Raw genomic sequence first — 72,089 nt, forward strand, 5'->3', positions numbered from 1 at the left:
CAGCCCGGGGGAGGGGGATACAATGACCTCCTCAGGGGAAGTGTAGGCCAGAAATAACACTACAGTGTGCAGCCTGGGGGATCCAATGACCTGCTCGGGGGAAGTGTAGGCCAGAAATAGCACTACAGTGCCGATCCCGGGGAAGGGGAATCCAATGACCTACCCGGGGGAAGTGTATTCCATAAATAACACTACAGTGCAAAGCCCGGGGAAGAGGAATCCAATGACCTGCCTGCCGGGAGTGGAGTCCAGAAATAGCACTACAATGCCAATCCCAGGGGAGGGGAATCCAATGACCTGCCTGGCAGGAGTGGAGTCCATAAATAACACTACAAAGTCCAGCCCGGGGGAGGGGAATACAATGACCTGCTCAGGGGAAGTGTAGGCCAGAAAAAACACTACAGTGCCCAGCCCGGGGGGGAATCCAATGACCTGCCCGGGGGAAGTGTAGTCCATGAATAACACTACAGTGCCCAGCCAGGGGGAGGGGAATGCAATGACCTGCTCGGGGGAAGTGTAGGCCAGAAAAAACACTACAGCGCCCAGCCCGGGGGATGGGAATCCAATGACCTGCCAGGGGGAAGTGTAGTCCATGAATAACACTACAGTGCCCCTCCAGGGGGAAGAGGGTACAATGACCTGCTCAGGGGAAGTGTAGGCGATAGATAACACTACAGTGCCCAGCACAGGGGAGGGGAATACAATGACCTGCTCAGTGGAAGTATAGGCCAGAAATAACACTACAGTGCCCAGCCCAGGGAAAAGGAATACAATGACCTGCTCAGGGGAAGTGTAGGCCAGATATAACACTACAGTGCCCAGCCCGGGGGGGAATCCAATGACCTGCCCGGGGGAAGTGTAGTCCATAAATAACACTACAAAGTCCAGCCCGGGGGAGGGAAATACAATGACCTGTTCGGGGGAGGGGGGAAATCGGCCAGAAATAACACTACAGTGCCGAGCCCGGAGAGGGGAATCCAATGACCTGCCTGGCGGGAGTGGAGTCCAGAAATAGCACTACAGTACCCAGCCCGGGGAAGGGGAATAGCCCGGGGTAGGGGGATACAATGACCTGCTCAGGGGAAGTGTAGGCCAGAAATAACACTACAGTGCCCAGCCCGGGGGAGGGGAATCCAATGACCTGCCCGGGGGAAGTGTAGTCCATGAATAACACTACAGTGCCCAGCCTGTGGGAGGGGGATACAATGACCTAATCAGGGGAAGTCTAGGCCAGAAATAACAATACAGTGCCCAGCCATGGGGAGGGGAATACAATGACCTGCTCAGGGGAAGTGTAGGCCAGAAATAACACTACTATGCCCAGCCTGGGGGGATCCAATGACCTGCTCAGGAGAAGTGTAGGCCAGAAATAACACTACAGTGCCCAGCCCGGGGGAGGGGTATACAATGACCTGCTCAGGGAAAGTGTAGGCCAAAAATAACACTACAGTGCCCAGCCCGGGGGAAGGGGATACAATGACCTCCTCAGGGGAAGTGTGGGCCATGAATAACACTACAGTGCCCAGCCAGGGGGAGGGGAATCCAATGACCGGCCCGGGGGAAGTGTAGTCCATGAATAGCACTACAGTGCCCACCCCGGGGGAGGGGAATCCAATGACCTGAACGGGGGAAGTGTAGTCCATGAATAACACTACAGTGCCCAGCCCGGGGGAAGGTGATACAATGACCTGCTCAGGGGAAGTGTAGGCCAGAAATAACACTACAGTGCCCAGCCTGGGGGGGATCCAATGACCTGCTCAGGGGAAGTGTAGGCCAGAAATTACACTACAGTGCCCAGCCCGGGGGAGGGGAATCCAATGACCTGCCCGGGGGAAGTGTAGTCCATGAATAACACTACAGTACTCAGCCCGTGGGAGGGGGATACAATGACCTGCTCAGGGGAAGTGTAGGCCATGAATACCACTACAGTGCCCAGCCCGGGGGAGGGGGATACAATGACCTGCACAGGGGAAGTGTAGGCCAGAAATAACACTACAGTGCCCAGCCTGGGGGGGATTCAATGACCTGCTCAGGGGAAGTGTAGGCCAGAAATAACACTACAGTGCCCAGCCCGGGGGAGGGGAATCCAATGACCTGCCCGGGGGAAGTGTAGTCCATGAATAACACTACAGTGCTCAGCCCGTGGGAGGGGGATACAATGACCTGCTCAGGGGAAGTGTAGGCCAGAAATAACATTACAGTGCCCAGCCCGGGGGAGGGGGATACAATGACCTGCTCAGGGGAAGTGTAGTCCATGAATAACACAACAGTGCCAAGCCCGGGGGAGATGAATCCAATGACCTGCCCGGGAGAAGTGTAGTCCATGAATAACACTACAGTGCCCAGCCCGGGGGAGGGGAATCCAATGACCTGCCCGGGGGAAGTGTAGTCCATGAATTACACTACAGTGCCCAACCCGGGGGAGGGGATACAATGACCTGCTCAGGGGAAGTGTAGGCCAGAAATAACACTACAGTGCCCAGCCCGGGGGAGGGGGGTACAATGACCTGCCCCGGGGGAAGTGTAGTCCATGAATAACACTACAGTGGCCACCCCGGGGGAGGGGGATACAATGACCTGCCCGGCGGAAGTGTAGTCCATAAATAATACTACAGTGCCCAGCCCGGGGGAGGGGAATACAATGACCTGTTCGGGGGGATATCGGCCAGAAATAACACTACAGTGCCGAGCCCGGGGAGGGGAATACAATAACCTGCTCCGGGGAAGTGTAGTCCATGAATAGCACTACAGTGCCCACCCCGGGGGAGGGGAATCCAATGACCTGAACGGGGGAAGTGTAGTCCATGAATAACACTACAGTGCCCAGCCCGGGGGAGGGTGATACAATAACCTGCTCAGGGGAAGTGTAGGCCAGAAATAACACTACAGTGCCCAGCCTGGGGGGGATCCAATGACCTGCTCAGGGGAAGTGTAGGCCAGAAATTACACTACAGTGCCCAGCCCGGGGGAGGGGAATCCAATGACCTGCCCGGGGGAAGTGTAGTCCATGAATAACACTACAGTACTCAGCCCGTGGGAGGGGGATACAATGACCTGCTCAGGGGAAGTGTAGGCCATGAATACCACTACAGTGCCCAGCCAAGGGGAGGGGGATACAATGACCTGCACAGGGGAAGTGTAGGCCAGAAATAACACTACAGTGCCCAGCCTGGGGGGGATTCAATGACCTGCTCAGGGGAAGTGTAGGCCAGAAATAACACTACAGTGCCCAGCCCGGGGGAGGGGAATCCAATGACCTGCCCGGGGGAAGTGTAGTCCATGAATAACACTACAGTGCTCAGCCCGTGGGAGGGGGATACAATGACCTGCTCAGGGGAAGTGTAGGCCAGAAATAACATTACAGTGCCCAGCCCGGGGGAGGGGGATACAATGACCTGCTCAGGGGAAGTGTAGTCCATGAATAACACAACAGTGCCAAGCCCGGGGGAGATGAATCCAATGACCTGCCCGGGAGAAGTGTAGTCCATGAATAACACTACAGTGCCCAGCCCGGGGGAGGGGAATCCAATGACCTGCCCGGGGGAAGTGTAGTCCATGAATTACACTACAGTGCCCAACCCGGGGGAGGGGATACAATGACCTGCTCAGGGGAAGTGTAGGCCAGATATAATACTACAGTGCCCAGCCCGGGGAAGGGGGGTACAATGACCTGCCCCGGGGGAAGTGTAGTCCATGAATAACACTACAGTGGCCACCCCGGGGGAGGGGGATACAATGACCTGCCCGGCGGAAGTGTAGTCCATAAATAATACTACAGTGCCCAGCCCGGGGGAGGGGAATACAATGACCTGTTCGGGGGGGATATCGGCCAGAAATAACACTACAGTGCCGAGCCCGGGGAGGGGAATACAATAACCTGCTCGGGGGAAGTGTAGGCCAGAAATAACACTACAGTGCCCAGCCCGGGGGAGGGGAATGCAATGACCTGCTTGGGGAAGTGAAGGCCACAAATAACACTACAGTGCCCAGCCCGGGGGGGAGGGAAATCCAATGACCTGCCCGGGAGAAGTGTAGGCCATGAATAACACTACAGTGCCCAGCCCGGGGGAGGGGGATACAATGACCTGCTCAGGGGAAGTGTAGGCCAGAAATAACACTACAGTGCCCAGCCCGGGGGAGGGGGATACAATGACCTGCTTAGGGATGACCTGCTTAGGGGAAGTGTAGGCCAGAAATAACACTACAGTGCCCAGCCCGGGGGATCCAATGACCTGCTCAGGGGAAGTGTAGGCCAGAAATAACACTACAGTGCCCACCCCGGGGGAGGGGAATCCAATGACCTGCCCGGGGGAAGTGTAGTCCATGAATAACACTACAGTGCCCTGCCCGGGGGAGGGGGATGCAATGACCTGCTCAGGGGAAGTGTAGGCCAGAAATAACACTACAGTGCCCAGCCTGGGGGGGATCCAATGACCTGCTCAGGGGAAGTGTAGGCCAGAAATAACACTACAGTGCCCAGCCCGGGGGAGGGGAATCCAATGACCTGCCCGGGGGAAGTGTAGTCCATGAATAACACTACAGTGTTCAGCCCTTGGGAGGGGGATACAATGACCTGCTCAGGGGAAGTGTAGGCCATAAATAACACTACAGTGCCCAGCCCGGGGGAGGGGGATACAATGACCTGCTCCAGGGAAGTGTAGGCCAGAAATAACACTACAGTGCCCAGCCTGGGGGGGATCCAATGACCTGCTCAGGGGAAATATAGGCCAGAAATAACACTACAGTGCCCAGCCCGGGGGAGGGGAATCCAATGACCTGCCCGGGGGAAGTGTAGTCCATGAATAACACTACAGTGCTCAGCCCGTGGGAGGGGGATACAATGACCTGCTCAGGGGAAGTGTAGGCCAGAAATAACACTACAGTGCCCAGCCCGAGGGAGGGGGATACAATGACCTGCTCAGGGGAAGTGTAGTCCATGAATAACACTACAGTGCCCAGCCCGGGGGAGGGGAATCCAATGACCTGCCCGGGGGAAGTATAGTCCATTAATTACACTACAGTGCCCAACCCGGGGGAGGGGATACAATGACCTGCTCAGGGAAAGTGTAGGCCAAAAATAACACTACAGTGCCAAGCCCGGGGAAGGGGGATACAATGACCTCCTCAGGGGAAGTGTGGGCCATGAATAACACTACAGTGCCCAGCCAGGGGGAGGGGAATCCAATAACCGGCCCGGGGGAAGTGTAGTCCATGAATAGCACTACAGTGCCCACCCCGGGGGAGGGGAATCAAATGACCTGCCGGGGGGAAGTGTAGTCCATGAATAACACTACAGTGCCCAGCCCGGGGGAGGGGGATACAATGACCTGCTCAGGGGAAGTGTAGGCCAGAAATAACACTACAGTGCCCAGCCTGGGGGGGGATCCAATGACCTGCTCAGGGGAAGTGTAGGCCAGAAATAACACTACAGTACTCAGCCCGTGGGAGGGGGATACAATGACCTGCTCAGGGGAAGTGTAGGCCATGAATACCACTACAGTGCCCAGCCCGGGGGAGGGGGATACAATGACCTGCTCAGGGGAAGTGTAGGCCAGAAATAACACTACAGTGCCCAGCCTGGGGGGGGAATCCAATGACCTGCTCAGGGGAAGTGTAGGCCAGAAATAACACTACAGTGCCCAGCCCGGGGGAGGGGAATCCAATGACCTGCCCGGGGGAAGTGTAGTCCATGAATAACACTACAGTGCTCAGCCCGTGGGAGGGGGATACAATGACCTGCTCAGGGGAAGTGTAGGCCAGAAATAACACTACAGTGCCCAGCCCGGATGAGGGGGATACAATGACCTGCCCTGGGGAAGTGTAGTCCATGAATAACACTACAGTGCCCAGCCCGGGGGAGGGGAATCCAATGACCTGCCCGGGGGAAGTGTAGTCAATGAATTACACTACAGTGCCCAACCCGGGGGAGGGGATACAATGACCTGCTCAGGGGAAGTGTAGGCCAGAAATAACACTACAGTGCCCAGCCCGGGGGAGGGGGTTACAATGACCTGCCCGGGGGAAGTGTAGGCCAGAAATAACACTACTGTGCCCAGCCTGGGGAGGGGAATCCAATGACCTGCCTGGCGAGAGTGGAGTCCAGAAATAGCACTACAGTGCCCAGCCAGGGGGAGGGGAATGCAATGACCTGCCCTGCGGGAGTGGAGTCCAGAAATAGCACTACAGTGCCCAGCGAGGGGGAGGGGAATGCAATGACCTGCTCGGGGAAGTGTAGTCCATAAATAATACTACAGTGCCCAGCCCGAGGGAGGGGAATACAATGACCTGTTCGGGGGGGATATCGGCCAGAAATAACACTACAGTGCCGAGCCCGGGGAGGGGAATACAATAACCTGCTCGGGGGAAGTGTAGGCCAGAAATAACACTAGAGTGCCCAGCCCGGGGAAGGGGAATACAATGACCTGCTCAGGGGAAGTGTAGTCCAGAAATAACACTACAGTGCCCAACCCGGGGGAGGGGAATACAATGACCTGCTCGGGGGAAGTGTAGGCCAGAAATAATACTACAGTGCCCAGCCCGGGGAGGGGGATCCAATGACCTGCCTGGCGGGAGTGGAGTCCAGAAATAGCACTACAGTGCCCAGCCAGGGGAAGGGGAATACAATTACCTGCTCAGGGGAAGTGTAGGCCAGAAATAACACTACAGTGCCCAGCCCGGGGGAGGGGAATCCAATGACCTGCCCGGGGGAAGTGTAGTCCATGAATAACACTACAGTGCTCAGCCCGTGGGAGGGGGATACAATGACCTGCTCAGGGGAAGTGTAGGCCAGAAATAACACTACAGTGCCCAGCCCGGGGGAGGGGATACAATGACCTGCTCAGGGGAAGTGTAGTCCATGAATAACACTACAGTGCCCAGCCCGGGGGAGATGAATCCAATGACCTGCCCGGGGGAAGTGTAGTCCATGAATAACACTACAGTGCCCAGCCCGGGGGAGGGGAATCCAATGACCTGCCCGGGGGAAGTGTAGTCCATGAATTACACTACATTGCCCAACCCGGGGGAGGGGATACAATGACCTGCTCAGGGGAAGTGTAGGCCAGAAATAACACTACAGTGCCAAGCCCGGGGGAGGGGGATACAATGACCTGCCCGGGGGAAGTGTAGTCCATGAATAACACTACAGTGGCCAACCTGGGGGAGGTGGATACAATGACCCGCCAGGCGGAAGTGTAGTCCATAAATAACACTACAGTGCCCAGCCCGGGGGAGGGGAATACAATGACCTGTTCGGGGGGGATATCGGCCAGAAATAACACTACAGTGCCGAGCCCGGGGAGGGGAATACAATAACCTGCTCGGGGGAAGTGTAGGCCAGAAATAACACTACAGTGCCCAGCCCGGGGGAGGGGAATGCAATGACCTGCTCGGGGAAGTGAAGGCCACAAATAACACTACAGTGCCCAGCCGGGGGGGGGGGGGAAGGGAAATCCAATGACTTGCCCGGGAGAAGTGTAGGCCATGAATAACACTACAGTGCCCAGCCCGGGGGAGGGGGATACAATGACCTGCTCAGGGGAAGTGTAGTCCATGAATAACACTACAGTGCCCAGCCCGGGGAGGGGGATACAATGACCTGCTCAGGGGAAGTGTAGGCCAGAAATAACACTACAGTGCCCAGCCTGGGGGGGATCCAATGACCTGCTCAGGGGAAGTGTAGGCCAGAAATAACACTACAGTGCCCAGCCCGGGGGAGGGGAATCCAATGACCTGCCCGGGGGAAGTGTAGTCCATGAATAACACTACAGTGCTCAGCCCGTGGGAGGGGGATACAATGACCTGCTCAGGGGAAGTGTAGGCCATGAATAACACTACAGTGCCCAGCCCGGGGGAGGGGGATACAATGACCTGCTCAGGGGAAGTGTAGGCCAGAAATAACACTACAGTGCCCAGCCTGGGGGGGGGATCCAATGACCTGCTTAGGGGAAGTGTAGGCCAGAAATAACACTACAGTGCCCAGCCCGGGGGAGGGGATACAATGACCTGCCCGGGGGAAGTGTAGTCCATGAATAACACTACAGTGCTCAGCCCGTGGGAGGGGGATACAATGACCTGCTCAGGGGAAGTGTAGGCCATGAATAACACTACAATGCCCAGCCCGGGGGAGGGGGATACAATGACCTGCTCAGGGGAAGTGTAGTCCATGAATAACACAACAGTGCCCAGCCCGTTGGAGGGGGATACAATGACCTGCTCAGGGGAAGTGTAGGCCAGAAATAACACTACAGTGCCCAGCCTGGGGGGATCCAATGACCTGCTCAGGGGAAGTGTAGGCCAGAAATAACACTACAGTGCCCAGCCCGGGGGAGGGGATACAATGACCTGCCCGGGGGAAGTGTAGTCCATGAATAACACTACAGTGGCCAACCCGGGGGAGGGGGATACAATGACCCGCGAGGCGGAAGTGTAGTCCATAAAAAACACTACAGTGCCCAGCCCGGGGGAGGGGAATACAATGACCTGTTCGGGGGGGATATCGGCCAGAAATAACACTACAGTGCCGAGCCCGGGGAGGGGAATACAATAACCTGCTCGGGGGAAGTGTAGGCCAGAAATAACACTACAGTGCCCAGCCCGGGGGAGGGGAATGCAATGACCTGCTCGGGGAAGTGAAGGCCACAAATAACACTACAGTGCCCAGCCCGGGGGGGGGGGGGGAGGGAAATCCAATGACTTGCCCGGGAGAAGTGTAGGCCATGAATAACACTACAGTGCCCAGCCCGGGGGAGGGGGATACAATGACCTGCTCAGGGGAAGTGTAGTCCATGAATAACACAACAGTGCCCAGCCCGGGGGAGGGGGATACAATGACCTGCTCAGGGGAAGTGTAGGCCAGAAATAACACTACAGTGCCCAGCCTGGGGGGATCCAATGACCTGCTCAGGGGAAGTGTAGGCCAGAAATAACACTACAGTGCCCAGCCCGGGGGAGGGGAATCCAATGACCTGCCCGGGGGAAGTGTAGTCCATGAATAACACTACAGTGCTCAGCCCGTGGGAGGGGGATACAATGACCTGCTCAGGGGAAGTGTAGGCCATGAATAACACTACAGTGCCCAGCCCGGGGGAGGGGGATACAATGACCTGCTCAGGGGAAGTGTAGGCCAGAAATAACACTACAGTGCCCAGCCTGGGGGGGGGATCCAATGACCTGCTTAGGGGAAGTGTAGGCCAGAAATAACACTACAGTGCCCAGCCCGGGGGAGGGGATACAATGACCTGCCCGGGGGAAGTGTAGTCCATGAATAACACTACAGTGCTCAGCCCGTGGGAGGGGGATACAATGACCTGCTCAGGGGAAATGTAGGCCATGAATAACACTACAATGCCCAGCCCGGGGGAGGGGGATACAATGACCTGCTCAGGGGAAGTGTAGTCCATGAATAACACAACAGTGCCCAGCCCGGGGGAGGGGGATACAATGACCTGCTCAGGGGAAGTGTAGGCCAGAAATAACACTACAGTGCCCAGCCTGGGGGGATCCAATGACCTGCTCAGGGGAAGTGTAGGCCAGAAATAACACTACAGTGCCCAGCCCGGGGGAGGGGATACAATGACCTGCCCGGGGGAAGTGTAGTCCATGAATAACACTACAGTGGCCAACCCGGGGGAGGGGGATACAATGACCCGCCAGGCGGAAGTGTAGTCCATAAATAACACTACAGTGCCCAGCCCGGGGGAGGGGAATACAATGACCTGTTCGGGGGGGATATCGGCCAGAAATAACACTACAGTGCCGAGCCCGGGGAGGGGAATACAATAACCTGCTCGGGGGAAGTGTAGGCCAGAAATAACACTACAGTGCCCAGCCCGGGGGAGGGGAATGCAATGACCTGCTCGGGGAAGTGAAGGCCACAAATAACACTACAGTGCCCAGCCCGGGGGGGGGGGAGGGAAATCCAATGACTTGCCCGGGAGAAGTGTAGGCCATGAATAACACTACAGTGCCCAGCCCGGGGGAGGGGGATACAATGACCTGCTCAGGGGAAGTGTAGTCCATGAATAACACAACAGTGCCCAGCCCGGGGGAGGGGGATACAATGACCTGCTCAGGGGAAGTGTAGGCCAGAAATAACACTACAGTGCCCAGCCTTGGGGGATCCAATGACCTGCTCAGGGGAAGTGTAGGCCAGAAATAACACTACAGTGCCCAGCCCGGGGGAGGGGAATCCAATGACCTGCCCGGGGGAAGTGTAGTCCATGAATAACACTACAGTGCTCAGCCCGTGGGAGGGGGATACAATGACCTGCTCAGGGGAAGTGTAGGCCATGAATAACACTACAGTGCCCAGCCCGGGGGAGGGGGATACAATGACCTGCTCAGGGGAAGTGTAGGCCAGAAATAACACTACAGTGCCCAGCCTGGGGGGGGGGGGATCCAATGACCTGCTTAGGGGAAGTGTAGGCCAGAAATAACACTACAGTGCCCAGCCCGGGGGAGGGGATACAATGACCTGCCCGGGGGAAGTGTAGTCCATGAATAACACTACAGTGCTCAGCCCGTGGGAGGGGGATACAATGACCTGCTCAGGGGAAGTGTAGGCCAGAAATAACACTACAGTGCCCAGCCCGGGGGAGGGGGATACAATGACCTGCTCAGGGGAAGTGTAGTCCATGAATAACACTACAGTGCCCAGCCCGGGGGAGATGAATCCAATGACCTGCCCGGGGGAAGTGTAGTCCATGAATAACACTACAGTGCCCAGCCCGGGGGAGGGGAATCCAATGACCTGCCCGGGGGAAGTGTAGTCAATGAATTACACTACAGTGCCCAACCCGGGGGAGGGGATACAATGACCTGCTCAGGGGAAGTGTAGGCCAGAAATAACACTACAGTGCCCAGCCCGGGGGAGGGGGTTACAATGACCTGCCCGGGGGAAGTGTAGTCCATGAATAACACTACAGTGGCCAACCCGGGGGAGGGGGATACAATGACCTGCCCGGCGGAAGTGTAGTCCATAAATAATACTACAGTGCCCAGCCCGAGGGAGGGGAATACAATGACCTGTTCGGGGGGGATATCGGCCAGAAATAACACTACAGTGCCGAGCCCGGGGAGGGGAATACAATAACCTGCTCGGGGGAAGTGTAGGCCAGAAATAACACTAGAGTGCCCAGCCCGGGGAAGGGGAATACAATGACCTGCTCAGGGGAAGTGTAGTCCAGAAATAACACTACAGTGCCCAACCCGGGGGAGGGGAATACAATGACCTGCTCGGGGGAAGTGTAGGCCAGAAATAACACTACAGTGCCCAGCCCGGGGGAGGGGAATGCAATGACCTGCTCCGGGAAGTGAAGGCCACAAATAACACTACAGTGCCCAGCCCGGGGGGGAGGGAAATCCAATGACCTGCCCGGGGGAAGTGTAGGCCATGAATAACACTACAGTGCCCAGCCCGGGGGAGGGGGATACAATGACCTGCTCAGGGGAAGTGTATGCCAGAAATAACACTACAGTGCCCAGCCCGGGGGAGGGGGATACAATGACCTGCTTAGGGGAAGTGTAGGCCAGAAATAACACTACAGTGCCCAGCCCGGGGGGATACAATGACCTGCTCAGGGGAAGTGTAGGCCAGAAATAACACTACAGTGCCCAGCCCGGGGGAGGGGAATCCAATGACCTGCCCGGTGGAAGTGTAGTCCATGAATAACACTACAGTGCCCAGCCCGTGGGAGGGGGATACAATAACCTGCTCAGGGGAAGTGTAGGCCAGAAAAAACACTACAGTGCCCAGCCCGGGGGAGGGGAATACAATGACCTGCTCAGGGGAAGTGTAGGCCAGAAATAACACTACAGTGCCCAGCCCGGGGGAGGGGGATACAATGACCTGCTCAGGGGAAGTGTAGTCCATGAATAACACTACAGTGCCCAGCCCGGGGGAGATGAATCCAATGACCTGCCCGGGGGAAGTGTAGTCCATGAATAACACTACAGTGCCCAGCCCGGGGGAGGGGAATCCAATGACCTTCCCGGGGGAAGTGTAGTCCATGAATTACACTACAGTGCCCAACCCGGGGGAGGGGATACAATGACCTGCTCAGGGGAAGTGTAGGCCAGAAATAACACTACAGTGCCCAGCCCGGGGGAGGGGGATACAATGACCTGCTCAGGGGAAGTGTAGGCCAGAAATAACACTACAGTGCCCAGCCCGGTGGGGATCCAATGACCTGCCCGGGGGAAGTGTAGTCCATAAATAACACTACAGTGCCCAGCCCGGAGGAGGGGAATACAATGACCTGTTTGGGGGGAAATCCGCCAGAAATAACACTACATTGCCGAGCCTGGGGAGGGGAATACAATGACCTGCTCCGGGGAAGTGTAGGCCAGAAATAACACTACAGTGCCCAGCCCGGGGAGGGGAATCCAATGACCTGCCTGGCGGGAGTGGAGTCCAGAAATAGCACTACAGTGCCCAGCCAGGGGAAGGGGAATACAATGACCTGCTCAGGGGAAGTGTAGGCCAGAAATAACACTACAGTGCCCAGCCCGGGGGAGGGGAATCCAATGACCTGCCCTGGGGAAGTGTAGTCCATGAATAACACTACACTGCCCAGCCCGTGGGAGGGGAATACAATAACCTGCTCGGGGGAAGTGTAGGCCAGAAATAACACTAGAGTGCCCAGCCCGGGGAAGGGGAATACAATGACCTGCTCAGGGGAAGTGTAGTCCAGAAATAACACTACAGTGCCCAACCCGGGGGAGGGGAATACAATGACCTGCTCGGGGGAAGTGTAGGCCAGAAATAACACTACAGTGCCCAGCCCGGGGGAGGGGAATGCAAACACCTGCTCGGGGAAGTGAAGGCCACAAATGACACTACAGTGCCCAGCCCGGGGGGGAGGGAAATCCAATGACCTGCCCGGGGGAAGTGTAGGCCATGAATAACACTACAGTGCCCAGCCCGGGGGAGGGGGATACAATGACCTGCTCAGGGGAAGTGTATGACAGAAATAACACTACAGTGCCCAGCCCGGGGGAGGGGGATACAATGACCTGCTTAGGGGAAGTGTAGGCCAGAAATAACACTACAGTGCCCAGCCCGGGGGGATACAATGACCTGCTCAGGGGAAGTGTAGGCCAGAAATAACACTACAGTGCCCAGCCCGGGGGAGGGGAATCCAATGACCTGCCCGGTGGAAGTGTAGTCCATGAATAACACTACAGTGCCCAGCCCGTGGGAGGGGGATACAATGACCTGCTCAGGGGAAGTGTAGGCCAGAAATAACACTACAGTGCCCAGCCCGGGGGAGGGGAATACAATGACCTGCTCAGGGGAAGTGTAGGCCAGAAATAACACTACAGTGCCCAGCCCGGGGGAGGGGGATACAATGACCTGCTCAGGGGAAGTGTAGTCCATGAATAACACTACAGTGCCCAGCCCGGGGGAGATGAATCCAATGACCTGCCCGGGGGAAGTGTAGTCCATGAATAACACTACAGTGCTCAGCCCGGGGGAGGGGAATCCAATGACCTGCCCGGGGGAAGTGTAGTCCATGAATTACACTACAGTGCCCAACCCGGGGGAGGGGATACAATGACCTGCTCAGGGGAAGTGTAGGCCAGAAATAACACTACAGTGCCCAGCCCGGGGGAGGGGGATACAATGACCTGCTCAGGGGAAGTGTAGGCCAGAAATAACACTACAGTGCCCAGCCCGGTGGGGATCCAATGACCTGCCCGGGGGAAGTGTAGTCCATAAATAACACTACAGTGCCCAGCCCGGAGGAGGGGAATACAATGACCTGTTTGGGGGGAAATCGGCCAGAAATAACACTACATTGCCGAGCCTGGGGAGGGGAATACAATGACCTGCTCCGGGGAAGTGTAGGCCAGAAATAACACTACAGTGCCCAGCCCGGGGAGGGGAATCCAATGACCTGCCCTGGGGAAGTGGAGTCCAGAAATAACACTACACTGCCCAGCCCGTGGGAGGGGGATACAATGACCTGCTCAGGGGAAGTGTAGGCCAGAAATAACACTTAAGTGCCCAGCCCGGGGGAGGTGAATACAATGACCTGCTCAGGGGAAGTGTAGGCCATAAATAACACTACAGTGCCCAGCCCGGGGGAGGGGAATCCAATGACCTGCCCTGGGGAAGTGAAGTCCATGAATAACACTACAGTGCCCAACCCGGGGGAGGGGGATACAATGGCCTGCTCAGGGAAAGTGTAGGCCAGAAATAACACTACAGTGCCCAGCCCGGGGGGGATACAATGACCTGCTCAGGGGAAGTGTAGGCCAGAAATAACACTACAATGCCCAGCCCGGGGGGGAATCCAATGACCTGCCCGGGGGAAGTGTAGTCCATAAATATCACTACAGTGCCCAGCCCGGGGGAGAGGAATACAATGACCTGTTCGGGGGGGAAATCGGCCAGAAATAACACTACAGTGCCGAGCCCGGGAGGGGAATACAATGTACTGCTCGAGGGAAGTGTAGGCCAGAAATAACACTACTGTGCCCAGCCTGGGGAGGGGAATCCAATGACCTGCCTGGCGAGAGTGGAGTCCAGAAATAGCACTACAGTGCCCAGCCAGGGGGAGGGGAATGCAATGACCTGCCCTGCGGGAGTGGAGTCCAGAAATAGCACTACAGTGCCCAGCGAGGGGGAGGGGAATGCAATGACCTGCTCGGGGAAGTGTAGGCCAGAAATAACACTACAGTGCCCAGCCCGCGGGGGAGGGGAATCCAATGACCTGCCCGGGGGAAGTGTAGGCCATGAATAACACTACAGTGCCCAGCCCGGGGGAGGGGGATACAATGACCTGCTCAGGGGAAGTGTACGCCAGAAATAACACTACAGTGCCCAGCCCGGGGGAGGGGGGAATCCAATGACCTGCCCGGGGGAAGTGTAGTCCATAAATAACAGTACAGTGCCCAGCCCGGGGGAGGGCAATACAATGACCTGTTCGGGGGGGAAATCGGACAGAAATAACACTACAGTGCCGAGCCCGGAGAGGGGAATACAATGACCTGCTCGGGGGAAGTGTAGGCCAGAAATAACACTACAGTGCCCAGCCCGGGGAAGGGGAATACAATGACCTGCTCAGGGGAAGTGTAGTCCAGAAATAACACTACAGTGCCCAACCCGGGGGAGGGGAATACAATGACCTGCTCGGGGGAAGTGTAGGCCAGAAATAACACTACAGTGCCCAACCCCGGAAAGGGGAATCCAACAATAACGCTGCAGTGACTAAAAACAAAATATCCCTCGAGAGAATAGATTGTGTACATGTTGTGATTTAAATGAACTTGAAGATGAATATCGCTTTCTATTACAATGTCCTTTTTTATGTTAATTTACGCCAAAAGTATATTAAGAAATATTATTACAGAAGACCAAGTGGTTTTTTTTTAAATTAGTTAAGTGTTAACAACGTTAAAGAATTACAAAATACTGGTAAGTTTATTCATTTTGCTTCTAAGAAAAGGTCAGAAAAGTTAAAAAGTTGAGACATTTGGCTAGAAATTTAATATCTTTGGTATGAATCACTCTCCATCTCTTATATCAATTGTATATGGACCGTAAGGTCCACAGGGGCCTGGCACAAAAAAATTTAACCAACAGTATACATATATACCGTTAGGTCCACAGGGGCCTGGCAAAAAAAAAATTAACCAACAGTATACATATATATTTATATATATATATATATATATATATAAATAAAAAAGAACAATGTCCATGTGATGGTTTCCATATACATAAAAAAAAACACAACTATAAAACAGTTTTTTCTCCCTAGCGCTTTCTCGGCTCATGCCGGTCTTCAGGGGTTTGAATTCTTTTTCAAACCTCTGAAGACCGGCATGAGCCGAGAAAGCGTTAGGGAGAAAAAACTGTTTTATAGTTGTGTTTTTTTTATGTATATATATATATATATACTTCCTTGTCCCATAATATATATATTTATGTGTATACTGTTGCTTAAAAAAAATTGTGCCACGTCCCTGTGGTAAGGTCCGCGGAATAAAATGAATTAAATTGAATTGAATTGAATCTACTGGCCCGGGGGAGAGGAGTCCATATATAGCACTGCAGTGACCAGCCCGTGGGAGTGGGATCCATAAATAACACTACAGTGACCAGCCCGGGGGAGGGGAATCCAACAATAACGCTGCAGTGATCAGTAGATGTTTAAAGGCATTAAGTAACTGCTGCGACATAACAAATGGATCGTTAGCACGTGCATATCGCGCGCATTGTCACAGCAATCAGTCTAAATGGAGGCTATAAGCTGTGTAACAGTATCTATCGGTATATATATACACAAAGATAGCGTGTATACTTCAACTGTCTAACTAACCATATGTTATTTGTATAGAATATACAAACTATATTGATACAGCAAAGCACGTACGCTCGTGTATATAACAAAAATTCCAGAAATTCTTGACGATAACTATTTCTATAATCAATACATTTATAGATAATGATTAATTATTAAACTACATGTGTGGACAGAATACACACACAAAAAACCTGCATGCGAAAATAGATAATGATTTTAAACCACAGTAAATGCCTATTATAGTTGAAATGAATGCTATTTCTGCTTACCTTTTAATTCGCTTACCTTCACGTGCTTCTGGTGCCCGCCGCACACTGATAAACTGCAACAGATGCTGATGCTATTTGGAACTCCTCGGGATCCGTGCCTGTCCTCTATACACAATGGAGAAAGTGTTACACCTATCCAATACATCGACCCGAGGTCGTTAATAATGCGTGTCACAAACTGGGATATTCACAATAAGGTTTTTTTTAGTTCGCGTTATTTTTTTCCATAGTGGAAGAAAATCAATCGGCAAAACCAGAAAGTTAGATTTAGTTTGAAAACAAAGAGATATTCATTATACTACTATAATCATTTTAATTTGTTTTCATATAAAATCTGACTTTCTGATTGGCAGATACATTTCTCCATACTACTATGAAGAAAAAATTAGAGAATGTCGCGAAAACTCGACGTAATCATGACGTAACAATAGAGACGTCGACGTTGCTGATGATTATGAAAATACAAATATATATAATCTATAGGAATATCAATGGAATCGTTCGTTTTAACGCATTCTATTTTATCAAGTAGTCTGAAAAAATAATCAACGTATAAGCATCAATGTCACTATTATTTCAACTTCATCGGAATATGAAATAAATTTTGTTCGCAAACTTTTGTGAAATACCCGGATTCACACAGTGTGCAAAGAAAGTTTTGTGAGAATCCGTTATTCATGCGCAGTTTGCAAACAAAATTTATAGTTCATACCCCAATGATGCTAAAGATAGTGACCAATGCTTCTTCTGATACGGACGACGGGGGATACACGTATTACAAGACGGTGTTCCATGAATGGGAGATATAGTGTAACGTCCGCCATTCTACTACAAATATGATCTAGATTAAAATACTGTATTTTTTTAATGATTAATTGTTAGGAAAGGCATTTAATTTGTGGCACCGTGTGCCTACTCCTAGTTGTTGAATAAAACACGACCTTTACGTTGAATGTTATACAGCCCGCCGCTGACCACCATTACAGAGCAGGCTGTGGATCCTCTCTCTCGATCTGCCGGTGTACTCGTCTCACCATTCCTCCTCCGCTTCCGGTACCTCACTGTAACCTGCTTGGCACGCTAAAGTAGTGTTAATATGTCTGAGAGCTACACATGTTATAAGGTGCACCAGACACAAACGCTCTGTGATAATTGTAGACTTGTACTCTTAGTACACAGAACACGGACAAAGGGAGGCAATCGCGACAGGTAGAATAACACTAAAAATTAACATCTGTGATCCGATCACTTATGATCTCTACACCCATGAACTATCTCATAGTAATACTGACGGCAGCTCAGAGTACTGGCTGAAATTCGCTGAGCATACGCTTTATTCGTAAATCGTACTTGTATCTGTCGCCCAACATCCGCACACGTCCGTAATTATCCGCAATGTCGTGTTTTTCCGTTCCCAGGATTTTTGAACTGCACAAAATTTTGATTCGCATTAGATACGCTATTCGCTCGCAATATATACTCAATACATGCTTATTATATGCGCTGTATATCCGCTGTTATTCGTTGATATCCGCAACTGACAGGGTTTTGCAGCTTTATAGCGAACTGGGACAGTGTGTAAAACGAATATATAGCGTACCTATCACGTTGACATCACGAATCAAAATAATTTGTAGCGAATGTATATTGAGTTCAGCGTTTGTATTGCGTCTGTTTTGTATTTGATTTGAGAATAATTTGCGAATGTATAACAAACGTGTTGCGTAAACCAAAACTACTGTGTAAATATGGCAAACATCGACATATTTGTCTATTATAAAGTTTTTTGCTTTGATTTGAATTTGAAGCAGACTGGACATTCTTTGTATCTGGAAGATGTAGGATGAAAGTTGCAGCTTGCTTATCTTTGTTGCAGTCGTGTTGTTGTGAAAAGCGATATCGAAAGGCCCGAGCGCGCTTCTTTTCCTACCGTAATTCAGATGCGCAACATGAGCAATACAACCGTTCTTTCCGCTACATCTGCGCAATGCATTATTAATAGATTCGTAATATTTCCGTAACAATCGCAATACTTCCGATCTGTTTCCTCAATATATGCGTTATATATTCGTAATTGTTTGTTACGTATCCGCATTGTTGGATAATCTTACCGATTGTACCCCTGACGGGAGAGCATCCGTTATCGTATTCGTTTTCATTCGTGAAATATCCGCATTTGTTCGTAATAAATTCGCAGAATGTTATTAACATATCCGTAATTTATACTTGACAATTTGTTATTTTTAGCCAATTTTGTTGCGGATGACAACGAACGGCCAAAATTTGTCAACTAAATTCATCCGTAATTAATCTGCTCTTCATTGGGACCGGACCTTATAACGTAGCTTGTTGTTTTATCTTTAAATTGTTTTGTTTCACCGAATTAATTACTATACACGTGTACTTAGGTTAAATTACTGTACATGTGTACTTATGATTAATTACTGTTCATGTGTACTAATGATTAATTACTGTACATGTGTACTTATGATTAATTACTGTACATGACTGGGGAATATAAAACTCTGAATTTCCTCGTTTTTGGGTAGTTTTAAGCAACAACTCTGAGTTTTTTAGCGTGTCACGATTATATTCAGTGTGGTCAGGTTATATTCAGAATTGTAACCGAAAACTCAGCGTGTTACATTATATTCAGAGTGAAGACCGAAAACTCAAGAGTGTAATATTAAACTCAACGTGTCAGATTAAACTCTACATGTTCGGTTATATTCAGAGTGAAGACCGAAAACTCAGCATGTCCGATTATATTCAGCGTGTCAGATTAAACTCAGCATGTTCGGTTATATTCAGAGTGAAGACCGAATACTCAGACTGGAATATTATATTCAGCGTGTTAAATTAAACTCAGCATGTTCGGTTATATTCAGAGTGAAGACCGAAAACTCAGCATGTCCGATTATATTCAGCTTGTCAGATTAAACTCAGCATGTTCGGTTATATTCAGAGTGAAGACCGAAAACTCAGCGTGTCCGATTATATTCAGCGTGTCAGAGTAAACTCAGCATGTTCGGTTATATTCAGAGTGAAGACCGAAAACTCAGCATATCCGATTAAATTCAGCGTGTCATATTAAACTCAGCGTGTCCGATTATATTCAGCGTGTTCTTTTAAATTCAGAGTTTAGTGTCAATCAAACTTGCGCAGAGCGGGGACCCCGCGTCAGTCCTACCTAGCCACGGGGGGGGGGGGGGGGGGGGCTTCGATTTAGCCATAGTCCTGGGACTATATGAAAATGACGTCACTGTCGCTATCCGCGCTGTTCACTGGCAAACAAGCTGTGTGTAGATGACGTTTTGCAAAACACAAATGTCAGGGTTTGGAAAACTTGAATGCTGACAAATTTCATCTCTAAACATTACATGTGGCCGCACTCATTTACATAAATTGTTACTGGTGATCGTACACAATTGTTTATCCTATCATTTATTTTTTCAATTCGTTATGTACTAAAAACATTATTGCCTCCTTTTTGGGGCGCTATGTTCTTATAGTGTTGTCTTGTGATGGCATAGTCACCTGCCTCTGGCGCGGGTACTATGCCATCCCTCAACAACACTATATAAGGCGATAGTGCCATCAAAAGAAGGCAATGATATATACATATAAAAGTACAGTGAAATACCCAGCTTCTACAATGTCTTACATGCCAGGGGTAATATTAAAGCAGGTGAAATACCAAGCTCTACAATGTCTTACCTATCAGGGGTAATATTAATGTAGGTGAAATACTCAGCTTCTACAATGTCTTACATGCCAGGGGTAATATTAAAGCAGGTGAAATACCAAGCTTCTACAATGTCTTACCTATCAGGGGTAATATTAATGTAGGTGAAATACTCAGCTTCTACAATGTCTTACATGCCAGGGGTAATATTAAAGCAGGTGAAATACCCAGCTTCTACAATGTCTTACCTATCAGGGGTAATATTAAAGCAGGTGAAATACCAAGCTTCTACAATGTCTTACCTATCAGGGTAATATTAAAGTAGGTGAAATACTCAGCTTCAACAATGTCTTACCTATCAGAGGTAATATTAAAGTAGGTGAAATACTCAGCTTCAACAATGTCTTACCTGTCAAGGGTAATATTAAAGTACGGTGAAATACTCCACTTCTACAATGTCTTACCTATCAGGGTAATATTAAAGCAGGTGAAATACCCAGCTTCTACAATGTCGTACCTATCAGGGTGATATTAAAGTAGGTGAAATACTCAGCTTCTACAATGTCTTACCTCTCAGGGTAATATTAAAGTACGGTGAAATACTCAACTTCTACAATGTCTTACCTATCAGGGTAATATTAAAGTACGGTGAAATACTCAACTTCTACAATATCTTACCTATCAAGGTTAACATTAAAGTACGGTGAAATACTCAACTTCTACAATGTCTTACCTATAAGGGTAATATTAAAGCAGGTGAAATACCCAGCTTCTACAATGTCTTACCTATCAGGGTGATATTAAAGCAGGTGAAATACCCAGCTTCTACAATGTCTTACCTATCAGGGTGATATTAAAGCAGGTGAAATACTCAACTTCTACAATGTCTTACCTATTAGGGTAATATTAAAGCAGGTGAAATACCCAGCTTCTACAATGTCTTACCTATCAGGGTGATATTAAAGCAGGTGAAATACTCAGCTTCTACAATGTCTTACCTATCAGGGTAATATCAAAGTACGGTGAAATACTCAACTTTTACAATGTCTTACCTATTAGGGTAATATTAAAGTACGGTGAAATACTCAGCTTCTACAATGTCTTACCTGTCAAGAGTAATATTAAAGTAGGTGAAATACTCAGCTTCTACAATGTCTTACCTATCAGGGGTAATATTAATGTAGGTGAAATACTCAGCTTCAACAATGTCTTACCTATCAGGGGTAATATTAAAGTAGGTGAAATACTCAGCTTCAACAATGTCTTACCTATCAGGGGTAATATTAAGGTACGGTGAAATACTCAGCTTCTACAATGTCTTACCTATCAGGGTAATATTAAAGTACGGTGAAATACTCAGCTTCTACAATGTTTTACCTGTCAAGGGTAACATTAAAGTACGGTGAAATACTCAACTTCTACAATGTCTTACCTATCAGGGTAATATTAATGTAGGTGAAATACTCAGCTTCAACAATGTCTTACCTATCAGGGGTAATATTAATGTAGGTGAAATACTCAGCTTCAACAATGTCTTACCTATCAGGGGTAATATTAATGTAGGTGAAATACTCAGCTTCAACAATGTCTTACCTATCAGGGGTGATATTAAAGCAGGTGAAATACTCAGCTTCTACAATGTCTTACCTATCAGGGTAATATCAAAGTACGGTGAAATACTCAACTTCTACAATGTCTTACCTATCAGGGTAATATTAAAGTACGGTGAAATACTCAGCTTCTACAATGTCTTACCTGTCAAGAGTAATATTAAAGTAGGTGAAATACTCAGCTTCTACAATGTCTTACCTATCAGGGGTAATATTAATGTAGGTGAAATACTCAGCTTCAACAATGTCTTACCTATCAGGGTTAATATTAAAGTAGGTGAAATACTCAGCTTCAACAATGTCTTACCTATCAGGGGTAATATTAAGGTACGGTGAAATACTCAGCTTCTACAATGTCTTACCTATCAGGGTAATATTAAAGTACGGTGAAATACTCAGCTTCTACAATGTTTTACCTGTCAAGGGTAACATTAAAGTACGGTGAAATACTCAACTTCTACAATGTCTTACCTATCAGGGTAATATCAAAGTACGGTGAAATACTCAGCTTCTACAATGTCTTACCTGTCAAGGGTAACATTAAAGTACGGTGAAATACTCAACTTCTACAATGTCTTACCTATCAGGGTAATATTAAAGTACGGTGAAATACTCAACTTCTACAATATCTTACCTATCAAGGTTAACATTAAAGTACGGTGAAATACTCAACTTCTACAATGTCTTACCTATCAGGGTAATATTAAAGCAGGTGAAATACCCAGCTTCTACAATGTCTTACCTATCAGGGTGATATTAAAGCAGGTGAAATACCCAGCTTCTACAATGTCTTACCTATCAGGGTGATATTAAAGCAGGTGAAATACTCAACTTATACAATGTCTTACCTATTAGGGTAATATTAAAGCAGGTGAAATACCCAGCTTCTACAATGTCTTACCTATCAGGGTGATATTAAAGCAGGTGAAATACTCAGCTTCTACAATGTCTTACCTATCAGGGTAATATCAAAGTACGGTGAAATACTCAACTTTTACAATGTCTTACCTATTAGGGTAATATTAAAGTACGGTGAAATACTCAGCTTCTACAATGTCTTACCTGTCAAGAGTAATATTAAAGTAGGTGAAATACTCAGCTTCTACAATGTCTTACCTATCAGGGGTAATATTAATGTAGGTGAAATACTCAGCTTCTACAATGTCTTACCTGTCAAGGGTAACATTAAAGTACGGTGAAATACTCAACTTCTACAATGTCTTACCTATCAGGGTAATATTAATGTAGGTGAAATACTCAGCTTCAACAATGTCTTACCTATCAGGGGTAATATTAAAGTACGGTGAAATACTCAGCTTCTACAATGTCTTACCTATCAGGGTAATATCAAAGTACGGTGAAATACTCAGCTTCTACAATGTCTTACCTGTCAAGGGTAACATTAAAGTACGGTGAAATACTCAACTTCTACAATGTCTTACCTGTCAAGGGTAATATTAAAGTACGGTGAAATACTCAGCTTCTACAATGTCTTACCTATCAGGGTAATATTAAAGTACAGTATAATACTCAACTTCTACAATGTCTTACCTATCAGGGTAATATAAAAGTACAGTGAAATACTCAGCTTCTACAATGTCTTACCTATCAGGGGTCATATTAAAATAGGTGAAATACTCAGCTTCTACAATGTCTTACCTGTCAAGGGTAATATTAAAGTACGGTGAAATACTCAACTTCTACAATGTCTTACCTATCAGGGGTCATATTAAAGTAGGTGAAATACTCAGCTTCTACAATGCCTTACCTGTCAAGAGTAATATTAAAGTAGGTGAAATACTCAGCTTCTACAATGTCTTACCTATCAGGGGTAATATTAATGTAGGTGAAATACTCAGCTTCAACAATGTCTTACCTATCAGGGGTAATATTAATGTAGGTGAAATACTCAGCTTCAACAATGTCTTACCTATCAGGGGTAATATTAATGTAGGTGAAATACTCAGCTTCAACAATGTCTTACCTATCAGGGGTAATATTAAAGTAGGTGAAATACTAAGCTTCTACAATGTCTTACTTATCAGGGTAATGTTAAAGTACGGTGAAATACCCAGCTTCTACAACATCTTACCTGTCAAGGGTAATATTAAAGTACGGTGAAATACTCAACTTCTACAATGTCTTACCTATCAGGGTAATATTAAAGTACGGTGAAATACTCAACTTCTACAATGTCTTACCTGTCAAGGGTAATATTAAAGTACGGTGAAATACTCAGCTTCTACAATGTCTTACCTATCAGGGGTAATATCAAAGTACGGTGAAATACTCAACTTCTACAATGTCTTACCTATCAGGGTAATATTAAAGTACGGTGAAATACTCAGCTTCTACAATGTCTTACCTGTCAAGGGTAACATTAAAGTACGGTGAAATACTCAACTTCTACAATGTCTTACCTATCAGGGTAATATTAAAGCAGGTGAAATACCCAGCTTCTACAATGTCTTACCTATCAGGGTGATATTAAGCAGGTGAAATACCCAGCTTCTACAATGTCTTACCTATCAGGGTAATATTAAAGTACGGTGAAATACTCAGCTTTTACAATGTCTTACCTATCAGGGTGATATTAAAGTAGGTGAAATACTCAGCTTCTACAATGTCTTACCTATCAGGGGTAATATTAAAGCAGGTGAAATACCCAGCTTCTACAATGTCTTATCTATCTGGGTAATATAAAAGTACAGTGAAATACTCAGCTTCTACAATGTCTTACCTATCAGGGTAATATCAAAGTACGGTGAAATACTCAGCTTCTACAAAGTCTTACCTGTCGTGGTGATATTAGAAACGGTGAAATGCTCAGCTTCTACAATGTCTTACCTATCAGGGTAATATTAAAGTACGGTGAAATACTCAGCTTCTACAATGTCTTACCTATCAGGGTAATATTAAAGTACGGTGAAATGCTCAGCTTCTACAATGTCTTACCTATCAGGGTAATATTAAAGTACGGTGAAATACTCAGCTTCTACAATGTCTTACCTATCAGGGTAATATTAAAGTACGGTGAAATACTCAGCTTCAACAATGTCTTACCTATCAGGAATAATATTAAAGTACGATGAAATACTCAACTTCTACAATGTCTTACCTGTCAAGGGTAATATTAAAGTACGATGAAATACTCAGCTTCTACAAAGTCTTACCTGTCAAGGGTAATATTAAAGTACGATGAAATACTCAGCTTCTACAATGTCTTACCTGTCAAGGGTAATATTAAAGTACGATGAAATACTCAACTTCTACAATGTCTTACCTGTCAAGGGTAATATTAAAGTACGATGAAATACTCAGCTTCTACAAAGTCTTACCTGTCAAGGGTAATATTAAAGTACGATGAAATACTCAACTTCTACAATGTCTTACCTGTCAAGGGTAATATTAAAGTACGATGAAATACTCAGCTTCTACAAAGTCTTACCCCTCAGGGATAATATTAAGTTATGGTGAAATACTCAGCTTCTACAATGTCTTACCTGTCAGCGGTAATATTAATTAAGGTACGGTGAAATACTCAACTATGAGATATAGTCCAGGGGTGTAGAGATCGTAGGGGATCAGAACCTCCGGAGTATAGAGGACAGATTAATACTGACTGTATCTGTAAGAACTGTCTGGTAGTTGGATGGACAGACAGGACAGTACCAAGACTTCGGATACGTAGCTTCTCTTCATTGTACTCGTGTGGAAAAACCGTCCTGGTCAGAATATCAAAGTCCTCCGGATGTTTAGCTCTCAGTCGCTCGGCACAATGCAGTCCATCTACCAGGAGAGTCTGGCCTCCATCTCCGTCGTGTCCTAGGACATGGAAAACCTGGATCCTAAAGTACAAACATACAAATGATTCAGATTGATCCAACTTTTTCATAGTGATCACAAAGTTTAACAGTTTGTTATTGATTGAGACTTTTTCAGTGATTATATTTTATAAATTCCATCCTCCCAAAATAGGATTAATCAAATCACTCTCTAATATAGGTTTGTTTGCAAGAATCATAAAGTACATAATAATGAACTGTCCTTATATGGATAGCCGAGAATTGAATAAAGTTAAAATGTATGCCACGTACACCAGCATGGAATGCACTATTGGGATGACTTACCCTGAGGGTTGGTAAAGTATGTACTGTCTGTGTGGGCCCCCAGATACATTACGCTATATGTGACTTACCCTGAGAGGTTGGTAAAATATGTATTGTCTATGTGGGCCCCTAGATATATTGCGCTATATGTGACTTACCCTGAGGGGTTGGTAAAGTATGTATTGTCTGTGTGGGCCCCCAGATACATTGCGCTATATGTGAATCACCCTGAGGGGTTGGTAAAGTATGTATTGTCTGTGTGGGCCCCCAGATACATTGCGCTATATGTGAATTACCCTGAGGGGTTGGTAAAGTATGTATTGTCTGTGTGGGCCCCCAGATACATTGCGCTATATGTGACTTATCCTGAGGGGTTGGTAAAGTATGTATTATCTGTGTGGATCCCCAGATATGTATATTGCGCTATATGTGACTTACCTTGAGAGGTTGGTAAAGTATGTATTGTCTGTGTGGGCCCCCAGATACATTGCGCTATATGTGACTTACCCCGAGGGGTTTGTAAAGTATGTATTGTCTGTGTGGGCCCCCAGATACACTGCGCTATATGTGACTTACCCTGAAGGGTTGGTAAAGTATGTATTGTCTGTGTGGGCCCCCAGATACATAGTTCTATATGTTGTGTCTCCTCTCTCGTTATTAGATGTAAAAGTCCAGTCTGGCCCAAAGTGGGTCTCCTGTTTGAAGCATATTCTAGTGGAAACCTCCAGTGTTCCCATGTGGTGAACTGGTGGTGCCTGAAATTAGATGTATATAGTGAGCAATAAGTGAAAGTACCGGTTTGTAAAATGCATTAGAGTCAAAGAATGTCTTATGTGTTAAATGTTTTTATAAGTTACAAATAATATTTTCTGTCTGTCGCTGATGTAATATAAATGGCAACTACAAGAAGTCTCTGCTTTGTTCTTGCATGAATTTGGTGAATTTGGTCCAAAAGGCTCACCCCCACATCGGCCAAGTATAAATGTTTTTATCTCTTAGCTTCACACTATGACCTGTAAATAGGATCATTTATATTTTTGTCTTTCACTTTGTATGTAAAAAAGTTACAATGAACCTGCCATATGGGTATGTATGTCATTATTTTGTGAGCGAAACTCGTGTGGCTTTCTTTGAAAAGTAATGAGCTCACTAACACATGACATCACAATCAATTTACCTACATGGGCAGTTAACTATGTAATATACAAATATAGTATACAAGTATACCAGTATGCAGGAGGAGTGGAAAATATAACAACAGACCAGAGTTTGAAGCAGGCCCGGGACCTTAGAACACAAGCTTGATAAGATTGATAACCGTTACACTTACTGTATCTTAATATAACTCCAATGTTAACTTACAGTAGAAGGAAGGAAAATACCTATTCCTGTTGAGTGCCTCAAACAAGAATGGAACCTATGTGTTTTAAACAAGAATGGGTTTTAATAAAAATATTAGTGTAACAACTATTAACAGCCCAGGGTTATTGTTTAAGCATATGCCAGGTTTGTTGTTGTAAACCACCCGGCCACCACAACCCACCATCTCCAGCATAACTAATAAACAATTAATTTGATTGTTATGAACATCTCCACAAAAAAGTAATCAAGAGAATCAAGGGACTTAACAGTCATCTGACGTCCTTGGCAAAAGTCATAAAGGAAATTAATTAGATATGGTCTCATGGTAGCTATCTTCGATTTGGGATCAACCCGAAACATAGCAAACACCTGGTTCGGACCATGTCAAGATCATTTATTGCAAGTTTCAGCTAAATTGCACTGGTAGAATTTAAGAAGAAGTTCAAAAGGTGTTTTCAAGATGGCGGCCATCTTGGATTTCGGGTCAACCCAAAAAATTACAACACTTAATTGGTCAGGACCATGTCAGGAACATTTAATGCAAGTTTTAACTAAATTACACTGGCAGAAATTGAAAAGAACTTCAAAAAATGTGTTTTCAAGATGGCGTCTGTGGCGGCCATATTGGATTTCGAATCAGTTTGAACCATAACAACACTTAGTCAGGACCATGTCAGGATCATTTCATGCAAGTTTCAGCTAACTGGCACTGGTTGAACTTGAGACGAAGTTCAAAATGTGAAAAGTTAATGCATGGCGTAAATAGTGCATGGCGAAGGACGATTGATGATAACTATAGGTCACCCTGACCCTTCTGGTCAGATTACCTAAAAAGCTTTACCTCTGTGACAATTGAAAATCCAAACTTGACTAAATTATACAGATGTTTGCGAAGGCCTTCGTCTGAATCCATGTATTCTTTGAAATGGACAGTTGGAAGTCCAGCAGTCTCAATCGTCTCCTTATCCCACACCACTTTGTCCACCTGGACAGTGTGTTGTTGGTGGTAGGTGTTGTCCACCAACCAGTTAATGTCGTACGACGTCAGGTGTCCATCCGACCCTAAAACATCCAAAAAGGTAAATATTAATATCATGGGGTGATACACTGTACATTATAGTGATATGTCCACTTGTAACTGTCAAGGGTCATATTATATGATGAAAATAATAAAATGTGTCTTTCTTTTGAAAATAAGACATGGAAATCTAAATTTATGCTGTTAAAACACAAAGCATGTCGAGTGTGTATGATAGGACTACATGGGCTGATCATTGGTGACAGGTAGCTCAATCAGTAGAGCATCTCTCTTGTCTTCCGAGGTCCCAAGAGTGAGCCCTGGTCTGGCCGCAACATTTTCTCCTCTCTTAATACAACTTGCGAAAGTGAAAAGGCTGAAGAGAAAAATAATCTATCCCCCCTCGCCACCCCCTTTAGGGTGAGACAAGACATATATATCAATACTCAGGGTAAGATTCTTAAGCTGTCAAACAGCCCCTCTTTTCTCGAATTCATGCAAGACCCTAGCTTATACTACCACTCTATAAACAATAAGGTCATGATGGAATAAAAAAAATGTTCATTTGTGGATAATATTTCTTGTTTTTTGTTTTTACTTACATGTGATACTAAGAACCAATCCATCAAACTCCACACTTGACGGCAAGTCTTCAGAATGCAGTTTTCGATGCTTTAGGTTTCTCTGATTGGTAGTATGGTTGTAACACTTGCTACAGCGACAATGGTCTCTCAGCCAGACAAACAATAGCTCCATGTCATACTCGCTGTACTTTAGTGATATTCCGTCGGCATTCACCTTCACATTGTTAGACCTACACCCAAGGACATACACCTTATTCTCCTCTGTCTGCCATTTTCTAGATGTGGTATGAATGTTTTGTGTATTTCCATTAACAAATGATGACGGTGCCTGATTGGATAGTATTGCTCTACAATAAGTTGAAGGAGTTGACTTTTTGAGTTGCCCTGCTGACCATTGTGAACATCGCACCACCGCCCTGCCAATCGATAAGACAGTTCTGTGCATCATTGTGGTGACTCTGTTAACAACAAAAAATCATAAGTACCACATGTTGTTTTTCTTTTAAACAATTCCTTTCAGCAAACTACATTGTGCATTAATGTGGATATAACTTTAAAGGTAGGTTTCGCCCAACCAAATAAATATTTTTTTGTGAAATGCGATAAGCGGAAGAAAAGATGAAAAAACATATTAGAATATCTCAATTTAATTTCTTTATGTGTTTGAGATTGAACAAATGTGTCTTGAATACAAAATTGAAGTAAATCCTTGATTTATTACGGTGTCCGTCAGACAAAATAATATGCAAATGAAGCTGCGATGGATTGTATTGTCGAAGTTTGGCGCATGCGCATTGTCACGCACTAAAAGTAAACAAAATGGCTGAACGAAAGTGTGTGCGATGAAAAAAATATATCTGAATCGGCAACAAAGTGGAGGAAATTATAATGGATTCGGTAGCACCCTAGGATATCTATAGGGAATTAAATTCAGAAATGGCATGTAGCAATAAAAGAAACAGAAGCCACATCTCAAGCGGAACTTGCCGGGATCTGTTGGGACTCGTGTAACGGCATTGCACGTGGTGAGTTAAATTTCAACACATATGCCAGCGCACAAACAGCCGCAGACTAACTACATGTATATTTGGTGTACAAAGTTAGCGAGCGTATGTAAGTAACATGAAGTGTTTTAGATTATATGATATGTATAAACAGTCCCTCGCACTTCGATTTGTTGTTGTTGTTTTTTTAACTAAACATGCCGTGGCAAGACTGTCACTTCTATCTGACATTTTGTTGCACGCTTCCGTATGTTGCTGCACCCTCGTTTTGGAAAAAATACGTCATGTTCTATGTAAAGCTTGACTTCGCTCTATTTTTAGAGGAGTATTTTCCTGGTCAAGCTAGGCAACTGACCACCCATATTGTTCGCTGTATGCATTGAAAGATTATATCTATGTATAGGATAAATTTCAATTTCGTAGTCTTTATATTTCATTGGGCGAAACCTACCTTTAATACAGATACAGTATATATGTATACAGGTATATAGCATGTACAAATTGTTTATACCGGTATTTAAGACTTTGGATGCGAAAAATGAGACCAAGTAAAATAAAATATGTGTTTAAAATATAGTAACAGCTTTTAATAAAGAGGGGTAAAAATTGGTTCATTGTAGGTAGGCTCTTCTATTTTCTTCTCCTTACTTGAAATTACTGTCTTCATTTAACTTGATTTAGACCATGTTTCATTTCGAAGACTATTCTAAATATCCTATGTCAAAAACATAATTATATACATAGAGATTGGAAACTCCTTTACTGTCTTTGTTGATAGCAAAGGGACCAGATCGATCCTGTTGAATTTTCTCTTAATTGGCCAACTCCTTTTAAATGTATCAGTTTTAATTTGCTATTTCTGCTAAAATATAAAGTTTAAACATTGTATCAGTCTGATTGGGCCAGTTTTCCAATATCTGTAATATGTTTTAATATGATTTTTAAGCATGAAAATAATTTCAACTAATTTTTGAAAATCACGCTCAAAACTGGAAGTGCATTTTCTTTAGTAACTATTCTACATATCTGATATGATATTATCATGAATGCATTAAGCAAATTATATAGTGTTGCGCTGATTGGTAAAATTAAGAAGCGTTCTGAAGAAAAAAAATGAACATGACTATATTCCTATTAAAGTTAGTGAGCACCGTGATGTTTAAATGGTGTCTCTACAAAGACTTAACACCTTAAAAGGAGATTGTTGGTGAACACATTTATAGGTACCACCACAAGTGTAGATATTGTGATTTTGGCTTGGTAATTTGGCGGTTTCAAGATCCCAAAAGGACGTGGGTAAACTAAAGTACAATTTACCGTTGATTAGTCACATTTTTAGGTGATTGTGACATCATATTCTGACGTGAATTTAGTGATGTCATAATAACTGGAAAGTAAAACAAATTAACAGTAAAATATTCTTTACCAGAGTTACTTTGGGAATCTCGAAACCGCAGTATTGACTGAGGTACTCATTATAGACAAGTGTAAATGTCTACTTATAGCCTAGTTTTTGCATATTTGCCCATTCATCAGGTCATAATTTGGTCAATATTTTGCAATTTTTTTCATTAAGCACTTATTGGAAAGATGAGTTTTTCTCTTTAAGGTAAGTTAAGATATATGTGATTGTCAATGATATATATTGGGTCAGTTTATTGATAACTACTCGGATTAAAAAAAAAAGATAATTTAGAATAAATTGAATTTTAATGTATATTAAACATGCTAGCTATCGACAGGTGTATCCTGTTTATCTCCCCCTGACGAACTCTTTTGTTGTTCGGCCGCTAGGCATCATGGCCGCTACAGCTCAGCCAGCGTGCTCTGCTCTTTCGTCAAAAAATGTATAGCCTACGGCCGAGAGAATTTATACCTCTATCGAAGAAGCTGGGCTCTCCCAAATCTGCGATTGCCCAAGTTAACATGATGCAGGCAGAAGCGATTGTTGACATGCACATTAGCGAGGAAGAATCGGAATCTGAGGAGTTCGCGCCCGTCAGGCCTCCCGCCACTCGCAGCACTAGCACTACTCCGAGGTCAATACTTCGCCAGCCAAAGATGACAACTTCCTCATCGACAGACTTATCATATCTTGAAGAAGAGTTGGAACAATTACAAATGGAGCAAAAACGGCTCGATTTGCTGTCTCGGATAAGGAAATCTAAACGATCAATCGTATCACTTCAAACGGAAGAAATCGGTACCGAGACCGCCCCCGAAGCTACACGTGGAAGCTGTCAAGGTAGGGAGAGTTTGAACTTGAACATGTTTTCTAGCTTGTTTGGTAACGCCAATTCCACTTAAGACAAACCATACCTGATAAAGGATTTCATATGGGAAGAACCGACAATCGAAAAAAGAGACACTGTCACTATTGATTCAGATGGTATTAAGTTCAATAGACAATCTCGTACCGATGTTTACAATCTGTCAGTCGAGCAATGGGGCTATTCCAGCATCGCTATTCTATTAAAAATGATAGAGAAGCAGGACATTGACAATCAGGGGATTCAGGATTACCTTCGATATACTGTGTTTCGCTTTTTCCACCGATACATCAAAGGTAGCGTTATCCTATACGATAAAGAGTACCGTGAACTTCAATATAGGGAGAAATTTCGTGGGGGGTCATCTCGGCGCGATTTGCAAGATTTTCAACTCATCTCTAAACCCAATGGTCCAACGGCCCAGATACTCTCAGACAACGGCAAAAGTAAGTCAGTGAATATGCAGACCGGTAATAACAAACGTCGTAGGGGCCCTTTCCTCCCAAACGGCAAGGAAATTTGTAGGCGATTTAACATGGAAAGCTGTGAGGTTCCCTCCTGCAGGTTGGCACATAACTGTAGCCTGTGCTTTTCATCAGATCACCCGGCAACAAAACACCCGGTCTCAAAAAAAGGCCCACCCTCCTCCACACATCATTGACTGACCCTACCCAACTGTCTAGCCCCAAACTCAAATTGGACAGCTGGACAGAATATTTGCCTGAGGATGATTTTGACCGAGAATTTATATTGGAGGGGCTTCAACACGGTTTTAAATTAATTGATAGTAGTCCAGACACTTCGTTTCCAGATGTGGAGATGGAAAACTATACGTCGTGTCACCTGTACTTTGACCTCGTAGAAAAACAGATTGAATATGAGATAAACAATAACAATTACATAGTTACAAACAAAAAGCCGCGCATAGTTAGTGCCCTTGGTGCCATTCCTAAATCATCGGGTAATATTCGCCTCATTCACGATGCCAGCAGACCAAAGGGTGCTTCCTTGAACGATTACATAAATTCAGACACTTCATGTACTTACATGGATTTAAGGCAAGCCGTCAAACACATTACACCTGGATGTTTTCTCGCCAAAGTGGATCTGAAAAATGCATATCGCTCGGTAAATATTCATCCAAGCAATTATTCAGGCACAGGTCTCAAGTGGACCTTCACTGGCGATTCGACCCCATCTTATATGTTTGACACCAAACTGCCCTTTGGATCATCTAAAAGCCCGCAAATCTTCCAACGTTTAAGCAGTGCTGTGTGCAGGATTTTCCGTAGGAAGTTTAATATCATTGCAATATCCTATCTTGATGATTTTCTGGTATTTGGAGACACATTCAATCACTGCTTACGTGCCCTCAACACACTTATCGCGCTACTCCGTACCTTGGGTTCGCTATAAACTGGTCAAAGGTCGAAGGCCCATCAACCACAGTCTGTTTTCTCGGGGTTGTTATTAACACAGTGGATATGAATCTCTCATTACCTGAAGCGAAATTGTGTGAATTTTCAGACCTGCTACATGCATTCTCCACTAAACGTCGGGCTAGCCGGAAACAATTGGAGACCTTGTGTGGGAAACTGAGTTGGGCGGCCCAGGTAATCACAGGGGGCCGTACCTTTCTAAGGCGTATTATTGATCTTAAAGACTCTGTGCATCACAATCATCATAAGATCTTGTTATCCAAAGAATTCCATGCAGATTTAGATTGGTGGCTTTCCTTTCAAAGGACATTCAATGGTACTCGTTTGATACAGGACCCAAAACCAATAACCTCAATCCAAACAGACGCTTGCAACACAGGGGCAGGTGGTTATTATGATGGTGACTATTTTTACGTAAATTGGCAGATAGACACCCCCCTGTTTGAGTGTGCACACATTAACGTGATTAACGTGAAGGAACTTTTAGCAGTATACTTCGCGGTCTGTCGTTGGAGTTCTGTGTTGGCCAATAAGCGAGTTATCATTTATACTGACAATAAGTCCACCGCGGCATGGGTTAACAAAGGGTCTTCGCGGAATAAACTGTCAATGATGATATTGCGCGTATTATTCTGGATATGTGCGTCTGTCAATGTCTCGCTTAAAGCAATATACCTACCTGGAGCTCGCAATGTAATCGCTGATACTTGTTCTAGGCTACAGGAAAGGGATAAACTAACTCTACTCTATGATCTCATTCCATCATATACTTTGTCATGCGAAACTTTTGAACCATGCAACTTGGCTTATCACATGTCTTTAAACTTCATCTATTCCAGATGGGGATACAGAGTCCAGCCTCCTGTCTACAGCGGAGGACTTCAAGCAACAGGCGTGGGCTAAGTCTACATCTAGCACCTACTCTTTGCACCTCAAGTGTTATACAGAGTTTTGTGACAAGATGAATTATTCTCCTGTACCAGCGACTTCCAAGATGCTGCAGTTGTATGTGGCTTACTTAGCATCGGTAAAACATTTTCACTACAGTACTGTGCGCCAGTACCTCACAATCGTTGGTCACATCCATAAACTTTCAGGATACCCTGACCCAATTAAGGAGGACTACAACATAATCCTTGAGTTACGAGGGGTTAAACGGGCTTTAGGTACGGCTCAAATCCCAGTGGACGCGATAACCCCACAAGTGTTAATAAAGATCTATAATACTCTGGACCTTTCACAGACAGTTGCCCTTTCATTTTGGTGTGCCTGCTTGGTGGCATTTTATGGTCTTCTTAGGCCAGGCAACGTGGTCGTACACTCTACATTCAACAGCACGAGGGATCTACGGCGTATTGATGTTTCCCCATGTTCATGGGGTTACCTTCTCCGGTTTCGTTGGACAAAAACTATTCAGTATCGTGAGAAGGTGATGGAGGTTCTACTACCACGAATATCCACAAACCATGTACTTTGCCCTGCTCGCGCTATCAGTCAGTTATTAAAATCTACACCCATGGCAGACCCTTTGGGTCCACTTTTCCTGTCATCTCCGCGTCAAGCCCTTACTAACCAGGAATTTCGCAGTTGTCTCGCGCGCGCTCTCCGCCTAGCTGGTCTTGATCCATCAAACATTAAAGGTCATTCCTTTAGGAGAGGTGGAGCCTCCTGGTTGCACAAACAGGGTGTCCCCGTGGACCAAATCAAGACTATGGGCCACTGGGCCAGTGATGCAGTGCTTCGTTACCTTGAACCGAACTTCGAAAAACACTTGTCGACCATGGTCAACTTTGGTCAGTCATTGGAGGCTGTGACTGTGACTTTGTAATAATTGTGACTTGCCTGCTTGATTAAGTACGAGATTCATCTCTTATTCGCAATACAATACTCGCTGACTGCCTTTACCACTACCCTTACTATTACACCACTTATTCTTACCTTACTTATAACTGTACTTACCATATCTTAAATAACCTTAATTTTCAACACTGGGCTGGGGAAATTATCCTCTTTATTAATTTGTATGTATTCTTGTGTTTTTTTGTATAACTAAAGTTCCGGCCCAGACTTATGTCCATTATTTGTTTATTGAAGTTATATTGATAATTTAGAATAAATTGAATTTTAATGTATATTAAACATGCTAGCTATCGACAGGTGTATCCTGCGCCAGTAAGTAACAAAAGGAAGCCACAGTTACACACACGTTGTTTAATTGAGAAAAACAGGCGGAAAGAGAGAGGGTGACGTAAAACGTTACAAACGGATACGGCACCGGTAAACTATATCCGGATTACAATTAAAGCGCTATATATTTACTGGCGCTACCCTTTTTTCTTTTTAAAAACAAAGTTCCAGTTCTTAGAAAACTTTAAATTCACTTGACTGATCAGATTTAACAGTCTCTCAAATATCAGTACATACAATGTAACATCACTAGGTATACACTATAAAGCTATTAGAAGTGCTCAATTACTATAAACATAACGTTCTCTCTGAACTTGACTAGAAACTAATAACTATAATAACACATGAAATGTTAACAGAGAAACTCATTAACTAATACCGAACATAGTCACTGAGGTACCGAGGGGTCACAGATGGTCTAGAAGAACGCCTTGGAGGTTCCATCGAAGGAGTCAGATCATCATCATCATTACCAAAGTCAAAGGAATCATTGGTTAGAGAGTCCGATTCACACGTGTCTGATGCTAGCTGATTACTATCTGAGGTAGGAACATCATCAACAGCAGGAGAAAGTATTGGAGTCGTATCGCGAGCTGGAGGAACAGATATAACGTTAGGTATTTCTGGAGGTTGCGTCGGCGAGTTGGCCGGCGATGCGTCGGTATCAGAATTATCATCGATATCAACGAGTGCGAGCGAATCCATGGGAGACCTAATGCGTTCATCAGCAGTGGTAAACACACGATATTGTAGTATAACGATGCCTTGAAATGGAAATTTAATTTAAAGATTTACGGGAAAGTAAGTTATATATAATTTGATAATTTGATTGACCAATGTGAATATGTCTTCAGGCAGTTGATTCAGGAACATCGTCTAAGAATTAAGCCCATATAGGAAGTTAGTTCATATCTAGGAAGTTGTTATTGAATCATTGCCTGACATAATTTTAGGAAATCATGACCTTTACGCCATTCCTGCTTCCTGGTATCGAATATATAAGAGACTCGAGATATTCTTTTAACACACTCTACACTCTACACTCCATAGACACTCCGGACACAACAGACACTACAGACATGACACACTTCACACCAGGACACCTATGAAGATACCAACACTAGGAAGCATGGAAATAATTTTGTACATGTATTTTAGTAGACGGAGAAGTTATGATTGTAATTCCCGTCAGGATGTATAGGACTATATGGTCCTTTATCCACTGTACTAAATATGCATATGGAAACAAATAAAAACTATGCAACTGAAAGTCAACGCCTCCTTCACCATACAACTACATCGACACGAACATCACGAGCCATGGGACAAGAACGACCCACATCCATCATAAACCAACAAACATGAAAATATTATACTGATGCCGTGACAATGCGATGGAATTTTGGGTTCAGCGGATATCACCAACGGAGCTACGCCGCTATACGATCATCAGTGCCACAAGAACACAGCCACCCAAACCCATCACCACAAACCACACAATGAACGAAACAAGAGGAACCAAAATGCAGAGACCACCAACAACACCCTACTGACCACTACACAACCAGCACCGTGAATGAGCCATCAAGTTAAAAGACAGAAGATCGAAGACAGAAGACAAACAAAAATGAACTGTAATTACTTCTTAAAAATTTGGACATTTATAAATGTGGTTTTTTTATATTGGAAATTACTTTTTGGTAATGTATAGTGTTTTATTGTTTTCTAAACTGATATAATAATACATTTTTTTTTAAAGTTGTTTTCATCTAAATATCATATGTTTTAAGGTACAACGTATCAGTCAATTTAAGATTTTTTTTATACATACATATAACAGGATGATAATTGTTCTAAGCGAAACGTTTTGTAGTAATGTAATACTTTTTTTTAAATTCAATATGGTAAATATAATTTACTTCATTACACTTAAATATTTAATATTACCATACTATCAATTTCAATTTTATATTTTTTTCCTGAGCTAACAGATTTTTGAGATTTTTTGATAAATAATGTTTAGTTAATTTCATTTCTATTAATATGTTTATGACTTGTGCTATTCATTAATGTCATTTACAGAGAAAGTTCCTCAACATACCTTTTTGTTTTAAATTATTATTTTTCATTTACACGAATACATTTTTTACACAATATATATTTAAAACGTCTGGTTTGTTCTGCTGACATGGTTAACATGCAGTATTAAAATGTAAATTGGAACAACCAGTATGTTTTGAGTACAATAGGGTGGTGAGCTATCTCATTAAGGCCCATTGTCTCGTTATTTATGACATATTTACGTTTATATATATTATTTCACGTTGGGAGGAATACCCGATGCAGTTCAATGCCGGGCACACACAAGTTTTTATGTTTCTTTCAACGTGTACATACACAAATACACAATAATGGAACTTTCTTTGCAAAATGATTTTCATTTCATTTTTATTATTAAAGATATCAGCTTTAATTGGAAAGCGATATTTCATCCGTTTGTTTTTTTAGACGTTTCAACGTCAAATTCAAACAATATATTTTTTTCTCATTAACGTCATTTTTTATATACAGCACAAGTCTTAACAGTACTAGTTCAGGATAATTGATTTTTTTCCCTTTTGGATTGAAAACTATTTATAATTAATTTTTATTTTGCTTACGAACTGTTATCATCCTATATTTTACAAAATCAAGACATTTCAATTTGGAACAATTACGTTATTCATTTCAGTTAACATATTTTTAATGGTTGGTCAGGTATCTGCCTGAAGACATATCTGCTTCCGCTTTGACAAATTGTGCCCCAGGTCAAAAAACACTTATAGATATCTTATTAATATATATTTGATAATTACGGTAGCTTAACTGTTCATATTAACAGTACAATTTTTTTTAAAGTTTTATAACATTTTATTTTTAAATTTCTAATACACGTTACATCTTACTTTAAAAAAAACTCATCCAAGTCGCATTAATTTTTTTACAATGACTTGTTCATGATTATGCTGTTTTTATATACTTTATATTCATATGGAAGTTCTTTTAACATTTTTTTACTTTATTTGTTGACACGTATACACATTTTACATATTATATATACTTATGGGAAGTTTCTCTCACGTGCTAATGCATGGAGAATGAAACATATTCATAAACTTCCCATTTTTTATGTTAGAGGCGGAGTAGTGATGTGATATAACACACACATTTAATTGTTGTTGCTCCGACGTTCTAATAACATATCACGCACAATTCACAACATTTTTTTACACAATAACAAAGAACTTCCAATTTCATTTTCATTTGTTCCTTCTGATAACAGCATATCATGAACCGTAAAAGTCATACAGAAGTAAGGATTTTTTTTTATTGATAACATCATTAATTTACGTACCACTTAATATCATCAACATATGTCAATCCAAACATAATTGTTACATTGTACATTTACCCGAAAATTTATTTTAATGTGTTTTATTGAAATATTTACATTGTATTGCAAAAGAATAGTGTACAGTTATGTTAATTTTGACAATATCTTTTTTTTTTTTGCACATTTCACAGTGAACTTTCTTCAGATGTTTTTAGTATAAACGATGCCTTAATATGGAAATTTAATTTTACTTTTGTAGCATAATGATTTCAAATTTTAGCTAATTTGAAATCATATATGAGTATATGGCGAATGTAGTATAACGATGCCTTGAAATGGAAATTTAATTTAAAGATTTACGTGAAAGTAAGCTATATATAATTTGATAATTTGATTGACCAATGTGAATATGTCTTCAGGCAGTTGATTCAGGAACATCGTCTAAGAATTAAGCCCATATAGGAAGTTAGTTCATATCTAGGAAGTTGTTATTGAATCATTGCCTGACATAATTTTAGGAAATCATGACCTTTACGCCATTCCTGCTTCCTGGTATCGAATATATAAGAGACTCGAGATATTCTTTTAACACACTCTACACTCTACACTCCATACACAACAGACACTACAGACATGACACACTTCACACCAGGACACCTATGAAGATACCAACACTAGGAAGCATGGAAATAATTTTGTACATGTATTTTAGTAGACGGAGAAGTTATGATTGTAATTCCCGTCAGGATGTATAGGACTATATGGTCCTTTATCCACTGTACTAAATATGCATATGGAAACAAATAAAAACTATGCAACTGAAAGTCAACGCCTCCTTCACCATACAACTACATCGACACGAACATCACGAGCCATGTAAAGAAAAGACATTTCATTATAATATAAGTCAGAACGAGTGGTTGAGTTGTCGCCGTTGATGCTGTTGCGCTATCAGAGATTCATCGTTAATGGGTATTTGGTTATTATGGAATTGGTCCCGTTGTGTTAGCATTTCTCTGGATGATAAACCGCTCTTTCGTATACGCGAATTCAAACGGTTGATTGCTAAGGATAGCGACAGGGGAGATACCGATCGCGATGACGAGTCCTGTCGGAGTATCTCTTCTTCCAATTCCTGAACAGCACGTTCTGCGACAGGATTTTTGTTGCAGTTCTTGGCGTTTCATAGCTCTACCGAAATCCGATGACGGGACAAAAATTCATCGTTGAAAAGAGCACGAAACCCTGGAGCACAGTCAGTACGCACGACGGCATACGGGCTGTCCATTGGACGAAGGTTAATGCACGAGCGAATAAGTCCATCCCGGAGGGTATCGCGACGTTCGTCTTCAAGTAGCATGGCTTCTGTATACGACGTTACGCATTCGCGCACTACAAGAATGAGCTGTCTTTCGCGTTTTATAACGTCAGCTGCAAACTGGCTACCTACAGTTACCGGAGGAACGCTGGAAGTTTGAGTCTGCACGAAGGTTGGAGCATGTTTCAGAGATGCACAACGATGACAATTGTCACTGACACGTTGGATTGCAGCATCCATGTCAAGAGCATAGAAATATCTGTGTACGATCGTCTTCAACTGGTGACATGTAGGATGGTCGAGTTTAACATGGAGAGAAGTCAGAAGACCGTCCAAGACCTGTCTAGGGACTACTATAAGCTCGGACGAATGTGACAACGGGATCGTTCGTTTAACGACTACGAGACCATCGGCTGATAGTGACGAGACGTTTAGGTAGCGCTTCACATCACGGGCGTTGGTGATTTTCTTTGACGGTCGCGTACCTTGTCGAAGATGAGCGCACGTGCGACGAAGATCAGAGCAATCGGACTGTAATCCTAACCACGCAGACCGACTTGTGAAAGGCAACCTGGCGTTACCTTCGAGAATGTCACTTGTGCTGATCGATCGAACAACAGAGTCTATTTCTTGGCTGACAAACGTACAAATCTGACAGGTGGGTTCAGCACACGGTGGAGCGTTACGACTCGCGAAGTCAGATGGGAGAATCGCACAGCCAGCAACATGACGAACAGACACCTGAAAGCGACTTGCCGTAGACAGGAATGATGTCACTCGTGGGCTAGCAGAGAACTCACCTCTGCAAAGCTTCTCGAATGCCTGCACGCAGGGCTTACTGTCAGTGAGTACGCACGGTTGTAACGATGACTGAATCAGATACGGGCTGAAATGCTTCAGCGCTGTCGCGATAGAAAGAGCTTCAATCTCGCACGGAAGCCAATTTATCTGATTTTTGTGGAGCTTAGCGCTGAAGTATCCAGCCAGACGAGTCTTGTTGTTGCGAGTAACATACAGCGTGGCGCCGATTCCAGGACTACGAACAGCACCATCGGTTACTATCCACAGTTGATCAGTAGCGCGGGGCAACGTGATGGAGCGTGCGTTGTTGAGGGACTTTTGAGCTTTCTCGAAAGACGTCAATTGTTCATCAGACCAATGCATAGTTTCCTTTGATTCGCGACCGGCAACCATGTCGTTAAGAGGTGAAAAGATCGTCGAACAGTTCTGAATGACACGTGCTTAGTACTTTGAATGCTCCAATGAATGACTGGAGACCGTTGATAGTCGATGGTATAGGACATGTTGAAAGTGTAGCGATGCGGTGTGGGCTAGCCTGAAGGGTTCCCAAGCGCCACATCCAGCCTAGATTCACTGTCTGTTGTGGAGCTATGGTGGTTTTTGTTGCGGATAAACGCAATCCGGATTTGTGTAGGGCCTGTAACACGGCCTTCCAGTTTGAGAGTAGCTCATCGACTGAGTTTCCTCCACAGTACAGGTCGTCAGCGACTTTGGCGACGACGCCTTTCTGTACCAGGTCTCGGAACCGGGCATGCCCATAGCAGTTCGCGCGTAAACTCTTACACCCTTGAACGGGGTAACGACCCAACAGTATTTCATTGACTCTTTTGCAAGTGGAATTTGGTAAAATGCCTTCGTCAGGTCTGTCGCGATGATGTAAGACCATTGAGCAATATGTCGTAGAGTGGAATCAACATCCGGCATCAGAGATGGTTGGGGCTTGCTGTAGCGTCCAACATCGGCGAACGCGGTTACAAGGCGAAAACCACCGCTTGGTTTTTTAACTAGGAATGACTGGTTCACGTACTCAACGGACACACCAACATCCTCCGGTCGACGAAAGACACCTATTTCCTCCAATTCGTCGAATTTAGACTGAAATTCGTCCAACTGATTTTTGGAGTAATGCGGCACGCGCCCTTTTCGCTGTGGGGGCTGGACCGGACCCATATTGACTTTGCCTTGTAGAGGACCGACTGCACCATTATATCCATGGAAGATGGGGTTAAACACCTCGTCAAATTCCGTCAACAGGAGCAAGAGCATGATACCATCGGGGTCGAGTTTAACGTGCTCCGAGTGTCTAGTTTTAGCATGCGACTTTACGAGTTTCGGAATTTTAGCAGGCTGACTGTCCGGTTTTGCGGGTATGAATGTAGATCGCACCTTGCAAACATGTTCGTTCCTTCCAATAGATTGTGGTTCACTGGTGAGGTTCGGGACTCGAATTTTACCTGCGACACTAGACACAAGAGACGGGAACGGCCACGACTCTGACGCGACATGAGGTTCGACTGAGACTTCTCCTTCATAATTAACCAGATCGTCAGGGAGATCAAGTTCAACAAATTCACCAGGCCAAATTACGGACTTTGCTGACGATCGGAGAACATGCGCACGTCTTACGGCAAATCAATCAGCTGGTGTACCGGTCGAGCCATACGAACACACTAACGAGTCGCCAATGAGGATTTGTTGTTTGGCCGGTCGGACGGAAACGTCATTATTTTCCATAAACGGTATACCCGCTAAGACGTCAGAGTCAAGGTTTTCCACTACGATGCCTTCGTAGTAAAGATCATGTCCTTCGTGTGGGAATGATAAGCGTGTCTCGCCGACCACTTTTAACTGCGACGAACCATCCGCTTGACTGACAGAGTGGGAACTACAGGCAATTTTCGCACCTAGCCGCTGAGCACACGAAAGTCGCATCATGTTTCCTGTAGCACCGCTAACGATGGTAAGCCGGGCAGTATGATGTCCATAGAAAACATCGAGGTACGGGGATTGCCGAATTGCCACGCGATTGACCTTACTACTATCTCTGATCAGCGGGGTGGAATTACACGGGATGTTGCCAGGGTCTTCGGTTTCCTCGCAATCTGCAACTTGACGAGCGTTGGCAATGAACCGCCTATCATCGAACGGAAGTAAAAACACTTATTAAGGAAATGATTGTCTGGTCTTCCAGCTTCCTTACACAGTTGGCACACTCGTTTTGCCTTCGACGGGGGGTGTTGATCGCGTTTCGGTTTTAGCACGTATGCCCTCATGGCACGGGCTTTCTCAGTTGACTGTAGCTCCTCACGGAGGGAATCCAACGCTTGGGATATCTCAGGTTTTATGGATGCTAATGTACGTGTACGTAATTCCGTGCCGTAACGCTGCTTTACCAATTTTGGCAGATCAGGGTGTATGAGGCGCAACCATGTGAGAACGATAAAGTTTTCTAACGACGGAGTCATTTCCTCGTCCTCCTGTAACTGCTCGCCGTGATGTAAAATGCAAAGATCTCTACGAAGGAGATTGTCCTCAGAGAATGCCATAAGGCGTTTATACAGATCTTCCGGTCGCTCGTTTGGTTCCAACTTGATATCACAAAAGTCTATGAGATGGGCCCCGGTTGATTGAAAGCCAAAATGTAATCTTATTTGCTGCCAAATAAAGTCCATAGACGTGGAGTTTTTAATGAGTGTGTTTCGCGATATCACTGGGCAATAATTTGCTATTTGGCCGAGCATAAGCTCCAGATGAGCAACCTTTTGCTCGCGCGTTCGACGTTGATTTTCTGGTATCGGGTGGGCATCATTGGTGAACCCCCTATGAGGTGCTGCCCTAGACTTTTTTCCCATCTCACACCATCACTCAGGAATGGAGCAAAGTTTGCATCCAATGACAAAGTATATAAAATGTTCTGCCGCCAGTTCTCAAACGAGTTGACTGTCTCAGTTTTACTGAGGCACCACTGTTTCGGTGCACGGTGAGTGTTCATTTTTGTTGCAGTGCTCTATTCACGGTGAAAAAATAACAACAAACGATGTGTAATTACCCGTAGAAATGTCACTACGATGTGGCCTAATTGTCAATAATTATACCATTGATACCTATAACTCTTCTGTTAGGCGTGTAGTCCGAAATCCGCTGCCACCACGCCAGTAAGTAACAAAAGGAAGCCACAGTTACACACACGTTGTTTACTTGAGAAAAACAGACGGAAAGAGAGAGGGTGACGTAAAACGTTACAAACGGATACGGCACCTGTAAACTATATCCGGAATACAATTAAAGCGCTATATATTTACTGGCGCTGGTTATCTCCCCCTGACGAACTCTTTCGTTGTTCGTCCGCTAGGCATCATGGCCGCTACAGCTCAGCCAGCGTGCTCTGCTCTTTCGTCAAATCCCACCACTCCCACCCAATTGTCGTACTATAAGTAGCATTACTTTGTAACGCACTATCTTACCTATTGGACCCTTGCACGGGCTCCTATAGCTCTATATATTCATGTTGTTTATTTTGTGTAGGAGAAATTATCCTCTTTATTAATTTGTATGTGTTCTTGTGTTTTTTTGTATAACTAAAGTTCATGCCCAGACTTATGTCCATTATTTGTTTATTGAAGTTAAAATTACGTTTTTCTCTACCGCAGCATTCATACCCTTGATACTGTAATACATAATGATAAGGGTTAGAAATTCGTGCCAGGTCCCTGTGTGTACAGCTGTTGAGACTTTGAGACTTTGATAATGCCAGCTGGATGCTGACCTTGCTTTTTATGTTTAGAACACTAATGTATATACTCTCTGTGTATATCTGTATTGTGCATGTAAAGTCAAATACGCTATGTGTCAAGATGGCGAGAGGTATTCTTCACTGACAGAAGAAAATAATAAACAGATAAACAGGTCAGGGAATGACAGCCCGTCACTGCTCAAGGTATTGTGCAATGTACTTATGATTAATTACTGTACATGTGTAAAGATGATTAATTACTGTACACGTGTACAGATGAAAATAATGTACACAGATAAACTTATGATCAATTACTGTACAGTGTACTTATGATTAATTACTGTACGTGTGTACTTATGATTAATTACTGTACACGTGTACTTATGATTAATTACTGTACATGTGTACTTATGATTAATTACTGTACATGTGTACTTATGATTAATTACTGTACATGTGTACTTATGATTAATTACTGTACATGTGTACTTATGATTAATTACTGTACACGTGTACTTATGATTAATTACTGTACATGTGTACTTATGATTAATTACTGTACATGTGTACTTATGATTAATTACTGTACATGTGTACTTATGATTGATTACTGTACATGTGTACTTATGATTAATTACTGTACATGTGTACTTATGATTAATTACTGTACATGTGTACTTATGATTAATTACTGTACACGTGTACTTATGATTAATCACTGTACATGTGTACTTATGATTAATTAATTATATGTTACATTGTGTACTTATGATTAATTACTGTACATGTGTACTTATGATTAATTACTGTACATGTGTACTTATGATTAATTACTGTACATGTATAGTTATTATTAATTACTGTACATGTGTACTTATAATTAAGTACTGTACACGTATAGTTATTATTAAATACTGTACATGTGTACTTATGATTAATTACTGTACATGTGTACTTAATTAATACTGTACATATAGTTATTAATTACTGTACATGTGTACTTATAATTAAGTACTGTACATGTATACTTATTATTAATTACTGTACATGTGTACTTATAATTAATAATGATTAATTACTGTACATTACTGTACATGTATAGTTATTATTAATTACTGTACATGTGTACTTATAATTAATTACTGTACACGTGTACTTATGATTAATTACTGTACATGTGTACTTATGATTAATTACTGTACATGTGTACTTATGATTAATTACTGTACATGTGTACTTATGATTAATTACTGTACATGTGTACTTATGATTAATTACTGTACATGTGTACTTATGATTAATTACTGTACATGTGTACTTATGATTAATTACTGTACATGTGTACTTATGATTAATTACTGTACATGTGTACTTATAATTAATTACTGTACATGTGTACTTATGATTGATTACTGTTCATGTGTACTTATGATTGATTACTGTACATGTGTACTTATGATTAATTACTGTACATGTGTACTTATGATTAATTACTGTACATGTGTACTTATGATTAATTACTGTACATGTGTACTTATGATTAATTACTGTACATGTGTACTTATGATTAATTACTGTACATGTGTACTTATGATTAATTACTGTACATGTGTACTTATGATTAATTACTGTACATGTGTACTTATGATTAATTACTGTACATGTGTACTTATGATTAATTACTGTACATGTGTACTTATGATTAATTACTGTACATGTGTACTTATGATTAATTACTGTACATGTGTACTTATGATTAATTACTGTACATTTGTACTTATGATTAATTACTGTACATTTGTACTTATGATTAATTACTGTACATGTGTACTTATGATTAATTACTGTACATGTGTACTTATGATTAATTACTGTACATGTGTACTTATGATTAATTACTGTACATGTGTACTTATGATTAATTACTGTATGTGTTACTTATGATTAATTACTGTACATGTGTACTTATGATTAATTACTGTACACGTGTACTTATGATTAATTACTGTACATGTGTACTTATGATTAATTACTGTACATGTGTACTTATGATTAATTACTGTACATGTGTACTTATGATTAATTACTGTACACGTGTACTTATGATTAATTACTGTACACGTGTACTTATGATTAATTACTGTACATGTGTACTTATGATTAATTACTGTACATGTGTACTTATGATTAATTACTGTACATGTGTACTTATGATTAATTACTGTACAATACTTATGATTAATTACTGTACACGTGTACTTATGATTAATTACTGTACATGTGTACTTATGATTAATTACTGTACATGTGTACTTATGATTAATTACTGTACATGTGTACTTATGATTAATTACTGTACATGTGTACTTATGATTAATTACTGTACATGTGTACTTATGATTAATTACTGTACATGTGTACTTATGATTAATAACTGTACATGTGTACTTATGATTAATTACTGTACATGTGTACTTATGATTAATTACTGTACATGTGTACTTATGATTAATTACTGTACATGTGTACTTATGATTGATTACTGTACATGTGTACTTATGATTAATTACTGTACATGTGTACTTATGATTAATTACTGTACATGTGTACTTATGATTAATTACTGTACATGTGTACTTATGATTAATTACTGTACATGTGTACTTATGATTAATTACTGTACATGTGTACTTATGATTAATTACTGTACACGTGTACTTATGATTAATTACTGTACATGTGTACTTATGATTAATTACTGTACATGTGTACTTATGATTAATTACTGTACATGTGTACTTATGATTAATTACTGTACTGTGTACTTATGATTAATTACTTATGTACATGTGTACTTATGATTAATTACTGTACACGTGTACTTATGATTGATTACTGTACATGTGTACTTATGATTAATTACTGTACACGTGTACTTATGATTAATTACTGTACACGTGTATACTTATGATTGATTACTGTACATGGTGTACTTATGATTAATTACTGTACATGTGTACTTATGATTAATTACTGTACATGTGTACTTATGATTAATTACTGTACATGTGTACTTATGATTAATTACTGTACATGTGTACTTATGATTAATTACTGTACACGTGTACTTATGATTATTACTGTACATGTGTACTTATGATTAATTACTGTACATGTGTACTTATGATTAATTACTGTACATGTGTACTTATGATTAATTACTGTACATGTGTACTTATGATTAATTACTGTACACGTGTACTTATGATTAATTACTGTACATGTGTACTTATGATTAATTACTGTACATGTGTACTTATGATTAATTACTGTACATGTGTACTTATGATTAATTACTGTACATGTGTACTTATGATGATTATTACTGTACATGTGTACTATGATTGATTATTACTGTACATGTGTACTTATGATTATTACTGTACATGTGTACTTATGATTAATTACTGTACAGTGTACTTATGATTAATTACTGTACATGTGTACTTATGATTAATTACTGTACATGTGTACTTATGATTGATTACTGTACATGTGTACTTATGATTAATTACTGTACATGTGTACTTATGATTAATTACTGTACATGTGTACTTATGATTGATTACTGTACATGTGTACTTATGATTAATTACTGTACATGTGTACTTATGATTAATTACTGTACATGTGTACTTATGATTATTACTGTACATGTGTACTTATGATTAATTACTGTACATGTGTACTTATGATTAATTACTGTACATGTGTACTTATGATTAATTACTGTACATGTGTACTTATGATTGATTACTGTACATGTGTACTTATGATTAATTACTGTACATGTGTACTTATGATTGATTACTGTACATGTGTACTTATGATTAATTACTGTACATTTGTACTTATGATTAATTACTGTACACGTGTACTTATGATTGATTACTGTACACGTGTACTTATGATTAATTACTGTACATGTGTACTTATGATTAATTACTGTACACGTGTACTTATGATTAATTACTGTACATGTGTACTTATGATTAATTACTGTACATGTGTACTTATGATTAATTACTGTACATGTGTACTTATGATTAATTACTGTACATGTGTACTTATGATTAATTACTGTACATGTGTACTTATGATTAATTACTGTACATGTGTACTTATGATTAATTACTGTACATGTGTACTAATGATTAATTACTGTACGTGTGTACTTATAATTAATTACTTTACATGTGTACTTATGATTAATTACTGTACACGTGTACTTATGATTTATTACTGTACACGTGTACTTATGATTAATTACTGTACATGTGTACTTATGATTGATTACTGTACATGTGTACTTATGATTAATTACTGTACACGTGTACTTATGATTAATTACTGTACATGTGTACTTATGATTGATTACTGTACATGTGTACTTATGATTAATTACTGTACATGTGTACTTATGATTGATTACTGTACATGTGTACTTATGATTAATTACTGTACACGTGTACTTATGATTAATTACTGTACATGTGTACTTATGATTAATTACTGTACATGTGTACTTATGATTAATTACTGTACATGTGTACTTATGATTGATTACTGTACATGTGTACTTATGATTAATTACTGTACATGTGTACTTATGATTAATTACTGTACACGTGTACTTATGATTAATTAATGTACATGTGTACTTATGATTAATTAATGTACATGTGTACTTATGATTAATTACTGTACATGTATAGTTATTATTAATTACTGTACATGTGTACTTATAATTAAGTACTGTACACGTGTACATGTGTACTTATGATTAATTACTGTACATGTGTACTTATGATTAATTACTGTACATGTGTACTTATGATTAATTACTGTACATGTGTACTAATGATTAATTACTGTACATGTGTACTTATGATTAATTACTGTACATGTGTACTTATGATTAATTACTGTACATGTGTACTTATGATTGATTACTGTACATGTGTACTTATGATTAATTACTGTACATGTGTACTTATGATTAATTACTGTACATGTGTACTTATGATTGATTACTGTACATGTGTACTTATGATTGATTACTGTACATGTGTACTTATGATTGATTACTGTACATGTGTACTTATGATTAATTACTGTACATGTGTACTTATGATTAATTACTGTACATGTGTACTTATGATTGATTACTGTACATGTGTACTTATGATTAATTACTGTACATGTGTACTTATGATTAATTACTGTACGTGTACTTATGATTATTACTGTACATGTGTACTTATGATTAATTACTGTACATGTGTACTTATGATTAATTACTGTACATGTGTACTTATGATTAATTACTGTACATGTGTACTTATGATTAATTACTGTACATGTGTACTTATGATTAATTACTGTACATGTGTACTTATGATTAATTACTGTACATGTGTACTTATGATTAATTACTGTACACTGTACTTATGATTAATTACTGTACATGTGTACTATGATTAATTACTGTACATGTGTACTTATGATTGATTACTGTACATGTGTACTTATGATTAATTACTGTACACGTGTACTTATGATTAATTACTGTACACGTGTACTTATGATTAATTACTGTACATGTGTACTTATGATTAATTACTGTACATGTGTACTTATGATTAATTACTGTACATGTGTACTTATGATTGATTACTGTACATGTGTACTTATGATTAATTACTGTACATTTGTACTTATGATTGATTACTGTACACGTGTACTTATGATTGATTACTGTACATGTGTACTTATGATTAATTACTGTACATGTGTACTTATGATTGATTACTGTACATGTGTACTTATGATTGATTACTGTACATTTGTACTTATGATTGATTACTGTACATGTGTACTTATGATTGATTACTGTACATGTGTACTTATGATTAATTACTGTACATGTGTACTTATGATTAATTACTGTACACGTGTACTTATGATTAATTACTGTACATGTGTACTTATGATTAATTACTGTACATGTGTACTTATGATTAATTACTGTACATGTGTACTTATTATTAATTACTGTACATGTGTACTTATAATTAAGTACTGTACATGTGTACTTATGATTAATTACTGTACATGTGTACTTATGATTAATTACTGTACATGTGTACTTATGACATTGTACTTAATAATATGTACACGTGTACTTATGATTAATTACTGTACATGTGTACTTATGATTAATTACTGTACATGTGTACTTATGATTAATTACTGTACATGTGTACTTATGATTAATTACTGTACATGTGTACTTATGATTGATTACTGTACATGTGTACTTATATTATTACTGTACATGTGTACTTATGATTGATTACTGTACATGTGTACTTATGATTGATTACTGTACATGTGTACTTATGATTAATTACTGTACATGTGTACTTATGATTGATTACTGTACATGTGTACTTATGATTAATTACTGTACATGTGTACTTATGATTAATTACTGTACATGTGTACTTATGATTAATTACTGTACATGTGTACTTATGATTAATTACTGTACATGTGTACTTTTGATTAATTACTGTACATGTGTACTTATGATTAATTACTGTACATGTGTACTTATGATTAATTACTGTACATGTGTACTTATGATTAATTACTGTACATGTGTACTTATGATTATTACTGTACACGTGTACTTATGATTAATTACTGTACATGTGTACTTATGATTAATTAATGTACATGTGTACTTATGATTGATTACTGTACATGTGTACTTATGATGATTAATTACTGTACATGATATTACTGTACAGTGTACTTATGATTAATTACTGTACATGTGTACTTATGATTAATTACTGTACATGTGTACTTATGATTAATTACTGTACATGTGTACTTATGATTAATTACTGTACATTTGTACTTATGATTGATTACTGTACATGTGTACTTATGATTAATTACTGTACATGTGTACTTATGATTAATGTACAGTACATATATTAAATTATGTATTAATACTGATTATACTGTACATGTACTTATGATTAATTACTGTACATGTGTACTTATGATTAATTACTGTACATGTGTACTTATGATTAATTACTGTACATGTGTACTTATGATTGATTACTGTACATGTGTACTTATGATTGATTACTGTACATGTGTACTTATGATTAATTACTGTACATGTGTACTTATGATTAATTACTGTACATGTGTACTTATGATTAATTACTGTACATGTGTACTTATGATTAATTACTGTACATGTGTACTTATGATTGATTACTGTACATGTGTACTTATGATTTAATTACTGTACATGTGTACTTATGATTAATTGTACTGTATATGTTGTACTTATGATTAATTACTGTACATGTGTACTTATGATTAATTACTGTACATGTGTACTTATGATTGATTACTGTACATGTGTACTTATGATTGATTACTGTACATGTGTACTTATGATTAATTACTGTACATGTGTACTTATGATTAATTACTGTACATGTGTACTTATGATTGATTACTGTACATGTGTACTTATGATTAATTACTGTACATGTGTACTTATGATTGATTACTGTACACGTGTACTTATGATTAATTACTGTACATGTGTACTTATGATTAATTACTGTACATGTGTACTTATGATTAATTACTGTACATGTGTACTTATGATTAATTACTGTACACGTGTACTTATATGATATTAATTACTGTACTTATGATTGATTACTGTACAGTGTACTTATGATTAATTACTGTACATGTGTACTTATGATGATTAATTACTGTACATGTGTACTTATGATTAATTACTGTACATGTGTACTTATGATTAATTACTGTACATGTGTACTTATGATTAATTACTGTACATTGTGTACTTATGATTGATTACTGTACATGTGTACTTATGATTGATTACTGTACATGTGTACTTATGATTAATTACTGTACATGTGTACTTATGATTGATTACTGTACATGTGTACTTATGATTAATTACTGTACACGTGTACTTATGATTGATTACTGTACATGTGTACTTATGATTGATTACTGTACATGTGTACTTATGATTAATTACTGTACATGTGTACTTATGATTAATTACTGTACACGTGTACTTATGATTAATTACTGTACATGTGTACTTATGATTGATTACTGTACATGTGTACTTATGATTAATTACTGTACATGTGTACTTATGATTAATTACTGTACATGTGTACTTATGATTGATTACTGTACATGTGTTACTTATGATTAATTACTGTACATTTGTACTTATGATTGATTACTGTACATGTGTACTTATGATTGATTACTGTACATGTGTACTTATGATTGATTACTGTACATGTGTACTTATGATTGATTACTGTACATGTGTACTTATGATTGATTACTGTACATGTGTACTTATGATTAATTACTGTACATGTGTACTTATGATTAATTACTGTACATGTGTACTTATGATTAATTACTGTACATGTGTACTTATGATTAATTACTGTACATGTGTACTTATGATTGATTACTGTACATGTTACTTATGATTAATTACTGTACATGTGTACTTATGATTAATTACTGTACTTATATTACTGTACATGTGTACTTATGATTGATTACTGTACATGTGTACTTATGATTAATTACTGTACATGTGTACTTATGATTAATTACTGTACATGTGTACTTATGATTAATTACTGTACATGTGTACTTATGATTAATTACTGTACATGTGTACTTATGATTAATTACTGTACATGTGTACTTATGATTGATTACTGTACATGTGTACTTATGATTAATTACTGTACACGTGTACTTATGATTAAATACTGTACATGTGTACTTATGATTAATTACTGTACACGTGTACTTATGATTAATTACTGTACATGTGTACTTATGATTAATTACTGATTACATGTGTACTTATGATTGATGTACTGTACATGTGTACTTATGATTAATTACTGTACATGTGTACTTATGATTAATTACTGTACATGTGTACTTATGATTAATTACTGTACATGTGTACTAATGATTAATTACTGTACATGTGTACTTATAATTGATTACTGTACATGTGTACTTATGATTAATTACTGTACATGTGTACTTATGATTGATTACTGTACATGTGTACTTATGATTAATTACTGTACATGTGTACTTATGATTGATTACTGTACATGTGTACTTATGATTAATTACTGTACATGTGTACTTATGATTGATTACTGTACATGTGTACTTATGATTAATTACTGTACATGTGTACTATGATTAATTACTGTACATGTGTACTTATGATTAATTACTGTACATGTGTACTTATGATTGATTACTGTACATGTGTACTTATGATTAATTACTGTACATGTGTACTTATGATTAATTACTGTACATGTGTACTTATGATTAATTTACTGTACATGTGTACTTATGATTAATTACTGTACATGTGTACTTATGATTAATTTCTGTACATGTGTACTTATGATTGATTACTGTACATGTGTACTTATGATTAATTACTGAACATTTGTACTTATGATTGATTACTGTACACGTGTACTTATGATTGATTACTGTACATGTGTACTTATGATTAATTACTGTACATGTGTACTTATGATTAATTACTGTACATGTGTACTTATGATTAATTACTGTACATGTGTACTTATGATTAATTACTGTACATGTGTACTTATTATTAATTACTGTACATGTGTACTTATAATTAAGTACTGTACATGTGTACTTATGATTAATTACTGTACATGTGTACTTATGATTAATTACTGTACATGTGTGTACTTATGATTAATTACTGTACATGTGTACTTATGATTAATTACTGTACATGTGTACTTATGATTGATTACTGTACATGTGTACTTATAATTAATTACTGTACATGTGTACTTATGATTAATTACTGTACATGTGTACTTATGATTAATTACTGTACATGTGTACTTATGATTAATTACTGTACATGTGTACTAATGATTAATTACTGTACATGTGTACTTATGATTAATTACTGTACATGTGTACTTATGATTAATTACTGTACATGTGTACTTATGATTAATTACTGTACATTGTACTTATGATTGATTACTGTACATGTGTACTTATGATTAATTACTGTACATGTGTACTTATGATTGATTACTGTACATGTGTACTTATGATTAATTACTGTACACGTGTACTTATGATTAATTACTGTACACATGTGTACTTATGATTAATTACTGTACATGTGTACTTATGATTGATTACTGTACATGTGTACTTATGATTAATTACTGTACATGTGTACTTATGATTAATTACTGTACATGTGTACTTATGATTAATTTACTGTACATGTGTACTTATGATTAATTACTGTACATGTGTACTTATGATTAATAGTAATGTGTACTTAATTAATGTACATTGTACTTATGATTAATTACTGTACATGTGTACTTATGATTAATTACTGTACATGTGTACTTATGATTGATTACTGTACATGTGTACTTATGATTAATTACTGTACACGTGTACTTATGATTAATTACTGTACACGTGTACTTATGATTGATTACTGTACATGTGTACTTATGATTGATTACTGTACATGTGTACTTATGATTAATTACTGTACATGTGTACTTATATGATTAATTACTGTACATGTGTACTTTATTGATTAATTACTGTACTTACTGATTAATTCTGTACTGTGTACTTATGATTAATTACTGTACATGTGTACTTATTATTAATTACTGTACATGTGTACTTATAATTAATTACTGTACATGTGTACTTATGATTAATACTGTACATGTGTACTTATGATTAATTACTGTACATGTGTACTTATGATTAATTACTGTACATGTGTACTTATGATAATTACTGTACATGTGTACTTATGATTAATTACTGTACATGTGTACTTATGATTAATTACTGTACATACGTGTACTTATGATTAATTACTGTACATGTGTACTTATGATTAATTAACTGTACATGTGTACTTTTGATTAATTACTGTACATGTGTACTTATGATTAATTACTGTACATGTGTACTTATGATTAATTACTGTACATGTGTACTTATGATTAATTACTGTACATGTGTACTTATGATTAATTACTGTACATGTGTACTTATGATTAATTACTGTACATGTGTACTTATGATTGATTACTGTACATGTGTACTTATGATTAATTACTGTACATTGATTTACTTATGATTAATTACTGTACATGTGTACTTATGATTAATTACTGTACATGTGTACTTATGATTAATTACTGTACATGTGTACTTTATGATTAATTACTGTACATGTGTACTTATGATTGATTACTGTACATGTGTACTTATGATTAATTACTGTACATGTGTACTTATGATTAATTACTGTACATGTGTACTTATGATTAATTACTGTACACGTGTACTTATGATTAATTACTGTACACGTGTACTTATGATTAAATTACTGTACATGTGTACTTATGATTAATTACTGTACATGTGTACTTATGATTAAATACTTACATGTGTACTTAATTACTGTACATGTGTACTTATGATTATTACTGTACATGTGTACTTATGATTAATTACTGTACACATGTGTACTTATGATTATTTACTGTACATTGTGTACTTATGATTAATTACTGTACATGTGTACTTATGATTGATTACTGTACATGTGTACATTTATGATTAATTACTGTACATGGTGTACTTATGATTGATTACTGTACATGTGTACTTTGATGATTATATACTGTACATGGTGTACTTATGATTAATTACTGTACATGTGTACTTATGATTAATTACTGTACATGTGTACTTATGATTTGATTACTGTACATTGTGTACTTATGATTAATTACTGTACATGTGTACTTATGATTGATTACTGTACATGTGTACTTATGATTAATTACTGTACATGTTGTACTTATGATTAATTACTGTACATGTGTACTTATGATTGATTACTGTACATGTGTACTTATGATTAATTACTGTACATGTGTACTTATGATTAATTTACTGTACACGTTGTACTTATGATTGATTACTGTACATGTGTACTTATGATTAAATTACTGTACATGTGTACTTATGATTAATTACTGTACATGTGTACTTATGATTAATTACTGTACATGTGTACTTATGATTAATTACTGTACATGTGTACTTATGATTAATTAACTGTACACGTGTACTTATGATTAATTATTACATGTGTACATATGTACTGTACATGTGTACTTATGATTAATTACTGTACATGTGTACTTATGATTAATTACTGTACATGTGTACTTATGATTGATTACTGTACATGATGTGTACTTATGATTAATTACTGTACATGTGTACTTATGATTAATTACTGTAAACATGTGTACTTATGATTAATTACTGTACATTGTACTTATGATTAAATTACTGTACATGTGTACTTATGATTAATTACTGTACATGTGTGTACTTATGATTAATTACTGTACATGTGTACTTATGATTAATTACTGTACATGTGTACTTATGATTAATTACTGTACATGTGTACTTATGATTAATTACTGTAATTATGTGTACTTATGATTATTTACTGTACATGTGTACTTATGATTAATTACTGTACATTGTGTATACTTATGATTGATTACTGTACATGTGTACTTATGATTAAATTACTGTACATTTGTACTTATGATTAAATTACTGTACACGGTGTACTTATGATTAATTACTGTACATGTGTACTTATGATTAATTACTGTACATGTGTACTACTAATGATTAATTACTGTACATGAGTACTTTTGATTAATTACTGTACATTTGTACTTATGATTAATTACTGTACACGTGTGTACTTACTGATTAATTTACTGTACATGTGTACTTCTGATTAATTACTGTACACGAGTGTACTTATGATTAATTACTGTACATGTGTACTTATGATTAATTACTGTACATGTGTACTTATGATTAATTACTGTACACGTGTACTTATGATTGATTACTGTACATGTGTACTTATGATTGATTAATTACTGTACATGTGTACTTATGATTAATTACTGTGTACATTATAACTGTACTTATGATTGATTACTGTACATGTGTACTTATGATTAATATACTGTACATGTGTACTTATGATTAATTACTTTACACTTGTGTACTTTATGATTGATTACTGTACATGTGTACTTATGATTAATTACTGTTACATGTGTACTTATGATTGATTACTGTACATGTGTACTTATGATTGATTACTGTACATGTGTACTTATGATTAATTACTGTACACGTGTACTTATGATTGATAACTGTACACGTGTACTTATGATTAATTACTGTACATGTGTACTTATGATTAATCACTGTACATGTGTACTTATGATTGATTACTGTACATTTGTACTTATGATTGATAACTGTACATGTGTAGTTATGATTAATTACTGTCCATGTGACTTCTGATTGATTACTGTACACGTGTACTTATGATTGATTACTGTACATGTGTACTGATGATTAAATACTGTACATGTGTACTAATGATTAATTACTGTACACGTGTACTTATGATTAATTACTGTACATGTGTACTTATGATTGATTACTTGTACACGTGTACTTATGATTAATTACTGTACATGTGTATCTTATGATTGATTACTGTACATGGTGTACTTATGATTAATTACTGAACATTTGTACTTATGATTGATTACTGTACACGTTGTACTTATGATTTGATTACTGTATAACGTGTACTTATGATTGATTACTGTACATGTGTACTTATGATTAATTACTGTACTCGTTGTTACTTTATGATACTGTACATGTGTACTTATGATTAATTACTGTACATGTGTACTTATGATTAATTACTGTACATGTTGTACTTATGATTAATTACTGTACATGTGTACTTATGATTAATTACTGTACATTTGTACTTATGATTGATTACTGTACATGTGTACTTTGATTAATTATTAAGTACTTTGTGATATGTACACGTGTACTTATTATTAATTACTGTATATGTGTACTTATGATTAATTACTGTACATGTGTACTTATGATTAATTACTGTACATGTGTACTTTATGATTGATTACTGTAACCATGTGTACTTATGATTGATTACTGTACATGTGTACTTATGATTGATTACTGTTATTGTGTACTTATGATTAATTACTGTACATGTGTGTACTTATGATTGATTACTGTACATGTGTACTTATGATTAATTACTGTACATGTGTACTTATGATTAATTATTGTACATGTGTACTTATGATTAATTACTGTACATGTGTACTTATGATTAATTACTGTACATGTGTACTTATGATTAATTACTGTACATGTGTACTTATGATGATAATTACTGTACGTGTGTACTTATTATATTACTTACTGTACATGTGTACTTATTGATTACTTACTGTATATTATATGTGTACGTTATGATTTATTACTGTACACGTGTACTTATGATTAAATTACTGTACACATGTGTACTTATGATTAATTACTGTACATGTTGTACTTATGATTGATTTACTGTACATGTTGTTGTTATGATTAATTACTGTACATGTGTACTTATGATTGATTACTGTACATGTGTACTTATGATTAATTACTGTACATTGTGTACTTTATGATTAATTACTGTTACATGGTGTACTTTTGATTAATTACTGTACATGTGTACTTATGATTAATTACTGTACATGTGTACTTATGATTAATTACTGTACACTGTGTACTTATGATTAATTACTGTACATGTGTACTTATGATTAATTACTGTACACGTGTACTTATGATTAATTTATTACTGTACATGTGTACTTATGATTGATTACTGTACATGTGTAACTTATGATTAATTACTGTACACGTGTACTTATGATTGATTACTGTACATGTGTACTTATGATTAATTACTGTACACGTTGTACTTATGATTAATTACTGTACATGTGTACTTATGATTGATTACTGTACATGTGTACTTATGATTAATTACTGTACATGTGTACTTATGATTGATTACTGTACATGTGTACTTATGATTGATTACTGTACATGTGTACTTATGATTAATAACTGTACATGTGTACTTATGATTGATTACTGTACATGTGTACTTTGTTACTGATGTTATGATATGATTACTGTACATGTGTACTTATGATTAATTATGTACACGTGTACTTATGATTAATTACTGTACATGGGTGTACTTATGATTGATTACTGTACATGTGTACTTATGATTAATTACTGTACATGTGTACTAATGATTGGATTACTTTGTACATGTGTACTTATGATTAATTACTGTACATGTGTACTTATGAATTAATTACTGTTACATGTGTACTTATGATTAATTACTGTACATGTGTACTTATGATTAATTACTGTACATGTGTACTTATGATTAGATTAAATATGTACATGTGTACTTATGATTTGAAATACTGTACACGTGTTATTATTGAATAAATACTGTTTACATTGTACTTATGATTAATTACTGTAACGTGTACTTATGATTAATTACTGTACTTATGAGTACTTATTAATGCTTGATTACTGTAACATGTGTACTTATGATTAATTACTGTGCATGTGTACTTATGATTAATTACTGTACATGTGTACTTATGATTAATTAACTGTACATGGGTTAGTTATGATTAAATTACTGTACATGTGTACTTATGATTGATTACTGTACATGTGTACTTATGATAAAATTACTGTACATGTGTACTTATGATTGATTACTGTACACGTGTACTTATGATTGATTACTGTACATGTGTACTTATGATTGATTACTGTAACATGTGTACTTATTGATTAATTACTGTAACATGTGTACTTATGATTTAATTACTGTACATGTGTTACTTATTGATTTAATTACAGGGTACTTATGGCTTGTACTTATGATACATATGATTACTGTACATTGTGTTATCTAATGATTAATTACTGTACACGTGTACTTATGATTAATTACTGTACATGTTGTACTTATGATTAATTACTGTACACTGTGTTACTTATGATTATTTTACTGTACATTTGTGTACTTATGATTAATTACTGTACATTTGTACTTATGATTAATTACTGTAACAGTGTACTTATGATTTAATTACTGTACATGTGTACTTTATGATTAATTACTGTACATAGTGTTACTTATGATTAATTACTGTACACGTGTACTTAATGATTAATTACTGTACATGTGTATCTTATGATTAAATACTGTACATGTGTACTTATGATTAATTTTACTGTACATGTGTACTTATGATTAATTACTGTACATGTGTACTTATGATTGATTACTGTACACGTGTTACTTATGATTAATTACTGTACATGTGTACTTATGATTGATTACTGTAAATGTGTACTTATGATTAATTACTGTACATGTATGTTACTTATGATTAATTACTGTACATTTGTACTTATGATTGATTACTGTACATGTGTACTTATGATTAATTTCTGTACATGTGTACTTATGATTGATTACTGTACATGTGTACTTATGATTAATTACTGTACACGGTGTACTTAATGATTAATTACTGTACAATGTGTACTTATGATTAATTACTGTACATGTGTACTTATGATTGATTACTGTACATGTGTACTTATGATTGATTTACTGTACATGTGTACTTATGATTAATTACTGTACTGTGTACTTATGATTTGATTACTGTACATGTGTACTTCTGTGTACACTTGTACTGATGATTAATTACTGTACATGTGTACTTATGATTAATTACTGTACTTGTGTACTTATAATTAATTACTGAAACATTTGTACTTATGATTAATGACTGTATTATGTGTACTTATGATTGTACTGTACATGTGTACTTATGATTGATTACTGTACATGTGTTCTTAATTGTTATGTACCATTACTGTGATTGATTACACATGTGTACGTATGATGATTAATTACTGTACAATGTGTACTTATGATTAAATTACTGTACATGTGTACTTATGATTAATTACTGTACATGTGTACTTTATGATTGATTACTGTACATGTGTACTTATGATTAATTACTGTACATGTGTACTTATGATTAATTACTGTACATGTGTACTTATGATTAATTACTACACGTGTACATTGTGTACTTATGATTAATTACTGTTACATGTGTACTTATGATTAATTACTGTACATCGTGTACTTATGATAGTAATTTACTGTACATGTGTACTACTTATGATTAATTACTGTACATGTGTACTTATGATTAATTACTGTACACGTGATACTTTATGATTAAATACTGTACATGTGTACTTATGATTAATTACTAGTACACGTTGTGTACTTATGATTAAATTACTGTACATGTCGTGTACTTATGATTGATTACTGTACATGTGAAATTCTGGATTACTTAATGTACTCTTTGATGTTAATGATTGATTACTGTACACGTGTACTGAATGATTAATTACTGTAACGTGTACTTATGAATTAATTACTGTACATTGTGTACTTATGATTGATTACTGTACATGTGTTACATTCATGATTGATTACTGTACATGTGTACTTATGATTAATTACTGAACTTGTGGACTTATGATTGTTACAGTTGTACACGTGTACTTATGATCTAATTTCTGTACATGTGTACTTATGATTAATTACTGTACACGTGTACTTATGGATTAATATTATTACTGTACATGTGTTGTACTTATGATTGATTACTGTACACGTGTACTTATGATTAATTACTGTACATTTGTACTTATGATTAATTACTGTACACGTTGTGTACTTATGATTGATTACTGTACATCGTGTACTTTATGATTAATTACTGTACATGTGTTACTTATGATTAATTAATGTACATTGCTGTACTTATTGATTAATTACTGTAATGTATTGCTACATTTGTACATGTTATGATTGATTACTGTACGATGTGTACTTATAATTAAGTTAATGTGATTAGTTAATTACTGTACATGTGTACTTTTACTTATGTATTGATTACTGTACTGCACGTGGTACTTATGATTAATTACTGTACATGTGTACTATATGATTAAATTACTGTAACATGTGTACTTATGATTAATTACTGTACATGTGTTCTTATGATTGAATACAGGTGTACTTTATTGTTTACGGTATTAGTGCTACTTATGATTGATTACTGTACATGTTTGTACTTATGATTGAATTACTGTCTACACGTGTTACTTATGATTAATTACTGTACATGTGTACTTATGATTAATTACTTTACACGTGTACTTATGATTAATTACTGTACATTTGTACTTATGATTGATTACTGTACATGTGTACTTACGATTGATTGATTACATGTACATGTGTACTTATGGATTATTTACTGTACATGTGATGTACTTTTGATTAATTTACTGTTACATGTGTACTTATGATTAATTACTGTACATGATTATGAATGATTATGTATTGTATTACTGTAACACGTTGTACTTATGATTAATTACTGTACATGTTGTTATTATGATTGATCTACGTGTACATGTGTACTTATGATTAATTTACTGTAATCATGTGTACTTATGATTGATTACTGTACACGTGTACTTATGATGATTTAGTCATGTGTATTATGATTAAATACTGTACATGTGCTCCTGTTATGATTAATTACTGTACACGTGTACTTATGATTGATTACTGTACATGTGTACTTATGATTAATTACTGTACATGTGTACTTATGATTAATATGATTGTTACTGTACATGTGTACTTATGATTAATTTACTGTACATGGTGTACTAATGATTTGATTACTGTACATGTGTACTTATGATGATTACTTTTACACCGTGTACTTATGATTAATTACTGTTACATGATTTGTACATGTGTACTTATGATTATTACTTTACATGTGTAACTTATGATTAATTACTGTACATCATTGTACTTATGAATAATGTACTGCTACATGTGTACTATATGATTGGATTACTGTACATTTGTACTTATGATTGCAATTACGTGTACATTGTGTACTTATGATATGTATTACTGTACACGTGTACTTATGATTAATTAATGTACATGTGTACTAATGATTAATTTTACTGTACATGTTGTACTTATGATTAATTACTGTACACGGTTGTACTTATGATTAATTACTGTACATGTGTACTTTATTAATTAAAGTACACGTGTACTAATACGTGATTACTCTGTATTATTACTTATAATTACGTGTGTACGTTAGTAATTATGTGATTAATGTACACTGTAGATTATGATTTAAATACTGTATATGCTGAACTAATGATTAATTACTGTACTTCGTGTACTTATGATTAATTTTACTTGTACATGATGTACTTATGATTGATTACTGTACATGTGTACTTATGATTAATTACTGTACATGTGTTACTTATGATTGATTATGTACATATGTACTTTGATGAATTAATTACTGATACATTTGTACTTATGATTGTTTACTGTAATACATGTGTTACTTATGACTTTAAATTACTGTACATGTGTACTTAATGATTGATTACTGTACATGTGTACTTTTGAATTAATTACATTGTACACGTGTACTTATGATTAATTACTGTACATGTGTACTAATGATTAATGACTGTACATGTGTTACTTATTGATTAATTACTGTACATGTGTACTAATGATTATATTATTGTACTTGTGTACTTATCTTTAATTAATGTACATGTTGTACGTATGAATTATTACTACTGTACACGTCTTTGTGTACTTATGATTAATTACTGTACATGTGTACTTATAATTAATTACTGTACACGTGTACTAATTTATTATTAAATACTGTACTTATTTGTACTTATGATTAAGATATACTGTATCCATGTGTAGTTATGATTAAATACTGTATATGTGTACTACTGAATTGATTACTGTACATGTGTACTTATAAAAGATTAATTTACTGTACATGTGTACTTATGATTGATTACTGTACATCGGTTGTACTTATGATTAATTACTGTACATGTGTACTTATGATTAATTTACTGTACATGCTGTACTTATGATTAATTACTGTACATCGTGTAACTTATGATTGATTACTGTACATGTGTACTATTGATTATTACTGTACTATGAGTACTTATGATTACTTATGATTAATGAATTACTGTACACGTGTACTTATGATTGAGTATTACTGTGTACATCGTTGAACTTATGAATTAATTACTGTACACGTGTACTATAGGATTAATTACTGTACACGTGTACTTATGATTAATTACTGTTACACGTGTACTTATGATTAACTTATGTTATGTACTTATGATTACTGTACATGTGTACTTATGATGAAATGTTTACTTTACTACGTGTATCTTATGATTGATTACCTGTACATGTGTACTTATGATTAATTTACTGTATCATGTACGTGTACTTATGGATTGATTACTGTAACATGTGTACTAATGATGTGTACTGTCATGTGACTTATGATGTTTTAATTATCTACTGTTAACATTTTATGACTGATTACTAGTAACGTGTAATTATGATTAATTACTTGTACATATGTACTTATGATTAATTACTGTACATGTGTATTATGATTAATAACTGTACATGTGTCTTATGATTGATTACTGTACACGTGTACTTTATGATTAATTATGAACATGTTATGTGTATTATGATTGTTATGTACTGTGTACTTATGATTAATTACTGTACATTTGTACTTATGATTTGATTACTGTCCCATGATCTACTTAGATTGTACTTATGACTTATGATTACTGTACATGTTGTACTTATGATTGATTACTGTTACATGATGTACTTATGGATTAATTACTGTACATGCTTGTACTTGATGATTTAATTTCTGTACATGTGTACTTATGATTAATTAACTGTACATGTGTACTTATGATATTAATTACTGTGTACTTTTGATTGTTACTTATGAATAATTACTGTAACATGTATAGTATATTATTAAATTACTGTTACATGTTGTACTTTTATAATTAATGATTACTGTACACGTGTAGTTATTTATTAATTACTGTACATGTGTACTTATGAAATTAAGTACAATTGTACACGTATGAGTTATTACTGTAATGTTGTATATGATTAATATTTGTACATTTGTATTATTTATGATTGATTATTGTACACGTGTACTTATGCTAATTACTTGTACATTTGTACTTATGATTATGTTTACTGTACATGTGTACTTATGATTGATTACTGTACATGTCGTACTTTATGATAATGATGTTATTACTGTACATGTGTACTTATGATTGATTAACTACTAAACATTGTGTACTTGATTGATTACTGTACATGTGTACTTATGGATTGATTATTGATTACTGTACTGGGCCATATGTAACTTTTGATTGAATTACTGTACATGTGTACTTATGATGGATTACTGTACATGTGTACTTATGATTAATCTACTGAACATGTGTACTAATGATTAATTACTGTACATGTGATACTTATGACTAAATTACTGTACATGTGTACTAATGATTAATTACTGTACAAGTGTACTTATGATTAATTACTGTTACATCGGTGTACTTATGATTGATTACTGTAAATGTGAACTTATGAATAATAATGTTAAGATGTAATTTAATTACTGTTACACGTGTTACTTATGATTAATTACTGTACACGGTGTACTTATGATTAAATACTGTACACGTAGTACTTATGATTTAATTACTGTAACGTGTACTAATGATTAAGTTACTGTACATGGTTTGTGTATTTCTTATGATTAATTACTGTACACGGTGTACTTATGATTAATTACTGTACATGTGTAACCTTATGATTGATTACTGTACATCGTGTACTTATGATTAATTACTGTACACGTGTAACTTATGATTGATTACTGTACATGTGTACTTATATTAATTACTGTAGCATTTTTGTACTTATGAGTAATAATGTACATTTGTACTGTATGATTGATTACTGTACTGTACATGAATTAATTTATGTTATGATATGATTGTTACTGTAGGCAATGTGTGTACTTATGATTAATTACTGTACATGATGTACTTATGATGTAATTACTGTACACGTGTACTTATGATTCAATTACTGTACATGTGTACTTTAATGATTAATTACTGTTACATGTGTATTATGATTGATTACTGTACACATGGTGTACTTATGATTTAATTACATGTAACATGTGTACTTATGATTAATCTAATGTACATGGTGTACTTATGATTGATATTTACTGTACATGTGTACTTATGATTAATTACTGTACACGTGTAGTACTTATGATTGATTACTGTACATTGTGTACTTATGATTAATTACTGTACATGTGTACTTATGATTGATTACTGACATGTGTACTTATGATATTGAATACTGAAGTACTAATGGGTACTCTGGTATCAGTTATTATTATTAATTACTGTACATGTGTACTTATGATTAATTACTGTACATGCGTGTACTTATGATTAATTACAGTATATGTGAGTACTAATGCTTAATTACTGTACATGTGTACTTATGATTAATTACTGTACATGTGACGTTCTGATTGATTACTGTACACGTGTACATTGATTGATTACTGTACATGTGTGTACTTATGATTAATTACTGTACATGTGTACTAATGATTAAGTACTGTACACGTGTACTTATGGATTGAATTATGTACATGTGTAACTTATGATTACTTACTGTACATGTCAGTGTACTTAATGAGTTAATTTATGTACACTGTGTACTTATGATTAATTACTTGTACATGTGCAGAACTTCTGAATTGAATACTGTACATGTTGAACTTATGATTCTAATTAAAGTTACAGTGTGTACTTATGATTAATTTCATGTGTACATCTAATGTACTTATGTTGATTGATTACTTCTGTTTAATACTGTCAAGTGACTATGGATTGATTACTGTACACGTGTACTTGAATGATTGAATTACTGTGTACATGTGTACCTTATGATTAATTACTGAACATGTGTACTTATGATTAATTACTCGTACAGTGTGTACTTATGACTAATTACTGTACATGTCGTACTAATGATTTAATTACTGTACATCGTGTACTAATGATTAATTACTGGTACACGTGTACTATATGATTGATTAATGTACATGTGTACTTATGAATAATTACTGTACACGTGTACTTATGATTAATTGACTGTACATCGTTACTTATGATTGATTACGGTTACATGTGTACTTATGATTAATTACTGTACATGTTGTACTTATGATTAGTACTGTACATACTGTAACTTAGATTAATTATGTGTACTTATGACTTATGATTACTGTACATTTGTACTTATGATTGATTACTTGTTACATGTGTACTTATGATTGATTACTGTACACGGTGTACTTATGATTAATTACTGTACATGTGTACTTATGATTAATTACTGTACACGTGTACTTATGATTGATTACTGTACACGTGTACTTATGATTAATTATGTACATTTGTGTACTTGATGATTAATTACTGGAACATGTGTACTTCTGATTGATTACTGTACCGTGTACTTATGATTGATTAACTGTACATGTGTAGTTATGATTAATTACTGTCATGTGATTTGATTGATTACTGTACTCGACTTGTACTTTATGAATGATTACTGTACATGTGTACTGATGATTAAATACTGTTACATGTGTACTATGATTAAATTACTGTACAGCGTGTTAACTTATGACTAAATATTCTGTACTTGTGTAACTTATGATTAAGTACTTTACACGTGTACTTATGATTAATTACTGTAATCTGTATTATGATTGATTTACTGTACATGTGAACTCTTTGATTAATTACTGTACTTGTGTAACTTATGATTGATTACTGTACACGTGTACTTATGGACTAATTACTGTACATTGGTACTTTTTAAATTGATTACTGTTCATGTGTACTTATGATTATTTACTGTACATGTGTACTGATGATTAATGTACTCGTTGTACTTATGATTGGATTTCTGTAAATGTGTACTTATGATTTAAATTATGAACAATGTGTACTTATTATTAATTACTGTACACGTACGTATAATTATGACTGTACACGTATAGTTATTATTCTCCTGTTACTGTATGAATTACATTACTCGTACATTGTGTACTTATACGTGCGATTTACTGTACGCTCTGATACGCTGATGATTAATTAATGTACATGTGAGAACTTTACCCTGATTAATTTCTGTACATGATTCTAACTCTATTGATTGATTACTTGTACATTGTGTACTTATGATTAATTACCTGAACATTTGTAATTAAGATTAGATTATCTCGTACATGTGTTTAGTTATGATCTTATTTACGGGTATCCTTCATTTGTACTCTATTATTTATTCCTGTAATCATGTGTGTGATTGATTACTGTACATATGTACTCATGATTACTGGAGTTGTACACGTGTACTGATGATTAATTTACCTGTAACATGCTGTACTTATGATTAATTACTGTACAATGTGTTACTTATGATTTAATTGATTACATGTAGCATGTGTACTTATGATTACATTATGTACATGTGTACTTATGAATGATTAAAGTACTTGTACATGCTGTACATTATGAATTAATTACTGTACATTGTGTACTTATGATTGATTACCTTACTGTTCGTGAGGTACTTATGATTGATTACTCTGTACATTGCTGTACTTATGATTAATTACTGTACGTCCATATGTACTTAAAATTAATTACTGTACATGCGTGTAACTTATTGATTAATTACTGTTACATGGTGTACTCTATGTTTAAAATACTGATACATGGGTATTGATGATTAATATATTACTGTACACATGTACTTTATGACTAAATTACTGTACATGTGTACTTATGATTGATTACTGTACTCACCGTGTTCTTTATGATAATTACGTGTACATCGTGTAATTATGATTGATTACTGTACATGTGTAACTTATGCATTTAATTTACTGTAAGACATTTGTACTTATGATTAATTTCTGTACACGTGTTAAATAATGACTAAAATTTAATGTACACTGTGTGTATTCTAAGTAATTAGACTGTACACGGTTATATGTGTACTTATGAGTTGATTACTGTATGCATCTGTGCGCGAATGTCACGCTGACTGGTACATGGTGTATTTGCGTGCAGGTATAGTAACATTTGTATTTAAGGGTGATTTCTGTACACATGTTCATTATGAGTTAAATTACTTTACACGTGTATTATTATTATTACTGCTACACGTGTACGGCTTGATTGATTTACTGGACAATGTGATGTAATTATAAATTGAATTACTTGTACACGTGTACGTATGATTGATTATTCTGATACATGTTGTAATTATTATGATTGAGTTACTGTACACTGTGTACTTAATGATTGTGTACTTACTGATATGATTACATTCCCCTGTACAAGGTCATTGTCATCCCCTCCCCCGGGCTGGGCACTGTAGTGTTATTTATGGACTACACTTCCCCTGAGCAGGTCATTGTATTCCCCCTCCCCCGGGCTGGGCACTGTAGTGTTATTTCTGGCCTACACTTCCCCTGAGCAGGTCATTGTATCCCCCTCCCCCGGGCTGGGCACTGTAGTGTTATTTCTGGCCTACACTTCCCCTGAGCAGGTCATTGTATTCCCCTCCCCCGGGCTGGGCACTGTAGTGTTATTTCTGGCCTACACTTCCCCCGAGCAGGTCATTGTATTCCCCTCCCCCGGGCTGGGCACTGTAGTGTTATTTCTGGCCTACACTCCACTTCCCCCGGGCAGGTCATTGTATTCCCCTCCCCCCGGGCTGGGCACTGTAGTGTTATTTCTGGCCTACACTTCCCCCGAGCAGGTCATTGTATTCCCCCCCCCGGGCTGGGCACTGTAGTGTTATTTCTGGCCTACACTTCCCCCGAGCAGGTCATTGTATCCCCCCCCCCCCGGGCTGGGCACTGTAGTGTTATTTCTGGCCTACACTTCCCCTGAGCACATTGTATCCCCCCTGGGCAGTGTTATTTCATGGCCTACACTTCCCCTGAGCAGGTCATTGTATTCCCCTCCCCCGGGGCTGGGCACTGTAGTGTTATTTCTGGCCTACACTTCCCCCGAGCAGGTCATTGTTCCCCCTCCCCCCGGGCTGGGCACTGTAGTGTTATTTCTGGCCTACACTTCCCCCGAGCAGGTCATTGTATTCCCCTCCCCCGGGCTGGGCACTGTAGTGTTATTTCTGGCCTACACTTCCCCCCCCCGGGCAGGTCATTGGATTCCCCCCCCCGGGCTGGGCACTGTAGTGTTATTTCTGGCCTACACTTCCCCTGAGCAGGTCATTGTATCCCCCCCCCCTGGGCACTGTAGTGTTATTCTGCCTACACTTCCCCGGCAGGTATTTATTTCCCCCGGGCTGGCACTGTAGTGTTATTTCATGGCCTACACTTCCCCTGAGCAGGTCATTGTATCCCCCTCCCCCGGGCTGGGCACTGTAGTGTTATTTCTGGCCTACACTTCCCCTGAGCAGGTCATTGTATTCCCCTCCCCCGGGCTGGGCACTGTAGTGTTATTTCATGGCCTAACTTCCCCCTACACTTCCCCCCCGGGCAGGTCATTGGATTCCCCTCCCCCGGGCTGGGCACTGTAGTGTTATTTCTGGC

At 38.8% G+C, this 72,089-nt stretch overlaps 2 protein-coding genes across 2 annotated transcripts; one reads left to right on the plus strand and one right to left on the minus strand.

Moving 5' to 3' along the window:
* Positions 1–25,314: 25,314 nt before the first annotated feature.
* Positions 25,315–29,402, minus strand: LOC138307960 (trimethyllysine dioxygenase, mitochondrial-like). The gene is made up of 4 exons (XM_069248908.1): positions 28,969–29,402; positions 28,190–28,410; positions 26,563–26,741; positions 25,315–25,725 (listed from the first exon to the last, which is right to left on the minus strand). Exons 1-4 carry the CDS (start codon positions 29,396–29,398, stop codon positions 25,419–25,421), a joined length of 1,137 nt encoding a protein of 378 aa, XP_069105009.1. The 5' UTR covers positions 29,399–29,402; the 3' UTR covers positions 25,315–25,418.
* Positions 29,403–34,624: 5,222 nt separating this feature from the next.
* On the plus strand, positions 34,625–35,491 carry LOC138307160 (uncharacterized). The gene has a single exon (XM_069247790.1). It carries the CDS (start codon positions 34,625–34,627, stop codon positions 35,489–35,491), a length of 867 nt encoding a protein of 288 aa, XP_069103891.1.
* Positions 35,492–72,089: the final 36,598 nt, after the last annotated feature.

The sequence above is a fragment of the Argopecten irradians genome, chromosome 14 (assembly GCF_041381155.1).
Source record: "Argopecten irradians isolate NY chromosome 14, Ai_NY, whole genome shotgun sequence".
Taxonomy (NCBI): domain Eukaryota; kingdom Metazoa; phylum Mollusca; class Bivalvia; order Pectinida; family Pectinidae; genus Argopecten; species Argopecten irradians.

Excerpts from the sequence above, each read along its gene's own strand:
- LOC138307160 (XM_069247790.1), top strand. The coding sequence starts at position 34,625 with ATGAATTATTCTCCTGTACCAGCGACTTCCAAGATGCTGCAGTTGTAT.
- LOC138307960 (XM_069248908.1), bottom strand. The coding sequence starts at position 29,398 with ATGATGCACAGAACTGTCTTATCGATTGGCAGGGCGGTGGTGCGATGT. Across the intron at positions 28,411-28,968 it reads ATTGGTTCTTAGTATCACAT|GGTCGGATGGACACCTGACG; the intron begins GTAAGTAAAAAC and ends TGGATGTTTTAG. Across the intron at positions 26,742-28,189 it reads GATTTTCAATTGTCACAGAG|GCACCACCAGTTCACCACAT; the intron begins GTAAAGCTTTTT and ends ATCTAATTTCAG.